Below are 72,089 nucleotides of genomic sequence, written 5' to 3'. Positions count from 1 at the left end.
TTTCCAAACAATAACAGACGAAGCATTGGACATGGTATAGTTCACGCGCAAGCCCGACATTCCAAGTTCAACTTCCACATCAAACTCATGTTCACAGATATCTGCACATTCATAGATAATGTCCACAACCATGATTCACTTCAAAGCCAAAAAAATGTGAGGAGAGTTATAAATAAAGAAAAACCTCTAGTTCCTGCTACCACTGCGAGCACAACAAGTCAAGACCATGCGTAATTAATTATATTCTGGTCATTTTTTGTGTTCTAAAATGCCGGCCGGCTTGCGGAAGGACGCGTTGCCGGCACACGTGCGGATTCAATGGAGGCAGGCGGGCAGTCTGAAGCCGGTTGCATGCGGCGAGGAGGCGTGTTCAGCCGGGCCTGCAACAAGTGGGGCCCTCTTGGCCGGCGTGCCGGTTCAATGCCTGCACTATGAGAGGTCGCGTCCATGTTAGAGCAATCACTCCCTCCAGTCCTTTTTTGTTTGGGTATAACAAAATTTCGTTTTCCATTCACATTTTACAAGTAAAATTCGTGGACAAACTTTGACCCAAACTACGATGGGGACTAGTAAACTGGAACGGAGGTAGTAGTTTTTTTTTATCAAAAAAGGGTTTCCCCTTCTGATTTTCATTACTGAAAACCAACATCTAAACCATAGTATTTGGCCTAGAACTACCAGGTTCAACATCTCGCAACATAAACCCATACAACCATACGCCAAGGAGGTAGTAGTTATGAATTCCATTTTCGCTCCATACCTATCGTTCTAAAAACTACTTACTACTTATAACGCGCCATTGAATATCGGAACTCTTACCCCGCTAAAAATGATATTTAAACGTGGCTACTCGATCTGTGGCAACTGGCGAGCCACCGCCTCCAGGTCGTTCACCCGTGGCCCCGACCATCAACTCCTACGAATCAAATTATCACGCGAGCTGACTGTTCCTACAAAGGTGAGCTCCACAACGTAGCCGGTACCCGCGCATGCAGCAATCATGCACCTAGGGTTTTAGGGTTTATTTGTTAACGGTGCCTTTACGTAACTCTCATGTGTGCGAGATAGCGAGAGACCGACTGGGTGTGTGCGCCTCTTCTCTTCGTATATGTACTCCACCGTTTGTCTGGTGTCCAAAAATTATACAGTGGTAATAACTACTCCTTCCGTTCCATAATGTAGTGCCTATAGATTTTTTGAAAAGTCAAACCTCACAAAATTTGACCAAGTTTGTGGAGAAAAATATTTACATCTAGAGTGTGAAACATATATCACTAGATTCATCATATATATGATGTAGTTTCGCATTATATATTTTTGCTATTGTAGATATAAATATTTTTCTCTACAAACTTGGTCAAAGTTTGCAAAGTTTGACTTCGTAAAAAATCTATAGGCACTACATTGTGGAACGATGCGTTGCCACACGATCAAAGTTGATTAATACGTATTCACCGATTTGATAGAAAAAAGAGTCTAGTTTTGAAATACGTATATCACTAAAAATATGTTATGTTTCACTCAAAATATATTCCTTTGGCAGTTTTGATGAGATAAGGGAGGAATGTTGTTGGTTTCAAGATTCGAGAAGTGGTATATGTCTAATTTCTACTCTTACTAGCAAGATGCCCGTGCGTTGCACGAAACATCAAGATCTTGTGGGAGAACAGGATGAACGAGGGAAGGCCTTATCTGCAAATGTGGAGAGGAGTGCGGGTAAATTGCCATAGTATCCTTCCTATCCGTTAGATATAGATCAGACGGCCTATATTGCAGGATGGCAGGCACACCATCATCACCGACTATGCTTTTTATAAGAGCAGAGATAAAAAACAGAGTTGGTGATGATGGTGTGCCTCCCATGCTGCAATATAGGTCGTCCGATTTATATCTGGCGGATACGAAGGAAACTATGGCAATTTTGCAAAAAGATACCCACACCCCTCTCCACACTTGCAAATAAGGCCTTCCCTCATTCATCCTTTTCTCCCACAAGATAAACTACTCATATAAATGCATCTTGATGTTCCGTGCAATGCATGGCCATCTTGCTAGTTGTAGCAAAAAGCCCATGTGTGTGAGAGAGAGGGAGAGAAGAGGAGGACGGAGTGCATGTGTGACAAAGACACAAAGAGTGTGTGTGCGAGAGGTATAAGCTTAAAATGAGGCGATAGTGTGTGTGTGTGTGCACGATCGAGAGGGCGTGTCTCAAGAAGGGAAGAAAAATCTACATAGATAGAAGGAGCGCGAGAGAGACATGTATGCGATAGTGGAAGCACGAGTGTGCGGGTGTATAAACCTATCTAGAGGCTAGTCGATAAATGTTTGTGAGAGAAATACAAGTCGGGGTGCGAAAGCGAGAGTTTTGTGTGAGAGAGAGAGACGGTAGTCGGGAAGGGGAGTGGAAGCAGGAGTTGTGTGTGTGTGTGTGTGTGAGAGAGAGAGAGAGAGAGGGGGGGAGTTTGTCTGATCGGTAAACAAATGAATAATGTCAGTTTTATAACTAGGATGGAGACGGAAAGGAGACCGCAACAAATGTTGTGTCTGCAGGAGAGAGTAATTTTAGTGGTATGAGTCATATCTAGAGACATATAGGGTGTGTGAGAGAACCCCATAGAGAGAAAGACAAAGTGAAAGACGAGTGAGACTGTGTGTGTGGCGGTGAAAAAGAAAGCTTAGGTACCTAGTGATACCAGAGAACGGTAGAGGCGTGAGAGATAATGAAAACCGTGTAATGTATAATGATAGAGAGATTGTGACATTTCTCAAGGGAGACGTTAAGAGACCATGTTTGCGAAGATAGGAGAAACATGAAGTGAGCGTGCGGGTGAGCTGGAGAAAAGAGAGTGATAACTACATGAAGGAACATGCATGCGAGAGAGATGGGCGTGAAAGGAGTCAATATAAAAGGGATTCAAATATTTGAATTCGAGATGATGATACATGTAATTCATACTCGAACCAAAATTGATCTATCAAACATGCATACTCATATGACTTCACGCGCATCTGTGTTATTTAATATGTAGATATTACTGATCCATAAATTTTAGTAGAACATTGGTTTAAATTTTTTGAATTCAACCTTATGATTTTGAGATCATTGTATTTGTAAATCATATTATACATATAAAGGAGCATAATTCTTTGTTGTGCTTTTGAAAGTATATAAAAAATGATGTAGATAGAATTTTATTCCAATCGAAAATGGATCCTGCCCGAACAAAAATAGAATACAAACTGGATTCGAATTGAGTTGGCACGGTAAACGTGCACTCTTGCTCTGCAAAAATTTGAAAGAAGCGGGGAAAGTCGCAGTAACCGCCCGAAACCAAAATTTGCGAGATGGAAATTACTGCCTATCCCTGCCACGCAAATCCTACCGGCTTGATTTCTATAGGTTTTGATAGGGGTAGGTTTGTAATTTCACTCAAACGTGACATAACCGCCTCTCACCCGGATTCATACACGGTGGGCGCCAAAACACAGTGTCTCCTCGGCTGAAATCGACTCCCTGCCTGATTCATAAACGATGGGCGCCAAAAACAAACTCTCGTCGGCAAATATTCGGTGTATGCGAGATTACCGTCCTATCCCCAACCGACTAATATTGATGGGATGTAGGAAATTTTAAACGGGGGCTAAGTTTGTAAATTTCCTCGCATTTGAGGCAAGCGCGCCCTGAAGACATGGTTCCCCCCTTCCTCTCTCCCTCCATTTCCCCGTTCGTACTCCGTGGGCGCCAAAACACCCTCTCCACCCCAGCCTCCTCTGTCCGCCACCCCATCCACCGCCGTCCTCCTCCACCATGCAGGAGCTGATACCCCGACGCCGTCAGCCATTACAAGAGATCGACCTCTCTCATCCACGGCTTCGGACCGGTATCCTTGCATCCCGTCCTCTCGCTTCATCCCCACCGTCGTCCATCTTGTCGGCGCCGCTCCCATGACCGTCTCGTCCACCGTGCCCCGCCGCCACCGTCTACCGTCCTAGATCTGCTTCCGCGCTGCCGACAGCCATCGCTACCGCAGCATTGTCAAATTCTCAGCAGATGCATACACTGCGTCGCACCAGAGGCGGTACTCTTTCGTATTTGCCCAACTTATTTATCGCAGCAAGAAAATAGATCGCCACTGCTTTACTCTGATTTCTTGTCCATCACTTACTTGTTAGTTGAAAGCAAACATTGGTGTTGAAGTTGCCTTTGTCCGGTTTGCACCTTCAGATCCGCCATGGCACGCTCAACACTATACTTGCAATGCTTATGGTGTTCCCCTTTTATATTCCACACTAGTTAAATGACAGTAGACTAAATTTCAAAATTGAGTCAGTCGATTTTTGAGAGCTCGCCGGGGTTCGCCGGTGCGAAGGAAGGGGCTTGGGTGGGGACGATGGTTGTGGGGGCGGTGGTGGGGCCTCGCTGAACGAAGAAACCTCGACGCGGGTGGGGGCAGGGCTGGGGGTGGTGGTGGCGGAGGAACACAGGCGGTGGGGGCCGGTGGTTCGGCCGGCGGCCCGTGCGGTGTTCTGTATGGGAAGAATCAGAGACGAGGAAGAAGAAGGGTTAGGAGACGTAGGATCTTCATCCAACCGACTGAAATGGTCGACTGACCCAAATGACAAAAGTCACGTGACTTGCATGCAGACATGCCTTTATATTCAGTACCATCATCGTACCTGCTTAGCACTGCTCTTGAATCCATCAAGCTAAACAACGTGCCACTCATAATTCCAAACTTGTTGCTCAAATACGAATCTGATATGATGCTGATATTACTAAAACAGATAGCGTTTAATTGGTCAGCTAATGTTCCTACTTTACTTTCGAAAAACAAGTGCACCACATATAGAGAGACAACAGGGAGTTGCATTCTTTATGCACTCTGGTTCATCATGTGTGGGCATTGCGCAACCAACATTTTATTATCCAAAATCTGCTTGCTCTTCTTTACCATGTTCCTCTTCCGTTCTTCTATAATAAGTACTCTCTCCGTTCCTAAATACAAGTCTTTGTATAGATTCCACCATGGACTACATATGGAGCAAAATGAGTGAATCTACACTCTAAAATGTATCTGTATACATCTATGTGATCCATAGTGGAAATCTCTACAAAGACTTATATTTTGGAACGGAGGGAGTATGATATTGGTACAGTATGTTCCTTGTAGTGAAGATGAGCAGGGACATTTGCAGTGTAGAGGTCTATACGGTCAGTTGTAATGGACACTTTGAACTCTTCGGGCCTTTTTGATTCGTAGGATTTTGTAACATAGGAATAGGAATTGTAGTGGCCTGCCCACTTGAATCCTATAAGATTAGCAAGGAAATGCGGGGAGCTGTGTCGCCTTTGAGAGTTACACGGATATTAACAGTACCGCACCTTCAGTTGAAGAGAGCTGGTATCCGAAGCCTTTCTAGATGTACCGGCAATTAAGGATGGCAATGGGTAGGGTATGGGGCGGGTAGAGCAATACCATACCCATACCCATGTAATCAATGGGTACAAAATTCTACCCATACCCGTACCCATGGGTATGAACCTTTACCCGTACCCATACCCGATGGGTAGCCATACCCATTGGGTACCTAACGGGTAGATCAAATAATAAACAAGTTATTCGCAATTTTACATTCATCTATAACACATTTGACAAAAAATATTGATCTCAACTCAATAACAGTTAGATGAGTACATGATAATTATCTCAATTCAAATTGACAATTGGTGTGACAACTTTAACATAGGTTCATAAGAGCATCTCCAGCCGAGCCCCCAACACGCCCTCCCCAGGCAATTTTTTCGCGCCGCCGCACAAAAATCGGCCCAGTCGCGCCCCCAGAAGCCCAATTTCCACCAGCTCGGGCCGAATTCGGCGCTGGCGGACCCGGGCAAAATGGTTTTGGCGCGAAAGAGCCGCAGGCCCGCCGAGTCAGCGACACTTGCCTCGTCGTCCTACGAACGCCTCGGTTTCCCGCGGGGAATCAATGCCAAGTTTGCCGCCGGTCAGCCTTCCATTGATTCCTCACGGGGCGGCTCTTCACGGGCGGCGCGGCGCCGGCTCACTCCCCGCCCCGCGTACACATGCCTCCCCGGCGGCTATAAAAAGTGCCCCCCCCCCGCCGTTGGCCACAGACGCCATGCTCTCTGTCTCTCTCTGCCGCCGACGAACCTCTCTGTCTCTCTCTCCGCCGCCGACGAACCTCTCCTCTCTCCCAGCCCCATCCATGACAATGTGCGAGCGGTTCCCCGGCGACGGAGCGGCGGCCAACGGCTTCGGCCGCCGCTCGCTGCAGACGTGGGAGGCGCACCTGCTTTTCGAGGCGAACATTCCGGCGTCTCCAGACATGCGCGCTGGGCCGACAGGATGGAGGCTCAGTGCCGGAGGCGTCCTCATCCCCCCTTGCCGGACGTCGTCGTGTGCCTCGATTACTTCGCCGGCGAGGTCGACCGCGTTCGGTCGTCGCTGACCGAGGAGCAGCACGCCTCCCGCAGTACGCCGCCGACAACCACGAGGCGTGGGCAGCGTACTTCCAGCGCCGTCAGGAGCAACGCCTCGCCTCCACCAACGGGGCACCGGTGGTGGCGGGCGGCCGGTGGAACAACGAGGGGCGACGCCTGTGCTGGTCCGTCCCCGGCTGGACGCTCCGCGAGGTTCTCGCGCACCTCGAGGGAGGCAACAACCCGCCGCTCACATACCCTCGAGGACCGGCCGTCGCTCCGGTGCCCCGCCGCGGCGCCGGGCAATGGATGCCAAGGGGGTTTGTCTCCGGCTCGTCGTCCTCGTCCCATTCCTCCTCCCACTCCTCTTCCCACTCCACCGGCTCTCCGGCGGTGTTCGGCGTCAAGGCCGAGCTCGCAGCGGAGACCCCGCTCGGCCGGCGCACCCGCTCGGCCGGCATCGTCATCAACGAAGGTGGCGGCCGCACCTCGTCCTCGGCTCCTCCCCGAGTCATCAAGCCGAAGACGGAGCCAGGGCTCCCCGTTGTGAAGACGGAGCCCGGGCTCGCCGGCGGCATCAAGGAGGAGCCGCTTGACGACGAAGCAGCGCTCAAATGGGCGCGCGACGACTGGCTGAAGACTGAGAGGGAGCGCCAGTGCGCCGCCCTTGCGCGGTTTGAAGCTCATCATCATGGCCGGGACGAGGGAGGCATCGTCGTCCTCGACGACAGCGACGATGACGACGACGCGCCGCCACCGCCTGTCCGCCATGGAGTCGCCGGGCAGGGGTCCAGCAGGGGCGGTCGCGCCATCAAGAAGGAGAAGGCCGACGACGATGAGGAGGAGGACGGCGACGTCGGCGACTTCGCCGGGCTAATCGGCTTCTTCGTCCCTTAGATTGCTTTTTTTAAATAATTTATGTAAAACGCCGAACTGTTTAATGTGAATATCAAATTTGCCGAATTTTAGCCAAACTTTGCCGAATTCAAATTTTTTTAAAATAAAAAAAACGCGTCTGGGGGCGACCCTGGGGCGAGCGCGCCCCCGCGCCGATTTTAGCGTCGGCTCGCCCCCAGGGGGCGCATAAAATCGCCGCCTGGGGGGGCCAACGGCTGGAGATGCTCTAAGCTCATGACACAACTTTAACATAGGTACACTTGTGAATCACGGGTAAAACTCACATGTTAGTATAAATGGGTAGGGTACGGGTATATCCATGGGTAAAAGGCTATACCCATACCCTACCCATGACTTAACGGGTAGGGTATGGGTACTACCCATGGGTATAAAATTGTGCCCATACCGTACCCATGCGGGTACGGTATCCGCGGGTACCCATACCCATGGGTTAAATTGCCATCCTTACCGGCAATACTAGCACATATATTCCAGGAAGTTCCACTTTGCTGATTTTACTTGTGATGCTTACGGTTTTCCCGTTATATCTACACTATGATCTGCATAGCTGCTTTGTGTCGCACTAGCAGCAGTCCACTCTTGAAGCTAAACAACACACCAATCATAAGTCCAAAGCTTACTTCTTCAAATACGAATTGTGATATGATACTGATATTAGTTAACAGACACACATTTAATTGGTCAGGTAATGCTCCCACTTGATTTTCCAAATGCATGTGGCCACATATAGAGAGAGACAACATGGAATTGCATTTCTTTGGGTGCTGTGATTCATCATGAGTGGGCAACCAACACTATATGCAATGAAGCGGAACCTCAAGAATATGCTTCCTCTTCTGTTCTTTAACATGTTACTCTTTTGTTATTCTGTATTTAGTACGTACAGTATGTTCCTTGTCAGGAAGGGGAGCAGGGACGTCTGTAGTCAACAGCTGATAGAGCTGGCCTGTACATGATCGATAGGCTTTCAATTAGTAGCGGCAATACAACACCGTAATTTCCAGCCAGTTCCACTTTCCCGATTTATATATCCTGGTTATGGTGTACCCCTTTTATGTAAACTACGATCTGCCTAGTTGTTGTGTGGTCTTATTATCATGGTTTGGCAATAAACTCTCTATACAGTATATTATGAACCTATCATCTGCCAACTATCCTTACTTCTGGAGCCTATTTTTTGTGTACTTGTGCCAGATTATATTAATGCACGCACCATATTACAGCACACATGGGCTCTCTCATCAGACTCCAGTGATAGCACACAAGGGTTTACAGGGGCGCCCCTATATTAGAATATCCTCTGCATTACAAAGATAATCTCACTACTATTTATGTTTTCATGCTTTTTAGATATTATACGTAATCACAGTGAATATCAGAATCCACGCATCAGAAGAATATTGTGGAACACTGCAACGACTTACAAAATTGGCACCAAGGCATTGAGTGCCATTCTGGATGCAATGAAACTCATACGCTCCCCACCTGTAGATTCTTGCTCAGAATATGATCCTAATGACTATTCTGACCTCGAGGAGTCAAAGGCAGATGGCCTGTCCTGTTCACCCATCAAGGTGCCTGTTCTAATTTGGCAATGTTTTATTGATTGCACGTATCTTGCATAAGTTATCTTGCATTTCTTATACTTTGTAGCACCGCCATTTGCTTAGTTTACTCATCATATATGTCAAGATGCCATGCCCATCCATTATCAATACATATTCCATCTGTCATCATACCATGTTTTTTCACTCAAATGCTGTTCTTGTGCATCAGACATCAGAAAGGAAGAGGGTGATTGCCGAACCTGAAGGAGCACTAGCAAAGTCCTTGAAAAACATGGTGGTGCCGGAGAAATCAGACAGCACCCCACTTATATTGGCTCTACAACCAGTGACACAAAATGTAGGACCGACTCCAGCAGACTGTACCCATACTTCACTGGCCACACCACTAGCCCCACCACACAGGACCTGCACTCCAGCAAAAGGTATGCCGATTTCAGTTGCCATAGCACCAGCCATACCACAGAAAAATCCCACTCCAGCAAAAAGTACAGCAAGTCCACCGGCCGAAGACCTATCCCAACTGCAGAGACAGCCAATTCCTGCAGATTGGAACCCCATTCCAGTTATTCCCGGTTTAAAAGACAATGCTTTCAATGTTGTTAGGGACTACGTGCATATATTCCCATCATGGGAAGATTATAATGAAGACAAACACCATTTTCACATCTTCCTGTCCCACTTACGTATAAGTGCTATTATTCATGGTGATTATTTTCCTGTTTTCTGCTGATTGAACAGATCAATGATTTACATTACATTGTTGTAAGTAGGTGAGGGTCAATCTGGATAGTCATGACAAGCAAAGCTTGCTTGCGCTTTTCAAGGAAGCATTGCAGCAGTATCGATGTTACTCGAGAAAATCACACTTTGATGGCAAGTCTATAAACGAATTTCCGATGAAGTCTCCTGTGCTAAATTTAGAAGACATTGAATGGAAAAACCTTGTTATGCACTGGTCTCATTCCCAGGATGAGGTACTGTCTATGATATCACATGACAATTTGAACTTCTACTTTTCCGCATGTGCCTTACGGATCTTTTTTGCAGGAAATCTGCTCGAAGAAGAATTCCGGTTTGAAAAGGACAACAGGATATCACAAATATGCTGCCCGCTGCTTTGCTCTTGTTAGTACATGTTGTCCTGTATCACTGTACTTGCATAAATACCTGGTTCATTATGTGATAGCTTGCTTATCAATAGTTTGCTCCAAATTGTCTGATCTGTATGAATGGTTACATTAGTGTAGAATATATCCAATGCCAATGAAATTTTTTAGCTCTGCATTGTTCTTGTAAGTACCTGCTGTCCTTTATCAGTGTACTTATATTGACAGCTAGTTGTACATGTACCATCACTCTACAGCTTATTTTCCTTTGCCCTCCATTTTCTACACATCAGATCTATATTTACTCTTACCATAAGGTTGGATAGCACCGATGGTACTGAAGAAGTTTAGCTCTGCATTGCTCGTGGTTGTACCTTTTGCCTGTATCGATGTACTTACATTTATAGCTACTTGGTTATGTAGCATCACTCTTCATCTTATCTTAAATATTCTCCATTTTTTCTTATATTATCACATCTATATTTACTCCTAACAAAATGTACAATAAAGTCAATGCTTATGAAGAAGATTCTGTGGTAAACTTCTTGAATTGCCCCCCATCAGCATGGACAAGGGCTTTATAGAGCCTGTCTTCACCAATAATGTAAGTTTGTCCTTCTCAAGCCTTCAAACTTTGTTGTGTATATTTGGTTAGGCATGACTGCAACAGCTGTTTATTTTTGGTGTTTGCATCAAACTGCATGTTTAAAGTTTATTATGTAGTTCATAAACAAAAGTTTGTCCTTCTCAATTTAAGTTTTCAGTTGTACAACCAAGTTCCTTCTTCATACCATGTAAATTAAACTATATAGAGCAAGTGATCTTCTTTTGCACTACATGTATGCTTCTGTTCTTGATCTGTAATCCAGTGGTGTCGTGAACCTACCCACTACAGCACAATGTCATATTCTGTAATGTCTTAACTATGAACAATGTCATATCATTCTACTATTATTTAAACCGTCTCTTTATTTGCCAATATGAAATGGGATAAATTGACAGCACACTAACCATTGATACTTATGAGTTCTTGATCTGTAATCCAGTGGTGTCGTGAAGCTGCCAACTCCTTCACAATGTCATTTCCTGCCATGTCTTGACCTGAACAATACCATATTGTGTTAATGCTATTTTAAACTATGTCACTTTATTCGTCAGTAAGAAATGTGATGAATTGTCAGCACTCATACTTATATGTGCAAAACCTGTCATCTGTCTGCTTGTTTATCTTTCAGAGTGAAGGAGGATATAAGTGTCAAACAAGCGCAGTCTCATCAGCTTGCTCAGCTGCTTGCGCTGCAGCTCCCGAGCAGGGCTAACCTTTCTTAAACTCTATTGAAGTGCTGACGGTTTTGTATATTATTTTGTCAGCGTGTTTATTTGCACTGGTGTCGATCTTTGATGCCCAGTGTATGTAATCTGATGTCTACTTGTGCTTTATTATCATAGTGGCGAACTTTGATGCCCAGTGGATGTAATATGTCGTAATTTCTTTATTGTATAGTCTAGATTTTTTCTTATTCACGATGCTGCAGTTATTTTACTGTGTATATATCATGTCTTCGCAGTAAACCGGCCAAACCGTAAAATTACGGTACATAATCGGGCCGTCATGCAAATCACTATGTATGATCCGCATCATGGGCCCAGTCATCTTGGTCCGTTAACAGGCCTAAATGTAAACTGGCCCACAAGTAGATTCGGGCCTTTAATAGGCCGAGTAAACCGCCGGCCCTATTTTCGCAAGAAAACTCAATGGGCTTTTAGGAGGCTGAAAAATAGGTTGGGCCTGAAACGTGCCGAACAGCTCACGGGCCGGCAGCAGGCCGAAATAGACCCCTACCCATGATTGTGCCAATCACATCACGGGCCGTTAACAAGCCAAAATTGTCTCGGTCCTTGTTTGGCCCAATCAGATTATCGGCTGTGAGTAGGCCGGATGCAAACCGGGCCGCAGTTAGGCCCAACTATATGACGGGCTTTTAACAGGCCGAAATAAATATAGGGCCGAAATGTTAAACGGGTCTTTAACAGGCCGAAACTAATATCAGGCCGAATTATTACATGGGCCTTTAGCAAGTAGGCCCAAAAGTATAGCGTCTAGTTGACGGGCCGAATCTGATATGGGCCATAATTTGGCCCAAAGCATCTTAAATGGCCGGATCTTATCTGGGCCGTAATTTGGCCCAGAACATGGTAGGCTTTTAACGGGCCGGATTTCATATGGGCCTTTATTAGGCCCGGAACGTGGCAGGCTGTTAATGGACCAGATCAAATATGGGCCGGTATTTGGCCCAAAACATGGCAGCTTGTGAATGGGTCGGCCAACTAGTGTCCTCAAAATCTTGTGGGCCTTTAGCTGGGCCGGCCCATTATGGTCGATAAAATCTTGTGGGCCTTTAGCTGGGCTAGCCCATTATGGTCCGCAAAATCTTGTGGGCCTTTAGTTGGGCCGGACCATTATGGTCCGCAAAATCTTGTAGGCCTTTAGTTGGGCCGACCCATTATGGTCTGCAAAATCTTGTGGGCCTTTAGTTGGGCCGGCCCATTTAACCTATATGGGCCTCTGTTGGGCCCTGCCACGTGTCGACGTATCATAGGCATGTCTCCTCCAATGGACGGGCGACATCTGGCCCACCGGGGAGCAGACACATGTTTCCTCCGGCCAATGAGAATTTTACACGTGGAAAATCACCATTGGTCCGGGCTGTTAACGGGTTATCGGATCCAAAACCGGACCCGATAGCTTAACGACGAGCCGTATGGTTGATGCCACGTGTCGGTCACCCTTGACGAAAGCACTTCTATGACGCGCGATTTATCGTCATGAAAGTGGACACTTCCGTGATGATAATTTTGGTAATGTCATGAACACTTCTACGACAGCACAGGTATGACTATCTTGATTCTGTCATAAAATCGTCATGGATGTACATGCATGACAGAAAACGTGACCTACTGTGACAAACACGTATCATCACGGAAGTGTATTTTTTTGTAGTGTGAGTTGTTGCTCAACGATGGCCATCGGCAGTCATAGAGTCATGTCCCCCCGGGTCCACTAGGGTAGGAGGGGAATGCAGGTGTGCCCCCCTCCCCATGATGGTGGAGCTGACCCTGGCTTGGTGGCTGATGCCGGGCTTTTCCTGTCGTGCTTTGTGCACTTTGAAGCGGGCGGTGGGTGATGTCTCACAGATTGGATGTCGGGGCGGTGGTCCTCTTGGTTGGCTCTCCGGTGGACACCATGGCGGAGGTGGCGGCTATACCTCTTGGTCGTCTGGGCAGTGAGAGGTGTAGAGATGAGTGGCTTGGGCAAGCCCTTTGTTGTTGGCAGCGGCGGTGCCCCTATCCGGAACTAGGCATTTGGACTCGTCGTGCTTCTCTTGAAGACCTCATGGTGGCATGGGAGAGCTACCGAGCGGCAGCTCTGCGCTTTGTCGCCGAGCTCGCGGATGCCGTTATCTTTTTGAAGACGTCGCCGTGGTGCTTCTTTCCGTGCCTGGGTTCCGAGTGAAAACCCTTGTTCTCATTGAGGGTGCGAAGAGAGCGTTCTGCTTTACCATTTTGAGGGGAGGTGTAGGGACATGAGAACCTAAGCAGGATGCCATGTTGTAAGAAGAAAGTACGATTTTTAATGTTATCAAACTCGCGACCATTGTCACATTGGATAAAGCGAATTGGGAGGAAGAAGTGAACAGACACATAGCGTTGAAAATTAAGGAAAAGAGAATGGACCTCGGATTTGTTGCGTAGAGGAAAAGTCCAGACAAAGTACAAGGTAGTATTTAAAACCCGAAATACTTGCAATGGGAGAGGTCCATAAATCACAATGTCTTAATTCAAAGGGATAAGTGCTACAAGAACTAGAGGAACTAAAGGGAAGACGCACATGTTTGCCTAATTGACAAGACTCGCAAAACACAGAATTATGAGAGTCCGTATTACATGGTATGGTAAATTCACTAAGCATAGAAGCTAAGGCGGCGGGGTTGGGATGGCCCAAGCAACGATGCCAGAGATCGACGGAGGCCAGCATGGATGTTGGAGGGGTGGCGGCAGGAACTCCATTAAGAGAATAAAGATCACCGGAGCTATTGAAGCGAGCGATCTCGGCCTTGGTCAGGTAATCCTTCACAGATAAACCAAAAGGGTCAAATTCAGCCGAAACTAGATTGTCGCAAGTAAATTGGCGAACTGAGATAAGATTTTTAATGAGGGCGGGTGCAACTAGAACATCGCGAAGTAAAAGAGGTTTGGTGGAAGAGGGAAGTTGAGCCTGACCAACACAATATATAGGAATAGATGATCCATCTCCAAGGATAATGGAAGGGAAAGGAGATTTAGTGCAAGAAGATAACAAATTACTAGATGCAGACATATGACTAGAGGCCCCTGAATCAAAGATCCAATCCGTACCTGAGTTTCCTTGTGCAGCAAAGTTATTCATGGCCTGGAGAAAGGCAGCTTGATCCCAGCTCGGCGTCGTAGGTGAGGGTGGCGTCGGAAGTAGTGCCGGCGGATACGATGGTGAAGGCAGTAGGGCCGGCTGGGGAGTGTAGTAGGCATTGGCCGGCTGTGGTGGGGGTGGCGTCGGGAGCAGGGCCGGCTGAGGTGTGTAGTAGGCGCCGCCGTCGGTGCTGTAATGACCATAAGGAGCATACGTCGGGGTGGCGTGATAGGCATTGGCCGGCTGTCGGGGGTTGAGAACCCCGGGAGCACCTGTAGGCGGCCGAAGGCCGGGTTGCCAAGCACCTGAGTATGCCGGCGGAGCACCGAGGGTGGACGGAGCGGACCAGGGCATGGGCCATGCTTGAACAAGCCCCGTCCAAGGATCATGAGGAGGCCGCCATGCAACCGCAGATGGAGCACTGGTGGGTGGTGCAGGACTCGGTGCTGGTGATGTCATAGGCGGAACCGAACGAGTCGACGGCGGCCTATAGATAGGGTTTTTGCCGCGGTAGTTCGGACTAGGACGCTGGCCTGGGGACGGTTGAACAGATGACGATGCGGACGGCCCGACGGCAGGAGCCGGCCTGGAAGGCGGCGCTGGTGTAGACGACAGAGGAGTATGAGCCGCAGCATGAAAGACCTTGGGGCGAGAGTCCTTGCGAGCTTGTGTTTCCGCTGCGAGTTGTAGTAAGGAACGAACTTCAGCGAAGGTAGGAGGGGGCCGTATCATCGGTATGAACGAGGCTTGCTTGTCAAAGTCTTCGCTGAGGCCGACGACGACGATATTGATTAGCTGTGAGTCGCTAACTGTATCGCCGAGTTCGCGGAGCTCATCACCAATGGTCTTAACGCGCTGGCAGAACAGGTTCACCGGGGCGTCTCCTTGCACCATATTGCGAAGCTCGGTGTGGAGAGCGTTTTTCCGAGCATCGGTGTTGCTTTGGAAGAGCTGACGGAGGGAGTGCCAGATGTTGGCAGCGGTGGCGCCGTCGTGATCGAGCATGTTGAAGATCTCGGTGGTGATGCGGGTGTAGAACCACTGGACGATCGCGAGATCGTCTTTCAACCATTGTGGATCGTCGGGGCGGGGAAGACAGTTGGCGACGACATGCGAGCGCAGGTTGCAGCGGCCGAGGTGGAGATCGAAGAGATGTCTCCAATGGTAGTAGTTGTGGGCGGCGAGATCAAGAACTATGGGGATGTAGGGGCTGACGTCGGAGATTGTGTCAGCAAGAGATATTGGTGCGGCGAGGATGGGTGCAGGGTAGTTTTGTGGAGCTATGGTGAGGGCCGAGAGAGAAGCGGCCGCGGCATTGGCAGCCTTGGCGATGAGTGCGGCCCGGCGCTCGAAGTAGCCGGGCGGCGGCGGCGGCGGTGGCGTTGGCGGAGCCATACCCTAAACCCTAGGACCGGTATCTGATACCATGAGAGCTGAATAAAACTGTTGCTTGTTGATGATTTGGTGCGGCATACAAGAGTATATAAGAAGGTACAAACCGACTTGGGGTAGGGGTACAAAACTGACTTGGACTAGAAGTCGTATACCATAATGACTACTCTAACAGGTGGACTTGACAGCGACGCCGTTCCCCCTCTTGAGGGTGTTGTCGTGGAGTTTAGATGTACTAGGGCGTAGTGTGACTGTTTTCTCAGGTCTTTCTGTGATATCTTTCGGTTGCGTAGTCGCTTGTGTTCTACGTTCCCTGATTGTCTTGAAATTAGCTTTGTAAGTGGGCTACCTCACCATTTTATATTGTTGGGCCGTGTATTTTATGGGGTTGTTGTTTATATATGTGGTTGTTGTTATTTTATTCAGATGTCGTGGTTTTGTTTTTATTGTGTCCTCCTCCACTATAATTTTGCTTCTCCTCCTAGACAGGGTTCGCTCATATTTATCCAGAGCACTAAAAGGAACTGTAGTACGCTTGCACATCTAATTTGGTGCAAAAAAACATACAAGAGCTTGAGTCAACAATATTTTTTTATCCTAAAAGAAAAACAATACCTTTTTTATTAAGCTTGTGTACCAACGCATGGACCTCTTATACTGTACAAATACATGATACAAATATAACATCTGAATAAATTAAAATGCCGCATATATGCTAGAACAAGGACACCCCTTTAAAATCAACACACAATAACTAACAACTGAGAATTGAAATGTAAAGCATACAACAGGAAAACGAATACTCCTACTTCACATGAGCAACCAAGTGATGTAGCCACTGGAACATGAGAGCGTGTGACCGTCGATATGGTGCACACATCACCACGTGCATTCCTAAGTTGATGGAGGCGGCGCCAGGAACGGTATAGGGACGTTGACGGTCGGGATAGAAGGCATCGGCGGCAGCGTCATCTTCGGCATGGAAGGAATGGCGGGCATCGGTGGCATCGTCACCTTAGGCACAACGACAGCGGGCATCGGTGCCATGGTCACCTTAGGCACGTCGATGGCGGGCATTGGGGGCATCGTCACCTTCGGCACCGCCGGAACAGCGGGCATGGGCGGCAGCGTCACCTGCGGTACGGTGGGCACAGTCGGCATGGTTGGCACGGCCGGGAAGCCAGGGACAGCAGCCGCAGCGGGTGGGGCAGCCGCCGGGGTGGTGTCGGCCAAGTGGCGAGCGGCATGGCACGTCGTGCTGGCGAGGAGCGTTCACACCATGATCATGGCCAAGAATCTCGTGGTGGAGGCCATGGCTGGCTCCTAGATTTTCTCTGAGATGGTTTGCTGCGAGGCGACTGCGAGATGTCTCTGATCTGTTGGGATGCAAGGACAGGGGTCGATGCCTGGAACTTATAGCCCAGGTGATGGATGGCCTGATTAGATTGGTTGTTGGCCAGACTCGCCATGGTAGGCAACACAACTTTCTCCGGAAGCATAGTTGGTAACCATAACGTGTTACGTTAGTCAGAAGTGACAAAATGTTTATATGATCGAGCAGGAAATTAGTTGTAACTGTCGATCGATGTGGATGCGATGCCTGCATGGATGCCTCAAATTTCTGTGTTTAGGCGAGGAGCTGGCGCTGCAGATACCTCTCCTCGTCACTCTTTTTTCAGGATAAACAAATAGTACTATTTTACGAACCAACATGTGCTTGGATGGTTAGAGAGATAGTGGTATTCCAGTCCATCAGGGTTCAAGTCCTGGTGCTCTCATTATTTTTGTATTTATTATTTCAGGATTTCCGGCGATACGCTTTCAGTGGTAGGAGACGTTCCCGTCGACGACAAGGCGCATACTATGACTTCGTAATGATATGCCGGCTCAGTCTCTCGGAGATGCTCATAGGGATAGGGTTTTGCCCACCCCAATGTGAAGTCGAATAAGAAAGAGAGTGGCAACAACCTAATTTATTTTGAATAGTCAATCCATGGTAAACTTCAGATATTTGGTGAACATTGTTAACAAATTTCAGCGGCACTCGTGTTATAATTACTTAGTGCTCGGTAAATCGACATGTACCTCAGATTTTTCTAGCACGCCCCTTTTAGTGAGGGTTGTTTGTGTAGTCTTTTAGGCCGACTTGGGCGTTTTGGTGTAGAGATGACGATTTCATGACATTTCAATGTTGTTTTCGTTCTTACTCCGTCATGTTCATCCGTTCAACTACTTAAGTCAGTTGTAATGTGAACTTAACTTTTTGCAAAGTGCATTTACGATGGTATAAGCTCCCGTGACAACCTCAACTATTTGAGTGGGAAAAAAGGGAGGAAATTGGTGGCCAACATCTGAGTGTTTGGTGGATGGCCCTGGCAGAAACATGCTTGGGCAGTTGGGCTTGGCAGGCAAGGTGAAACACACCGCCATGATGTCCTTTGTGCTCGGCCGTCCAACACTATCCCTCAATTATTCACCCCTTTGTCCAATGGAGAGAGGAGAGAGAAGGAGAAGAGAATAAAAATGAGTTTGTGATGGCCTTGGAGTCATCTTATATATGCTAAGTTGGCGGTGTTTGGGAACACATCCGGACACGCCTATATAACCCCCGATTTGGAGATATACTAGGGGATTTCAGACATCCGGTTAAGACCACGGACAAAGAAGGGATATCGTTGGAGGTATAAAAGTGTTCGGACCGTCAAGTTCGAACATGTAAGGGCAAATTAGGGGATAGCGTTGGAGATGCCCTGATTGACACTAGTGTCTTGTGTTCAAAACTTCTTTTTTGTGGCTCATGTTCAAATGTTTTAAATAAAAGAAGTAGCCTTTACGCTTGTGCTGTGCTTTCATCAAGATCTTAACATCAGTCAGTGACACTAACAACAGTACAAACGGCGATGGTTTTAAAAAAGAACACGGTCATTGACAACAATGGTAGGGTTCCGGCGACATTAAGTGGTGCCAAACGGAAGTTTACGTGAGGAGACAAGACGAAGCTTTGGTTACTCATTCCGAATCTGTCAAAAGGAGACTGCATGTTCAATTAATCAGTTATAAGTGAAAAGGCTGACAAAAATCATCTCTAGAAAATATGAAACTTTTGTGACTGGTGAACAATTACATATAGACACTGGGACAACCCCTAACAGTCAAACACTAGCAGCAACAGACTAAGAATACATACACTGAGACGTAAACAAAACGTAGGATCTACTGCTACATCACGCTTAAAACGCAGAGCTTGCACGTAAGAACATATGTGTCGTGACCACGGAGTGACCTGACGCCACTCTCACATGGAAGGCGCCCCATCAATACATCATGGACAGGGCGAGAGCACCGCCGCGTGGCCGCACCTACGCCGACGGGGGTGGCGCCGCAAACGGCATAGGCACGTTCACATTCGGGACGAAGGGCAACGGCGGCAGCGTCACCTTGGGCACGACAATCGCGGGCATCGGCGCCATCGTCACTGTGGGGAGGGTGACCTTGGGCATCGGCGGCAGCACCGCCTTGGGCACGATGATGGCCGGCATGGGCGGCAGGGTCACCTGCGGCACGGTGGGGAGGGTGACCGACGGCATAGGTGGCATCAGGGTGACCGTGTCCGTGGGCACGGCGGGTAAGGTCGGCACGGCCGGCAGTCCAGGGACGGCACTAGCAACCGGCGTCGTGTCGGCCAGGTTGCGGGCGGCGTGGCACGTGCTGCCGGCGAGGAGGAGCGCGCATGCCATGATGATGGCCAACATGCTCCCGTTGGAAGCCATGGCTAGGGCTAGCTAGCTAGGTACTAGTAACAGACTTTTTTTCTCGTGTCTGGGAGGTGATTGCAAGATGGTTCTTCTGCTCTGCTGCGATGCATGGACATGGGTCAATGCCTGGCAATTTATAGAGCTCAAAGCGCGAACGTGATTAGGCTGGTTGTTGGCTAGATTAAGAATGTTTGTACGTGCGTTGTCAATTCAAAAAGGGAAGAGCTTCGCATGGCGATAGCTCCAAGTTTCTGTATTTAGGTGAGAAGAGGGGGCTGGCCGGCGCTGCAGCTTCGATCTGCTCAACCGTCTTGATTATTCGTCCCATCATTTCTCAACTGGCTGTCTGGCTCAGTCACACGTTCTCGGGAAGGTGCACTGACTGTCTTGGTCTATCTTCAAATGCAGTGCCATCTCTTCATGGTAGGGGAGCATCTCTGGTTGCAAGTAACTAGTCGATCGTATCGTGTATCGTACGTAGCTGCTGCCTGGACTGTATAGGTAACCTCGCCGTTTTGACTCTGTTATTTTTTCAAAATTTTAACTTCCCAAAACGTGAGGCATTTTTTTGTCCGCTTCACTACTTAAGAAGATTGTTGTCCAGTTAATTAGAAAAAACAAATGAAATCAATTCAGACTGTGCACCAAGCCCACTCAAACAACGACACAACAGGGCCACACTCACTCATGTCGTATGGCCAAGCCCACTCAAAACATGACACAACATCGCCGTTGAAATATGGGGTGGGCTTTAGGCCCATCTAACAATTTCAGAAAAATCTTTAAGGGTCTATGTAGGGTTTCGTAATAAAGGATGATGGGAAGTTTAGTCTCAACCCGCTAGTGGAGAAGAAGTTGGACCTCGTTATGAGGGATTTTCTTCCGCATGCTATTGAAGATTGAGAAGAGAATAGGCCCTCGCGCACTCTTCATCCGCCTATGCGCTTATTTTTGCCGGTCAGAAATGGAGGGTCTTTGATAGCTGGGCCACGATCTGAGACGTCGAATCGTGGGTTGTCACGGACTCGGACGTGGGTCAAGCTCACGTCTCTCCACCTGGACGCACATATATATGTGAGGCGTTGGCCAACCTAGCCGCCACGAACAAATCACATCTGCTCCACGCGCACCGCCCATGTCGTTCCCTTTGCTGCTGCTACCGCCAGCGACTCCATCACGTTCACCGCGTACACAGCTGACGAGAGAGCAGGCCTCCAAAACCCTGCCTCTCCGGATCCTGTAAGGGAAAGGGGCGATTAGGTTTTGGGGGGCGACTACGTGACTGCTCGTCACCGATCGACTACTTCCTCTTTGTCCACGTCCGTTGCATCATCACCATGTCTACCAACGCCGAGAGAGCCGCCGCCGAGAAGGCTACCGCTGATCAGAAGCCAGCCGAGGAGGCCGCCGCCACTGCTGCCGCTACGGCCAACTGGCCAACCGGAGGGTATAACACATATATCCCTCTCCTATTTATTTCTGTCTTAATAGTACTAGCTATGTGCATAGATATTTCTACTATATGTGTAGTACATGCTTGCTTGCTCGTAATCAGTATGTCAGTAAATTTGTCAATGCCATGATCGTAATTATTTCCTAGATTAATTTAACCGAAAAATTATCTATTTATTTAGCAATGGCCACAACCACTCTCGCCGACTGTGTGACAAACATCACAAAAACATGTTAATCACAGGAACACAACTCAATTAGGTAGGGCTAGGTATTCGTCTGGTGATGCCAGAGCGGTGAGGGCGGCGCTGTGTCAAGTAAATTGGCTCTGATCTCTTCTTCACCACGACGGTGCCCTCCAAGGTGACGTCGATGGGACGATATGCTTTTTGTCTATTTCCTTGTGGATGGCGGTTGCCCTCTCTTGCCAGACATCGTTAGTAGCGGGGAAGAGATGATGACTCTGAACAAAATTGGTAGCCTGTGGGCGACGGTTCCGGCGTTCTTCCCTGTCTCCGGAAATGGGAAGTAGCAGAGCTAGATCTGGATCAGCATGGGGATGATCCCCAACTGACATGCCACGTCGACAAGTGCCTTGTTGCAAGCATAAGGCCTATTCATCTGCTCTCAAAGCTGCAAAGGTGATGGTGGTGGCCTGGGGCTCGCCCCAATTTCTATCGTGCGTCACGACATCGTTGGTTGCTGCCGGTAGCTACAGAATCGGTTGTTTGAAGGGACTTGAAGGGACATTTTTGTTTAATATTTTTATTGGGGACCCTTTTGCAAAGTGTCTAGGGCTATGTTCTTCATATATGTTTGTATCTCTACCGAGTCTAATGTTTAATGATGACTACCACAATGCCCGTGCATTGCAACAGGATATGAATATTATAGTACGTTAGCTTGTGATCTATTTGCTCTTATTAATACGATTGTGTAAATAAATATTTATCAAATCCTGCCCATGATTTACCTTATAGTTTCATGAGAAGTTTGGTAAATAAATTAAGGTGAAATTGGTTCAGAAGATAAAAAAAAGTTAAGGTGAGTGATTAGCATACGTGGAAGGTGCAGACAAAGGGAGTGGTAGCAGAAAAAAATTGGTTGGAAGAAAAAACCCAGTAGAGGGACGTGGTGGGAGGGGGAGAACCGGTTAACGAAGTGTTTGCCGGTAGAAAAGGAATGCTACTCTTTTTTTGAGTAGTATAGAGATTGAGATATGGAAAGCGGATTTGTAGCACCCAGGTGCTGCACACCTCTATACGAACATTAAATTCAATAAAATACCAAGAAATTTGAAAAAATATTTGAGATTCTGGGATGTCAAACCAGGGGTCCCAATCTACTTCCGCGTGAAATTTCATGAAAATATACCAAGAAACATATTCATGCCAAAAAAGACAAAAAGTTCCTATGTATAGAAAAAACTATCTGGATGGATTTTTGTTCAGGCAGTATTTCCTTCATCACAGATACGTTTCCTGGTATTTTTTCATGAAATTTCACACGGGAGTAGATTGAGAAACCACGTTTGATATCCCCAAATTTCAGATTTTTTTAGGGTATTTTTTATGATTAATATTTGTACATGGGTGTAAAGCACCCATGAGCTCCTGTATATTTTCCTTGAGATATGAGGTTTCTCTAAAAAAAACTTTGTTTCTTTGGAAGATTGAGAGTTTTGAAATTTCCCTTTCCGTATTTATTATTGATGGAAAACTTGGCCAAGAGGAATAAGCAAGCGGTTTTGCTAAAACTCAAGTTTTTTCTTTACAAAACTCAGCCAATTTTTCTACCATTGAACAAACATTTAGATTCGAGCTTTTTTGTGTGTTTTTGAGAGCAAAAAGGAGGAATGATCAAGCAAATATGCTACAACCCAAGTGGCTGTTTTGTTTTGGATAAAACGCCTCGGTTTATGTGCACTTAAATTTGGGTTGTTTTGTATTTTGGGATCTTTTTATGGGGAAAAGCATGCGAACCTATTGACCCTTGAATCTGCAACTTGCCACTTCGTGTGAGCGAGCATTCTCAACTGGCACTAGTGAGTATGCCTTTAACGATCAAGGCACACTGTTAATTTGATGCTACTCGCATGCCTCAAAAAATAATTGCGTGCTATTCTCTCCGTCTCAGGTTGCTTAAACTTTTAGTTTTATTCTAGGTCAAACTTCCTTAATTTTGGTCATATTTATCTTCTACTTAAAAAGAAGGTTCCGATTTCACCTTTCTTCTCACCACCCCTTCGTCCAACCTTCCATGTATATGATAATCCATCACCTTAATTTACTTATCTTCTGAACCAATTCCACTTTAAACTTATCAAACTTCTAATCAAAATATAGGGTAATTCACGGTTAGAATTTGATGAACATTTATTTACAGAATCACATTATTATTGACAGGTAAATCACAAGTTAACGTACTAGAATATTTATATCCCGTTGCAATGCACGAGCATTGTTCTAGTATAGAAAAAATTTATTAACATATGCAACATCAAATTATGTTTGTTAGATTTGTCACAATATATATTTTCATACTATATCTATTTTTTTGTACATATAAAGTGGCTTAGGAATCCGAACCTCAAATTAAGCTTAGGCATTGGTCACCTGAAATTTACATAGTAGTGGGAAATCTGGATTCCCTAGAATGCATTAGCCCTATTGATTCCAACAACCACCATTTCACGTTTTGTGCTCTTTATTTATTTCTTGCGTTTTATTACCTTGTTCACAATATTTCAAACTTCTACTGGTCACAATCGTATGATTTAGAGGTTTTCATCGTGTAATACAAAAACGTTTGTGTTGTATTAAAATATGAGTATATGTTAGCGGTGTATAGAAAAAGGGGAATTTGGGATTTGCCACGCCTTTAATTACACTTTGAGGATTTGCCCCTGTTTACCCTGTAACTGAGGATTTGCCACGCATTTGCTGTAATCTTGAGGATTTGCCCCCGACGAGACGGGCCACAGCAAAATGACCAACAAGCCCTCGTGTTGATCTACGTGAGAGGCAGCCAACCCCGATCGTTCTGTCCCAGATATCACGCTCGTCTGATACGATTTGGGTGGCAGCGGCGAAGGCGACCTCGATCTCCACGACGGCGGCGACGACGACGACGGCGGCAGCGACAACGGCAGCGGTGGCTGCAACCTGGTATGTGCCACTATATGCCATTCCTTCGACCGTCACCTGCTCCCCCAAGGTCGTTGTTCCTCTAGTGCAACATGTCAATACGTCCACCTTTTGCCTTGGTATGAGTCTAAACCAACTCCCAGATTTGCCCCTAAAACATAGTTAATCAACAAACTCCGAAGAAATCATCTCCAGATTTTCTGCAAATTCAGAGTCCTGCTATTAGCTCCCACTTGATTGTTAATGTCAAGAAACCTGAAGATAAAATAAAAGCCATTTGGCACCTGTTGAATAAACATGTAAAGAGAATAACAAGTTTGATGCAGAGCATGTACGGTTGATCTGTGGAGGATGGATGCTATGGATGATGGCCCTAATATGGGTACCGAGGGTGTTGCTCTCAAGACACAAAGGTGAGAATGATACTCTATCCGCATTTCCGTCAATGAACAATCTAACCGTATACTTCGAATATTTCACTGTAGGGTGAAGCAGCTTGTTCATGTTAACATCAAAGTTAGAGTTCTTCCATATCGGGCCGTGCTTGCTGATGGCGCCGAGGAACAAATGGAGCGGCAGGATATTGAAATGCAGATTAGATGGAAGGGGCTCACTTTAAACAAATTTGCATACGACTTGAGCCAATACACACCATGGGGCCCATGGCAGGAGGTGCATCTGTTTGGCTATGATAAGGATTCAGATGAGGAATGCAGACTGGTTAGCACTAAGCAATTGAGAAGCCATTTGATTGACCATATGTGGGGAGAGGAAGAAAAAGTGAAGATGCTAGTTGAGGTGCATACAAAACCTGCTAAGAAATCTGTCGCGAAGAGAGCTAACAAGCCTACTAAGGAACCAGCTGCTAAGAAACCTAAGAAGGCACCTATTGAGAAGGCACCTAAAATCCTAAAATCGGCTATGGATGATGTACTATGCAGTGCTACATCATCTGTGGTTGTGGACAATGCGAATGAGGAAGCACTTGAGGTTGTTCAATCAATGGCGAGTCAAACAAGTGCTTTTGTTGACAATGATATTAACTTCACAGCATGTGATGTTGTTCAACCCAATATGCCATCAATTTCTGACATTGCTGAAAGCAATGAGCAATGCGGGTCTTCAGTGGTGTTGGATATCGAACCACCAATTGATTGGAGCCTAATTGAGATTGCTCCTCCAAATGAAGATGAAGTGGATGTTCCAGTTACAGAGGAGAATATGTGTGATTTTCTAGGTATCGAGGAGGATGAGACACATGAAGCACCTTCTTCGCCACCTAGTGAAGATGCGTATCTCACTGATGAGGAGGACCAACAACTATTAACTGAGGCTGCTATTCCTGTTGATGACAAGATAGCTCAAGAGGAGGAGATTGCATATGACAAAGAGAACCCTCATATGTATGTAGGTGCCTTGTTTCCTTCAATGGAAGAGTTCAGGATGGCAATAAAACAATATGCCATTAACAATGAAATTGACATATGGGGATATAAAACAGACAAAAAAAGATATCTCGGACAATGCAGAGGCATCAAGTGTCCATGGAGAATAACTGCTCGTTTAAGGGCTGATGAGAAAACAATAAGGGTACTAACAACTTTCTTGCTAACAATAACTTCTGTTTCTAGTACTCCAATTCATATTACTTGGCTTTAATATGAGTAATATGGATCGGAGGGAGTGATTAATTTTCTTTTATTGAATGCAGTACTATTTCTCATAGGCCATTTGTTTTGTATGGATGCAGGTCACTAAGATGAGTAAGAAACACAAGTGTTCTTCAAGTAGCAGAGTAAAAACCACCATGGCAACACAAGGTTGGGTTGAAGCCAAGGCAATGAGTATACTCCAGAATGATCCTACCATAGGATGTAAAGAACTACAAGAGAAACTCGAAGAAACTTATGACATCACCATTGGTTATGATACAGTTTGGGCCGGTAAATCTAGAGCCGAAAAACAGATTTATGGCACTTTGAAGCAGAGTTTTCAGAATTTGCATAACTTCAAAGCAGAAGTTGAGAAGAGATCTCCAGGGAGCATCGTAGAGGTTGATACCAAGGTAGTAGATGGTAAAGTCCACTTTCACAGATTCTTTATGGCTCTTAAACCTTCCATAGATGGTTTTCTAGCTGGTTGTAGACCATATCTCAGCATAGACTCCACGGCATTGAATGGTAGATGGAGAGGACACTTGGCAGCTTGTACAGCATTAGATGGTCATAACTGGATGTTTCCTGTTGCAATTGGGTTCATTGATGGAGAGACTGAGGAAAACTGGACTTGGTTCATGTCACAACTCAATAGAGCTTTAGGTTCAGTCCCTAACTTAGCTATATGTACAGATGCATGCAAAGGTTTAGAAAATGCTGTCAAAAAGGTTTTTCCTCATGTGGAGCAGAGAGAGTGTTTTAGGCACTTGATGGCAAACTTCACAAAAAAATTCAAAGGTGATGTGTTTGGTAGGATGTGGCCTGCTGCTAGGGCATATAGGCCTGAAGTTTTCTCCCATCATATGCAGAAAGTCTTGGCAGCTAGTAGCCGTGTGCATGAATATTTGTCAACCTATCACAGTTTGAAGTGGATGAGATGCAGTTTCAATGCAGACATCAAGTGTGATTATATAAACAACAATCTGGCCGAGTCTTTTAATAACTGGATAAAAGATTATAAAGACTTGCCTGTTGATGAGCTTGCTGACACATATAGAGAGTTGTTGATGAAACTAGTATACAAAAGAAGGAGAATTGGGGAGAAATTGAGGGGAAAGATCATTCCTGCTGTTATTCAACAGATTTTCAATAGGACTAGAGGGCTTGGTCATCTAAAAGTTGGAAAATCAGGTAATGGTAGTTGTGAAGTCAGGGACACAAGCAAAAACAGTCTTAGGCATGTTGTGAAGGTTGACAAACATGAATGCACCTGTTTGGAATGGCAGCACACCGGAAAGCCTTGTGAGCATGCTCTAGTATTTTTGATGGGGAGGAGAAAGCCCAAATGGGTTGACTATGTTCATAATTATTTCTCCTTGGACAAGTTTAGGGCAGCTTATGCAGGTGAGATTGAGCCTATGACAGATAGGAGTCAATGGCCTCATGTGGATGTTGGTTTCGACATGGACGCACCAATTGACAAAGGAAGACCGCCTGGAAGGCCTAGAAATCAGAGGTACAAGAGTGCCCTCGAAGGTGGAAAAGGTGGTCCAAAAAAGAAAGAACCTAAACAATTGGGCAGCCAAAACAGATGCAAAAGATGCAATGAACTAGGTCACAGACAAGCTGGTTGCCCTTTAAATGGTCCCAAAAAAAGGTAATTATATAACCAAATATATTTTGCATTACTTTTGTCATGTTATGAATTGTTTCCAGTTATATGCATTTTGTATCATGTTGCAGGAAGAGAAAACAGAGAGCAAGAACATATCCTGCTGAAGATGATGAGCCAGGACCTCAAATTGGTGGTGCTCCTGTTGGCACACCCAACAGGCAAATTGGTGGCGCTCCTGTTGGCACACCCAATAGGCAAATGCTTACTATTCCTGCCAGTCTCCATGATAGTCCTAGGCCAGTGACAAGAAGGTAATATACAGTAAAATGATTATTTCATTGCAGTCCAAAGTTGATCTCTCATGTTTACTATTCCACTCTTTATAGGATGCTGGCTATGGCCTTGGCCGATGAATCATCAGAGCCAACAGAGGTACCTTCGACCTCGCGTGCGAGAAAGCTGACCCCTAAGAGAAAAAGAACGTAGATTGTGGCGTGCTTATGTGGTGAACTAGATGCTATGTCATGTCATTTTTTTGAGCTAAACATGCTATGTCGTGTCCTTTTGTGCCGAACTATGTTTGTTGATTCTTATGTATGGATGTCAGAGTCAGATATCTATTATTGTAACCAAATGTTTGCAGTTGCCATGATTTGTGAAGAAATGTTGTCCAAGTGGTAGCCTGATGATGCACAATTTTTTTGGCCAAAAAATCAAACTACCCAGATAAAGTTGAAACAATTCCACAAAATAAAGAGTTTTAAATTGAGCATTCTGGGAAAATTTGAGCTCACTTGGCCGAACAGAAATTGAGAAACTTAAAAACAGATCATTTCCAGCCTATTTTTGGGTCAAATTTGGCCTAAAATTGAAATTATGCAGGAAACATTGAAACAATTACTGAAAACCGTGAATTTCTGGGAGAATTTGAGATCATTTGGCGGAGCAGAAATTAGAATATTAAGAAGTACCCAAAATGACAAATCTGAAGTTCACAACTTCAGAAAGTACACATAACCACAAATTTGAAGTTCCTTAGATTTGGGAGAGCACGGACCTGTGCAGCAGCTCGGGGAAGGCAGAGCCCATTGCGGCAGCAGCAAGCTCGGCGAGGGTCAGCAGGAAGAAGCAGCAGCTCGGGGAAGGTTCCACACAGTGAGACCTCGCAGCAGCTCACGGACGCACAGCAGCATGCAGCGGCAGCTCGTGGAAGGTTGCACACAGGGCGTCGCAAGCTCAAGGAGGCACAACACCACACAGCAGCAGCTCAGGGGAGGACGCCCTTGCCGGTATAGCTGCTGCAAGGTCGCACGACGTACGACGAGGTTGCAGGGCGGCCATCCACCATGGACGAACAGAGTACAAGCAAAAGGAAGAAGAGATAAGGTACATGTCCGATTGGGGATTACTCATCCTGATTTGGACCAGGGGCATTTTGGTCACATAATTTATACTATAATCTGCCAAATGATCCAAACCGTGTACGGAGGGCAAATCCTCAAGATTACAGCAAATGCATGGTAAATCCTCAGTTACAGGGTAAACAGGGGCAAATCCTCAAAGTGTAATTAAAGGCGTGGCAAATCCTCAAATTCCCCATAGAAAAACCATTCATCATGTTTTTTGAAAAAGGTTGAGCAGATTTATGTTCCAATTTTTCCTTTGACCAGAACTGGAGACACGACGGCCCAAGCCCATGAGTCACCCGAGATGTCAGGCTGAAAGCCCAACAAAACCGACCCCAAAGCCCAATCCCGACCCGTCCTCTTCTCTGCCCGCCGCGGCCCCGCTCCCGCTTCGACCTAGAAACTCCTGTGGCGGCAGGCGAGCGAGCAGAGACAGATGAGCGCCGCTGCTCCTGCAGTTTCGCCTCCCCTTCCAGCCTCTTACTCTACCTCAATCTGCCGGCGGGGAATTTAGGATTCCAGCGAGCAGGGGCGCATCGGTGATCCTTTGGCGCGCGGCTGCGACGGAAATGGACTCGCCGGGTGTCCATGGCGGATGGCGGCGGCGACAGCGCGGTAGAGACCTATGTGGCCTGCCTGCAGAGCGTCGGCTCTACGAGAGCGAGTCGGTAAGGTCCCCCCCCCCCTCCCCCCCCTTCCAGCCTCTTACTCTACCTCAATCTGCCGGCGGGGAATTTAGGATTCCAGCGAGCAGGGGCGCATCGGTGATCCTTTGGCGCGCGGCTGCGACGGAAATGGACTCGCCGGGTGTCCATGGCGGATGGCGGCGGCGACAGCGCGGTAGAGACCTATGTGGCCTGCCTGCAGAGCGTCGGCTCTACGAGAGCGAGTCGGTAAGGGCCCCCCCCCCCCCCCCCCCCCCCCCCCCCCCCCCCCCCCCCGGTACTACGAGCGCGCTTGTTCTGCTTTGGTGTTGCCGCCGTTGCGTGGGGGCGATTCTGGTCTCATGGCCGTTTGATGTGGGAGAGGAGAGAGATTACTGCCGTTGCTAGAGTCCCTCAGGATGTTTGCTTCTAGGTACAATACTAGCTGCTTGGATTATGGGGAGATTTCCATATTCTGAAGTAAAGTTGATGGCGTAGCTGTAATGCCAAACTATGGTAATGTTCCTGCTGGTCACGGCTGCAGTGTATATGGCCCTCTGCAGATTAATTGAATAATAATAATAGTAATGTGTTTGAGATGTGAATTGGAAACTCTATGTCTTGTGGGTATCTATCTATTCGGTGGTTACTCGGGTGAGAAAATTAGAAACCTTTGCTTGGGAATAGAGATGATTTTCGAACTGTTGCTGTTCACTGGTTTGATTTTGTTGAGATTGTTTCGAGAAAACATCTCGAAACTTTGCTGACCCTGAAGGTGAATAAGGAATATATGAAGCTATTTTCCTGTTTTTGTCATCTCCGAAATGGTCATTAATGCTTTGCCCGTTAAGTTATGAAATGTTAGCCAAAAGTAGTCGCAAATTCCATACCCTACAAGAAAAATGAACTTATCATTAGGTTCAAAAAACAATCTTTCTTCTGATTTTAGTTGTAACGGCCCCATACTGGTCTTTTCAATATTTTGCGGCTCTTCGACCACTTGTGCCACGCCATGGCGACAATTACTTCCACATCCACAACTCTGACCTCCATGCCCATAGTGTCTTCTACGTGCAGGTGCGCCACCGACTACATGGTTCGAGCTTGCTTCTATAATGAAATATTGAATACGCTGCACCTCTCTGTTTTCTGTCAGTCTTGTGCTACTGATTGGTGATGGGTTGATCTGGTCTCACATGCAACTTCCAGATTTAGGAACATGTCCGCACGATTATCTGATTATTATTGTTTCTGATTAGTTTTACAAGTGTCGTGTGCCTATTCATATCGGGTTGCTCTGCTATGCTCTTGATGAGCTGATAGAGTGGTTTGATCGTACTCTGCGGTGATAATGCAGGAGGATTTGGAAGGAAGAAGGATGTTCTCTTGGATCCAAGCACTCTACGCAATGATGGGATGATTGCTCTTTCAACATATTCTATTAGCGAGGATGGCAAGTGAAAGTGGGGGGATTGGATCACTATTCCTATCATGCATTGTAGACATGATGCATTGAACATATGTCCGACAAATTGTCCTTGGTAAGTAGTTGCTACTTGCTATTGCACCTTAGTAAGATAGTTTTTTTGTTCAAACAGTACTGCTCAGTTGCTTGCATGTTGGTTCTTTTAATGAAATCCTACATGTGGAAGCTCTCACCTATAGTTGGGCACATGATCGGGAACTGTTTTTTATGGCCGATCTGGGTAGGTCTACAAACTTATAGCTATCCTTGAACATATCTTATGGTTAAATCCAAAAGAGAAGAAACTTGATTGTTTTAATGTCCATGTAAATACCAGGAAACAAAAGATACAAGTTAATATATGTGGGGTGTATGCTCCAGAAATTCTCAATGTGGATGCACATGTGATCTTCACAGGGGATGCACATGTGGGAATAGCCTTGAACTGCTATGCTGGACTATTTACTTAAGAGTCCAAAAATGTTATCTGTGGAAGTTTCCATATCCCAATCATGCTACACATAATGGGGCAATATTGTAATGTCAAAGTGAAAAGTTTTGTGCATGGTTAATATATTCAGTGCCTTATTGGCAATAAGATTTAACACAAACCTTACTTCGTTATGCATAAGGGATCTGCTTCACTAGAAATTACTGGAATTGTATTTATTTATATAGTACTCTGCAACACACGCGCTCTTTTGCTAGTATATTATATCTAAAAAGTGGAAACGGAAAGAAAGCAGCAAGTGTATGATGGCTACAAGCAACTAGTGATCATTTCTTTCTCAGAATTCAAAGTGGCGATCATAATTTTTTCTTTTTGAGAACTAACTAGCAATCAGATAGGTATACTAAGCAGTGACTAGATCTCCACCAAAACCCATTGACCAAACCATACTGGGCCGACCCACCACGTGGTAGACGTGGGGCAAGATCTAGACGCACCCTAGTTCGAGACGTCTTGAGACTGGAAGGGCACACACACCATCGTCTTTTATCTGTGATGGATGCTATGGTTCCTGTGATGTGCTGGGGTTCATGTGAATCGTCTCATAATTGAACCATTGGTTGTCTGGTTGCTACCGCTCTAATGTGGTTGGTTATGTTGCTCTGCTGGGTTTAGGATGTCTAACTAGGATATCTAACTGAGCCATTGAGCCAGTTGCCGTTGTTCTAATCATATATAGTAGGCATATAACATGATTACAAGCAATTCTCTTCCGATGTACTCCCTCCGTTCCATATTATTTTGTCGCTGATTTAGTACAAAGTTGTACTAAATCAGCGACAAGTAATATGGAACGGAGGGAGTAGGTGATATGTGTTCATCTCTAGCCCATGTGCGTGTTGTGCTCATGTGAGCTGGAAATGTGTGTTGCAAATGTGTTCTGCACATTAGCGGATCCTGTTGATGTGATGTACAAGGGTTTAGTTCTTGTATGAACATGAGCTGATTTTCTTATTTCTGCTAAGGAATTCTTCTTGGACGAGTTTCAGTTTTTGATGTTCTGCACACTGACCGATTGATACCCTTCTATGAGAAGAAAGAAAACCACTATTTCTAGCTCTGTGCGCGTGTATCGACAAACAAGTTGGTTATTGTCAAGGTGGCTTGTTGCCTCCTATTTGCATAGAATGCTTATTTATTACCTCAACTAGGTCATTGTTGTTTCTGCACCTTACCTCAACTAGGCCACCTCATGTTTTCTCCAAGCTCGAGTCCATGATTGCTTCTTTTGTCTTTCGATTTGACCTGAAGATTACTTGTTATTTCTCTTGTCCTTGTGTAGCAGGATTCGATTCGGTACAACACCATCACTGGTACAGACAACAAGGGGCTCGTCGTGCCAGGCACCTCGGCGCTGCTTCCGTGCAACGGCGGCAGCGGAAACAGCCACAGTGAGCTCCCCTCCTTGCCTCCGTTGGTTGCTCTGAGCTTGTCGTGGCCATTGTGTGATGGCTATGTCTGGTTAGTCTGCTACAGTCCATCCTTGCATAATGATGGCGCTACTGTTTGTTTTCTTGTTCGTTTATCTAGTTGCGGGATGTATCTAGTTTCCCATCACAGATGGAGCGTTGTTTGTTTCGGGATGTAGTATCACCACTTAATTTTCCCCCCTGTCTGCTTCCTTCATGAAATTCTGACTTTGTATATGTGCTCAGTGTGCCATCCATGATATGCACTTGCATCCTCAACTCATGTTTGTCTTGTTTTATTTCCATGGCCTACTCCTGCTCTTTTTAATGTTGTGTGGCCTTGTTTTCAGGATGAGGAAATTCAATTATCTGGCTGTGGTGTGCTGCTGTCTTTTGACAATCATTTTATATCACTACAACTGTTAAAACAGCATGGAGGGTCGGTAAGGACGTTGTGGATGCTGCAAGTTTGCTTGTCCTAGTATGTCTTGCTTTCCCATTTAGTATGTATATCACTTCATTCAATTAAGAAAGGCATTGTAGATAGCCTAACGATAAGAAGTCGTCTCGAGAAGAGCGGCGCTAGAATAACCGTAGCGGCCAATAGGCGTAAGCGGGTGAGCGCGGAAGCCATAGTAGGTTGAGCTGGAGGCAGTGCATTGCCATCAGAAGGAGGCATGGTAGCTGAGGGAGATGGTGCATAGAAGAATCCACAACACGCGAGCCACCAATGTGGTAAAGAAGAGGAGAGGGGGGGGGGGGGAGGAGGTGAATGGCAGCCTCAGGTAAAGAACGAGGTCGGGAAGCCATAGGTGACGACGACATGGGGTCTATAGTAGTACGGGAAGACACGATAGTGTGGGTGGACGAGGACAATACATGAGTTATAGGTGTATCGGGAAAAGTGAGGAAAGAATTATCCTTAATAGGGGGATGGACGTGGATAGAAAGCATGAAACTCACCAAAAGTCACATCCTGAGAAATGCGTAAGGATCCGTGGAAAATGTACCTGACTACGTAAAAAGTGGTCTCAGTATGGAAAGAATCAACAACAAAATTGTTGATGGAGAACCAAAAGAAGCATCTAGCAGTCACTGAAGTCTCGTAATCTCCAACGTAGTCAGGGGTTCAACTGAAGCAGCAGGTAGGTGTCGAAGTCGTGCAATCTCCTTCGCGGTGAAGGACACCGTTGAAGTGGTCGACGTCGAATCACCGAAAGAGTGGCCACGACCACCCGTGTAAGCCGCTAGAGGAGGCGGTGTAGTACGATCAATATCGGTTGTAGAAGTTGGTGGAGGATATGAGGTTGCGAGCACACAAGCACCAAGCGTGAAGGGAAGGCGCATGTGCGACGTAGTCGGTGGAGTGATGTGTACCAACACTATCGAACAAGCTTCGTCTTACGACAAGAAAGAGCAACAAAGCAAGGAAGAGCTGCGAATAGGGCACACAAGGTAGGGACATGGTCCCTAGAGAAGCCAGTCGGCAGGATGGGCTGCTGGGTTTGAGGTCCTGTGTGTAGCAAGAGGGAGCTGATATCGCGACCTGGAACAATGGACGTCTCGACGATTGTGGTTGGGTGCCAACTAGTTCGAGTTGGCGACGATGCGTGGCCTCTTGGAGTAGCATGGCGCTGGCCTCCCGAAGATGGCGGCGAAGCGCTAACCTCCTGAAGATGTCTGATAGGTAGTCTGCGGTGCGAGTGCGATGGATGTGGCCACAAGGGGAGAGTCTGATGGAGGCGGAGGTACCGAGCTCGAAAGGGCACGATGGGAGAAGCCTGTGGGAATTTATCGAGGCGCGAGAGGCTTGGACAAGGAAGGGGAGGTGACCCTGATCAAGAGGCAGCGGAGCGCGGATCGAGGAGGTGGGGCTGCACATAAGCGTAGTAGCCTGAGAAAAATTGATCGGAAACTTAGAGTGGGATTGATCGGGCATTGTGTTCCTTCTAGATGGTCTAGAATGCGAGCAACACTGCTGACTTGGGTTTGTAGTGCACCGAAGGTGGAATTGTCGCATGACAGCCAATCCACCAGTTGGAAAGGGAAACGTTGCCTCCTGGGGGCATCGGTGATGATGAAGTGGCGAACACCAATTCTAGATAGCTGTCGAGAAGGACCAACCGGTGAACAGGTGTTGAGAACACCAATTCTAGATAGCTGTCGAGAAGGGCACTAAAGCAGAGGGTGTAGGCGACGTGGATGTCCATACCGTGGCGATGACGACGGTAAGTAGATCATAGACGGTAGTCCAGATATGTGCTAACCGCATGGCTGCAACCGCAATCCAAAGCCGAGCTTCATCATCCTGTCGTTGTCTTTATAGATTGTCGATCATTGATCACCCAAGCGTTACGTTCCTTCTAGATGGTTAGATTGCAAGCAAAAATGCTGGCTCAAGATCCTGGCGCGCCACAGACGAAGTGGTTCCGTGACAACCAATCCACTGGTCGGAAAGGGAAATTTCGGCCCCTTGTTGGAATGGCAGCTGTGACACCAAAGAGGCGAGCACCGATTGCTAGATTGCCGTTGACAAGGAGCAGCTGATGAACATTTATTTGGCAGTCTCAGGGACACTAGAGTAGAGGGGACATGCGACATGATTGACCACACCGTGGCACCGATGACAGCCCGTAGACCATAAATGTTGTTGTGGGGTGAGCCACATGTGGATCTTGCATTTGATGGATGCCCACGCTTTCCGCAACACTTTGTTGTAGGGGACGAGTTGAAGCCCATAAAGAACACACGATACGGGAAGTACTTGGATGATGTATGCCTGCTTCCAAAGCAGGCGATCTTACTCCTTGAGTACCAAGATTGATTGGAGAGCCCACGTGCTAAGTTTGTTGGGTGGTGCTGATTAAAATTAAGGCTCCCTTCAGTCATCCTGCTTTTTACACCGCCAAGCAGGTGGCTTGGGGCAGGGCAAAGGATGTCACATTCATACCACTTGACGGTTACACTTTTACGACGGAGTTCTAAGTTTTTTGGGGATTGGAATCACAACCATGCATGGGGTCCTTTGCTCTTTAGGCACCATGCTATGGTAATTGAGGAGTATACTGGAATATGTTGCCCTTATAACTCCATACGTGTTTGGGCTCGGATCATGGGTCTCGACCGGACTTGCCGTGCAAAATACCAGTGGCTAGAGCAATGGCTTCCATGATAGGAGAAGTGTTAGATGTGGAGCTTGGGCTAAATGGTGTTGAATATGAAAGTTTGTTTGAGTGCACATCAATATCAAACCAGAGAAGCCCCCTTTTAGGTTCCTAGGGAATGTTGAGCTAGGTAAATGTTCCCTGTGTTATATGAGAAGACGTCGCATTTTGCGCAAATTACGATAAAATTGGCCATGGTACAGAACAATGTGGGGATGGGGTTCATGATCCAAAGAAGTTTCAATTTCGCGATTTTATGATGGTTCCGACCTAGAAATGAGTTAATTGCTCAACCTAGTGGTAGCACTACCCGTGTAAGAGGTCGCTGGGCAGTAGAGGCCAAGGCAGTCGTGGAGGGAAAATTGGGCATGACTCAAACCTGATGTATAACGAGAAGATTACTTTGGCCCTGCGAATGGAAATACGGATACATGCAATGTCAATGCAAACAATGTTAATTTATGGGATTCTGTTACGAAGCCACCTCACAAGAGGTTATTGATTGCAGGCAACCCCGCGTTGGTCAAGGATCCTCCCTTGGCGCCAGGGGGAAAGAAAGTGACATGTCTTATAGAATACCACGAGAGAAAAACTGGGGTGAACAACTCAGCTCAGGGCACCTCTTTGCAAGTTCATGCGAGGAAATGGTAGAGGATGGTGGGTGTGCCGTCCTGATAGCGTTTTACCACTTCCTTGTACCTCCCTTGCACTCTCTGTTTCCTGCCTATCTGGCTTGTTGTCCTTGCCCTGTTTGCGGGTTGTGTGACACGTACTTGATTTCGCATTCCACGTTCCCTTGCTGGGCGTCCCTGGCCTTGGCGACAGGTAGCGACGTGCTCCTGGGCGCTCTGTGTCCTTGCGTAAGACGGAGGCGGTGCCGACTGCTCGTGCTCTTGCTCCACCATTGGTGGTGCCTGAGCTAACGGCTATTGCGACAACCTGCATGGGAGCATGTGATGTAGGAACAAGGCAGCGCACAAAACAACTCGTATCCAGGAAAAGGATGCCTAATCGGACTAGCAGGCAGTGGAGAGTACAAAGGAGGTGCGAGGGAAGGGGTGAAAAAGCTTTCGGGAGCGGATTGCCTCCGTCGTCAGCCATGCTGGACCCATAGCCGAGTGGCCAGAGGATGACGATAGGGGAAGCGAGGTAGATGGAAGACAAAAGAGGGCACTTGAAGGAGAAAGGCATCATCCACACCCTATGCCTGTGCGTCAGCTGTGATAGTGGGTAGATCTGGTGTCTACATGTGAATCTACTACTCGGGATGGCAGGACGTGGCTGTTGTGGAGTGAGGTGCCACAACTATTGTGCCAAGTGAGCGTTTGGTTGTGGACGACAGGGCACTCTGCTATGTGGCTCGCGTGCGAGTGGGATACACTGGAGCAGCAATATTGGATCTAGGGCGTGTGTTCAGTGCAATTTTCGCATGTGCTGCGCTGTAGATGAGGCTATGTTGCTTGTGTGGTTTTTGGCCTACTTTTCCTTGTAAATTGGCATGCGGTTTTCGATCCATAAACTGGATCAATCTCTTTTGAAGAGATAGAAGCACCAAAATGGTGGTTCAACAACACTGAGTTTGGAGAGATAAAAGTCGTGTTGTGCTCTAGTCTGGGCCTTTGTTAAGAAATCGGCCAATTATAAATCGGAAGGCACATACTGAAGAGCAATAATTTGATCTTGCACACTGAAGCACATGAAGGAAGCATCAACACCAATATGCTTGGTGAGCTCATGCTTCGAAGGGTCGCGCACAATACTGATAGCACTTGTGCTATCTGATAAGAGAGTAGTAGGTGTAGTCATAGAAACACCAAAATCCTCAAGCAACCATGGTAGCCAAGTCACCTCTACTGTCAAAATAGCCGTAGCTCACAACTCAACCTCTACACTCGAACAAGAAAGTGCAGTCTGTTTCTTTGTCTTCCATATAGTGAGAAACCAAGAAAAACATAATAAGCGGAAAGGGATCGACGAACTTGAGCATGGGAGGAAGAGATGGCAAGAGAGAGTCTCACGAAGATCCAGGCAATGAGAAAACCACCAAGAAAAAACACAGTAAGTAGGAAGGGATCGATGAACTTGAGCATGGGAAAAAAGAGACGATGAGAGTCCCATGAACATATCGTAGAACACAAATGTGGTGACTGAAGTGGATAGAAGTGGGAGCAGAGACAAACTGACTTAGAGTATGAACGGGATATGAAATATCCGGATGAGTGACATCTAAATAGACAAGACTCCCAACACGATGATGGTAGCACGTAAAAAACAGACGAAGGATGATCGTCAGAAGCACAGAGGTGGACCTTGAGCTCCATAGGAGTCTAAGAAATGCGAGCAATATCCTAAAGATACTTCTCTTGGGAAATAAGGAAGCCATTAGAGTTAGAGGAAACCTCAATCCCAAGGAAGTGATACTTCTCTTGGGAAATAAGGAAGCCATTAGAGTTTGAGGAAACCTCAATCCCAAGGAAGTAGCAAAGAGGACCAAGATCATACATGAGAAACTACTCACTAAGACGAGCCTTCACAAAGGCAATGTACTCCAAGTCGTCACCCGTGATGATTATGTCATTGACATATAGAAGAGTCCGACCACGAGCTAAAAGGTGGACATAAAGTGCCAGAGAACCAACCACAGTCACCACTAAGTCACGAGGGTTGGCTTAAGGCCATAAAGAGAGCGACGAAGACGACAGGTCATTCCGTCAGGACCAGAATACCCAGGTGGTGGCTGCATGTAGATCTCCTCATGCAAGTCGCCATTGAGAAAGGCTTTTTTGTCATCAAGCTGAGAGACTAGTGGCGAGTAGGGCCGACCCTGAGGGGGCCCTCCAGGGTTCACAAGGAGCCCATGGCCAAGGCCATAGGGAGGCAGCAACCTAGACGCACGTAGCCCACGGGTCCCCTAAAAAAACATAGCCAACGAGTAGTCCTGTTTTCCTTCTTGCGATCGCGAGTTCGCCACTTCGCGACGATCCTATTCCACCAAGGGCGACTCCAATGTAGATTGCTCTCCGCCATGCGGCCGGCTGGTCTTCGTCCAGGTCTCGTTGTGTTATCCCCCGTTCATGAGATGCCTCTCATGTGCAAGACGAAGCCACTCCACTTGTAAGGTCATCCCTAACCTCCCCTTCCTATTTGGCCACTTCATATGGTGCAGCAACGGTCAGATCTTAGAAGGTCTCGCATGTGATGCAGTGTAAAATTTTGATTTCGTGTGCCCTTTCCTCTATTTCTTCAATTTGGACTTTTTCAAGACAACACCAATCGCCTTATCTATTGAAAAAGTTGGCTGCTATGCATTCAATCGTCGTTCTTTGCCTTCTCTCTTCAAATCCTCATGAGATGGATTGTTCTCACATCATGACTGCAAAGTTAACTTAAAAACTGGAAGGTCTCAGCTATTCTTATACGCATAACTTCAATCCTAACATGGTTATATACTAAAGCCACTCAGACTCCTGTAGCCATCAGGTAGGTAAATGATCTTTTGTTGTTGCAAATGAAGCTTTTAAACTTTAAACCTTTCATCTTGATGTTTGCCCTCTATGAGGTATTCGGTTTGTCTAATTAAGTAAAGGAATACACCATTTACAATTTTCATTTTATTTTGGAACAATAGACAATAATAAGTTAAGTAAAGGAATGAATCTAAAAAGAAATGGGATTATTATTTTGATCTTTATAGTAGGGGCCCCGGGTTGTAGTTTCGCCCAGGGCCCTCGAAATATTAGGACCGACCCTGGTGGCGAGTAGAAGTTACAACGAGAAGTGTGTGAAGAGTGGTCATGAGGGTCACATGAGCAAATGTCTAATCATAGTCACGACCATATTCGTGCTGAAAGACATGGGCCACAAGATGAGCTTTGTAACGATCGAGAGAACCATCAGTCTCAACCTTGTAGACCCACTTGCAAGTGGCGGGACGAGCATAGGGAAGAAGGGAAATGAGATCCCACGTGCTAGTGCAATCATGAGCAACTCTCCTCTGCCATGAACAACAATGTCACGATAAGAAATCGTCTGAGAAGAGCATCGCTAGAATAACCATAGTGGCCAATAGGCGGAAGCAAGCGAGCAGAAGCCATAAGTAGGTTAATAAGTTGGAGGCGGTGTGTTGCCAACAGAAGGAGGTATGGTGTCGAGGAAGTTGGTGCATCAGAAGAATCCACAACAAGCGGACAACCAATGTGGTAAAGAAAAGGACGAGGGCGAATCATCGGAGAAGCCTCAGGGAAGATGGTGCATCAGAAGATTGCATGACACTACGAAGACCACTTCAACGGAGATTGCATGACTTTGGCATGAAAACCATCAGGGAAGAGGTGTTGGTAGACACTATCCTTTTTTTGTGAGCTCACAAAAGCTTTGCGTGTCTATATATTCAGAAGAGTGGTTTTCATGATATGGTAGCGTAAGGGCTGATCAGTGGGGCTAACATTGAGGGGGTGGGAGGGGGCTGTCGCTGTTACACCGCCGACGCCCAAATACGCTTTTCTCTAGGTATGTACCAACGGCGCGGCTCTAGCCGCAGTTGAAAGCCGAGCTTCAATTGAGCCATTGTCTGACTATGACCTCTATACATTGTCGATCATTGAAGACCTGGGCATTGTGTTTTAGACCTTGGATTTGATGGATGCTCACACTTTTCACGACACCTTCTCATGGGGGGCCAGCTGAAGCCCATGGAAGAAAGCATGACACACATAGTGTGTGAGTACTTGGACAATGTCGTCCACTATCAAAGCAGGTGACCTATGACGCTATCATGAATGGCGATGTTGCTGAATTCACAGTGCAGGTAGTCCGTGATGGCTTGCACCGTCAGCGCACCAGTGACGTGCTGGATCCACGAATGGTTTGCGAGGGCCTGATGCAAGGTGCACGTGCTGCGAGTTGCGGGGGAGATGCCTGGAAGAGCGCTAGTGCGGGGAGCTGGACGGACTACCCCTCCTGCCATTTATCGGTCTAGAAAGTGTCGAATTTCCATCGTCGATGTAGGAAGAAGTGGGTGCGTCAAACATGGATTATACCTTGTTTTGACAGGGGATGATAGCTCGGCCAACATCAATAGTGGGAGGACTTATGCTACAACCGTTAGATCGTAGCTAAGGAATGCGCATTTCAAGGATCTCGAGGCTGCTGAGTACCACAGGGTGACACCTTGCTCTGAAGCTGACTGTCAATCCCGCTCCAAAATAAAGCCTGAATGCACTTCTCAATCGCCGCAAGTAACCACAAAGGTCACAAAGGTAATTGCATGGCGATGGCATGATAAACTAGGATGGAGAGAAGCATGGATTTGACAAGCATGAGCTAACCTCCAATGTTGAGACACATTGCTTTGAAGCTGTCAATGCCGCTCCAAAATAAAGCCCGAATGCACTTCTCAGTCGCTGCAAGTAACCACAAAGGTAGTTGCATGGCGATGGCATGATAAACTAGGATGGAGAGCAGCATCGATTTGACAAGTATGACCCAACCTCCAATGTTGAGTAGATTTGCAATCCATGTGGGGATGTCGTTGAGAACTTTCTCCAGAAGAGGCTCCGGGTGGACCTTGCGAATCTTCTTGAATGACAGAGTGCCGGAGGTAGGTGCATGTGAGTAGCTCTACGGGGATGGGTTTCTTCAGCGTGCGGAGAGCGTGTGGAGGGGCGGGGGGGGGGCTTGGCCGTTAGCGTGATGTGGTGGGTCCATTATGGGTCGGCTTCTTCAACCGTCATGAGGCGTGACAATAGCTGACTGCAAGAGCCCGAGGCGCGCGCAGTAGTGATGTTCGAGGGAGGGGGGCCACCAAGGCAGGAGGCAGTGATCTCCGCGTGCGAGCACTTGGGGGATGGGGGCCTATCGGGTAGAACATGGATGAACGCCACCGGTGCTCCCGCTCGGACACCGGGAGCGAGGGGAGGGGTGTCGCCATGGAGGGGGCTAGGAGGCGAGGTTGACGGTACTGTCGACGAAGCTCTGAGGAGGTGGCGAATGACAGCTTGGAGTTCTAAATGGTTTCCCTCGTAGTCACAGACTTCAGAGTAGGGCTTTTTACAGTGTGAATGTGGCCGCGCTAGAGGTCTACCATCTCTTGGAACGCTGCTTCGAAGACTGACTTAAGAGCCCTGGAGTTGATTGTGCTGGAATTGGTCTTCGGGCTTCGTACTCGGTACAGTCGGTCGAAGATTGCCTGCCAGGAGTGCCACTCGCTCTCATTCTAGAAGAAAAAGTCATCTCGTCACGCGGTAGAAATTCCCATATTCACATGGGCTTCTTCTTTGACGCACCTCGGCGTACAATCTCCCTAAATTTGTGGTATCCTTCAATTTCGTTCCTCCCGGGCTAGCAAATCCGAAGTCTAAGCGCCGGCGAAGCTGTCATCTTGATGAGGCTGGTAAGTGAACCTGCTTTGCAATTCCTTTGCCTGCTATTTGCTGCCAGTTCCTCAACTTTCTCTGTGACCTCACACCGGCGTGCTTCAACTCCCCTACAATTTTCACCTCCACTTCCTTGCCGTTACCTCCATTTATTTTCTCCCTGCCTCAAATTACTGGTTTTATGTTAATCTCTCCCACTTTCCTCCCTCCCCTACAACTCCAGTTTTGAGATTTTGCTTAAGAACCTCCTTTTGATCACTAATCTCTGGTTTAGGTCATAATTTGTTGATTATATGTGCCCTTCTGTTCTGATATGAGAATTGAATTTATATGCTCGGTTTTATTGTGTTATGCAACGTGCTTCTATCAAGTTAAATGGACACACTGTGATATGTTGCTGGTTCCACGATGTAGATTTAGACAATGTAGAAGTTATTCTCACGTTCTTTCCAGCTGTATCTGCATTCCACTCTTGTTCTTTTCCGAACATAATTCATATATAGAAAACCAATATTGTCAGCTACGTGCCCTGAATATTCCCCTATGCTCTTAGATTTTTTTCTTATCTTTATGATTTATTAGGTAACATAATTCTAGGACATATGATTGTTATTGAACCTTAGGTCAATTAAGTTCCTGGCCACCACCTTTGGTTTCCTTTGTTTGATGCTTGAAAGCAGATGGGGCATTAATTCTCCATTTTCTGAATACAAAACTTTAAGAAACGGACTGGAGTGAGGGACGAGGAACAGAAACTTGGTGTGCCTGATGGGAAGGCAATTACAAAGGAATCAGTGGTCTGCTGTCCTCCTTAGTCCTTTGAATGATTCATTTTCTTTTGGCATGCAATAACATGACTAATGCCGACACATCTCCATTGTGGGTTTTATATTTTCACTAATCATGTCAAGTTTCCCCTTCATTGGAGTAACTACTTAAGGAATCTGTTAACCGGTTCCTGGTTCCTGTAGCAAGAAAGAAGACAAATCTCGATTTCTTTATGAAGGGGTGGAAGGTATATTGCTGTATTTAAGAGTTTGTCAATAGGATCTATTGATAGTCTCTTATGCACACCTTTGGTGGTAACTATTTATGGGTAATGAACTATTACTTGTGATGCAAGTACCATAAATTATTCCCATCCTAAGATATTTAAACTTCTTGAGCGAATACTCCACACATGTTGAAGCTTTAAGCCTCTTGTTTGCTACGTTGTTAGGAGCAGATATCACCTAGCAGTTTACATGAGGGAGCAAAATATTCCAAACTACTCCGGTTCTATGTTCAAAAAATGCTTTGTCACAACTTCACATTCTTCAGCATGAGCCCAACATTTCTTTGAAAGTTCAAACTACGGTCCAGAGACACACCGCATTGGAAAAGGGCCATCCGGTGCAGGTAGCTCCCACTTGCGCAGGGTCCGGGGAAGGGTCCAGACACACTGCCTTGGAAGTTCTCACAAAATCAATGCTTGAGAGAACTCTGAATTTGTGGGTTCTCGCTTATTGTGAGAGAACTCAGAATTTCTTGGTGCTGATGGTGATTCGTCGCACTCTTGATTGGCAATGTCTACGCATCGCAAGTTTGCTGATTGCACTTGTCCCATTACTATTTATAGCAGATTCTCAGAATAAAGTCTGAATGAGACTGAACCTCTCAACCCAGCCCAAGTGCCCTGTTTAACTCAGAGTAAAGTACAAGAAAAAAAATTTGGAGGTGGGCTTTTATGGACGCATATTACCACAATTTGCATTTGGAGTACTTTGTTGAAGCAAATTTGATAAGGTTTAATTCTCTCTTTCAGTAAGACATGCAAACATTAGCTTGTTACCCTTAACTTGAGAGAGATGCAGGTCTCGATCTCCTACAACCCTGCTATGATTCTGCGTGTACGTATTTCCACTTTGTATTCCGTCTGTAATAGGTTGGCTTGGCAACAGAGGATCACTTCTAGAGAAATCCGTGATGCCGAACTTTCAACACCGGCGGGGAGCACCTGCGCTGCTGGTCAACGGCTACTAAACAGAGCAGCCCTGCTCGTCTGGCTGGAATCGGAACAGTTTGGATCCCTCCATGATTCGTAGTCTTCAGCTAGCAGAGGATCAGATCGGACCAAGCTAGCAGGGAGATTTGCTCGTGATTTTAACATCTGTTATCTGGTGATGCTTGATTTTCTTTGTTCTGGATTTTATGTGTGCCTGTCTTGTGATGTTAGATACAGATAGACTCAAAAGGCCCCAGCTGCGGATTTGTTGGTGTAGTTTATTTTAGCTGGGGTGACCTGTTGGTTTGCAGACAACGAATCGAGCGATGGTTTGGCCTCCATAGTCAGTTACAGAGGTACACTATCTTTCATCAGTAAGCCTGTTCCCCTTTCTTTATATGAAGTGCTACTTTGCTTTTCTGATTGGAAACTTGATTCTTCTAGTTGAAGGATTCCGCTGATGGTTGAGCAATTAGGTGAGAACGTCGCATGGTGTTCTGGCAGTATTGGCTGATGATAATTCTTCCTCAAAAGCCGGCGTCATCTCGGCTCTGCTGCTCGAAGTCGCTGCCACTGTTGTCGCTCTGGTGGCAACATTCATCCAGCACCGATGGGCGATAAACTGTCCAGGACCTCACTCGCGCCGAGTGCGAGCTAATGAATTACTGTAGCTGAAATGGATTAGATAAATTTGTTGCCTCCATCCAGAATAGGTACTTTGTGTAGACTGCATCTTTCCCTTTTTCGTCAAATGCCGGCAGTATAGTTATCCTGTCACACTGTATGGAAGACCTCCACGATGATGGTTTAGCAGCAGGCTAAAGGAGATCGAAGACAATACAGTAAGATTTATGTTATTATGGTGTGTTCAGTGACACCGTGGAGTAACACAACACAACTGTATAGTTTTTTATTTCTATTTTTGCAAATCTCACATTAGTCTGCAAGAATAGTAGCATGAGTTAATAGTTTTTTGGGACGAGCTTGCTATAATGTCAGGGCTGAGCTACGCCGCAACTGTTGCTTACCCACTGCTTTTCTGTTCCTGTGTGATCAGTCTGTCTAGTGACATCCGGGAGTAAAACCACGCAAATGCAGCGGGATCTTGTTGTAAACTCGTTTACGAGCTTTGCTGCAATTCCTGAACTTATATATATAGTGTCATAATCTCTTCTTTGGCGAGAAATAGTCACAGTGGGCATGATCATTGAATATATATCCATGGGCTTGTATGCATTTGATTACCTTGTTTTTTTAATCACTTTTTCTTTTTGAGAATCTGGTTTTTTATCACTTCTGTTTTGAGGGGTTGGTTTTTTTATCACTTGATTACCTTGACTTTGCATAGCCAAGCACATGAAGTTCTTTGAATACACTTGGGCCGGTGGGGTAGAGGTAGAGTCAGCCTTGCTAGTATATAAAAAATGGCCTCCCCATCTCACGGGCAACCATGGCATCGAGAAGAAACAAAAGGAAATAATTGTTTCTTCCAAATTTGCTGTCTGTACATTCATTTTTTCCTTGACTTTGGTGATTCATTGATGCTGTCTTAGTTAGCTTTGGTACATCTAGAAAATACGTTTACCATAGCTGCGTGCTAATCTCATCTTATTGTTCAGAATCTTGTAGCTTTGCACTCGTTGTTGTCCAGCTTCATTTTCACAGTCAGACGGTGAATAGTGCTCGGTATGGGCTTTGATTCCCCTGAAGAGATGATATACCATCACTCTTTAACTCAGTTATGCAAGACAAGTACTTCCTTCACCCGGAATTAGTTGACGCTCAAATGGATGTATCTAGCACTCTGTTTGAGCGTAATCTAATTCCAAACAAAAGGAGAATAACTTACTGTAAATAGAAAATTGTATGCAGGAAAAACACGAAATACATACAATGGGACAACCCTCAACTGATACATCGCATATAAAACACAAAGCTTGCATGTAGGAAAATGTATGTCGTGTCCACTGAGTGACCTGGCCCCAATCTCACATGAACGGGGCCCTATCGCGCGTGGACAGGACGAGAGCACGGCCGCGAACGGCATAGGCACGTTCACATTCGGGACGAACAGCAACGGCGGCAGCGCCACCTTAGGCACGACAATCGCGGGCATCGGCGCCATCGTCACCTGCAGCATGGTGGGGAGGGTGACCTTGGGCATGGGCGGCAGGACCGCCTTGGGCACGACGATGGAGGGCATGGGCGGCAGCGTCACCTGCGGCACGGTGGGCAGGGTGACCGACGGCATTGGTGGCATCAGGGTGACCGTGTCCGTGGGCACGGCTGGCAGGCCAGGGACGGCGCTAGCAGCCGGAGCTGCAGCCGCCGGCGTCGTGTCGGCCAGGTTGCGGGCAGCGTGGCATGTGCTGCCGACAAGGAGGAGCGCGCACGCCATGGTCATGACCAACATGCTCGCGTTGGAAGCCATGGCTACGGCTAGGTAGGTAGGTACTAGTGAGAGTTTTTTTTTCTCGTATGTGGTAGGTGATTGCAAGATGCTTGTTCTGCTCTGCTGCGATGTAGGAACATGTGTCAATGCCTCGCAATTTATACAGATGAAAGCGAGGGCGTGATTAGGCTGGTTGCTGGCTAGATTGAGAATGTTTGTGCGTGCGTTGTCAATTCAAAAAGGGAAGTGCTTTCCATGGCGATAGCTACAAGTTTATGTGGTTAGGTGAGAAGGGGGAGCTGGCCGGCGCTGCAGCTTCGATCTGCTCAACCGTCTTGATTATTCGTACCATCGTTTCTGAACTCTTTTTTTCAAGAAATTATCTATCTATTCATTTCATGGTAGTATAAAAAATCATGTCCCTGGACCACCTAGCAATGATTATAAGGATTGGAGCGAGCCGAAAGCGCGCCGCCATCATCGGTCCTCCCTCATCGGAGCCGGGCTAACCTTGTCGTAGTAGACAGTCGGAAAATCGTCGTGCTGAGATGCTATAGGATCAGCACACCAGAGTAGTAACCATCACCGATGAAGGAAGTCAGTTCAGAATCTGCTTGCATTCTTGGGATTGACTTGTTGTAGAATTTGCTAGTAGCATCATAGAATTTCATGGTACGGGGACGTCTCTGCTTGCAAATAGCTAGTCGATCGTACCATAGCGGCTTGACAATGTAAGCAAGCCCACCGTTTTTGACGCTGTCCTTCTTTAATTTTTATTTATTTTTCAAAAACGCGAGGCAATCTTTTTTCTTTTCACTAATTAAGAAAATTATTGTCCAGTTAATTACAGAATACAAAAGACCAATTCACTCTAGTCGTAGGGCCAAGTACACTCAAAATCTGAGACAACATGGCCACAACCACTCTCGCCAATGGTGTGACAAACATTACAAAAGCATGTCAATCACACGTACATCCCCCGCAAAAATAAAATAAATCACACGTACACAACTCTGTTTTCTTTTTTGGAAGACTAGGAGTTCTGAAATTTCCCTTTTCGTATTTATTATTGATGGACAACTTGGCCAGGAGGAATAAGCAAGCTGGTTTGCTAAAACTCAAGAGTTTTGAATCTGCATTTATTTGAGCTGTTTCGTGATTTTGACGGCAAAAAAGGAGGAATGAGGAACCGAATTCACTAAAACACGGGTAGTTGTTTTGTTTCGGATAAAACACATCGGATTTATATGCACTTAGATTTGAGTTGTTTTGTGTTTCGATAAAAATAATGAGAAAATCATGCAAACCCATTGGGCCTTGAATCTGCAACCCACTTCATGTGAGCATACTCAATCGTAGTGGTTGTAAACCTGCCAACTGTCACTTTGGTGAGTAAGCCCCACATCCTTTAACATCAACGCACACTGTTATTTGTGTGCTACTCGCATGCCTCAAAAAGAGTTGTGTGCTATTCTCTCCATTGCAAATTGCTTAAAGTTTTAGTTTATTTCTAGGTCAAACTTCTTTAAGTTTGACCAAATTCATGAAAAAAAATTAACATCCAAAACATCAAATTAAATTAGAATCATAATGTATATTTTCATACTACTATATTTGATAATCAAAATATTGATATAATTTTCTATATTTTTGGTTGAGTAGTTCAAAGAAAAATCGCTCAGTCAATGTGAATGCGGAATGTGCAAGCATGGCTTTGGAATGAGTGGTATCTGAAACCACCCGTAGTTTTATTCCTAGGTCACTCATCCAGTTGTGTTCCTCATGAAACGAGATGTGATCCACATGGTCATAGAACCCTGGTCTATGCTAAGTTAGGTGATGATGAACACTGGTACTTTTGCACACACTCGCATTGCAGTGAAGCTATTTTTGTGTTAGTATAGTTGATTTTTCCACTGCCATTGTAACTAGTACTCATTTCATATACGACCAACCCTTGTTAATGTTCAGTAATATGGCTACGTGCTCTATTAAGCTCTTTGATTATAGTGTACATTAGTAATTTGTTGGATGTGACTACAAGAATCAAGCCATGCTGGAACATTAGATCCATGCTACTAAGATTGACAATGGACGCACCTTATTCAGTTTATAAATTATTGAAATGAGTTGGGAAATACGAACCAAAGATTGGTCAGGGTTACCAAAAAAATTGTACGGCTGCACCGTACTTTACTCCTCTCCTTGGATCGTGAACTATTCTATTTAGACCTTCCTCCTCTCTCACGCGTTTTTACCCTTGGGAAGTATTAAGTTGAGCTCTGAGGTTTACTTTCTTTCCCTTTAGATGTGGCCTCTTTATTTTACCTACTCCCTCCATCCATATATATAGGGCTGAATGTGTTTTTCGAGATTGCCTTTGACTATTGATAAGATTAATAGTATATAAGTTATATAATGTGAAAATTATATCATTGTAAGCTCCTTTCACGTACGAATTTGATGATATGCTTTGGTAATTTGCATGTCATATATTATTGCTCTAATATGTGGTTAAAGTTAGCCTAAAAAACGCATTATGCTCTATTTAGATGGATAGAGGGAGTATGCAAATTCTCCATTTTATCTATAACGGGTTCCCCCATAATGAAATGGTTTTCGTTGTGTTTTCAGTTTTGTAGCATTAGATTTGATGCCGGACTGGTCATGGATGTACATGTGCTTGCACCCCCCCTAGTATTCATCCATGCCAGACTGAGAAAGAAAGTACATTGCTCCAGAGAAATCTAGATAGTGTTGATCACCATACATGGTGGTTGTGGATGTGTCCGTTCATGGTGTACCTCAATGTAGTCTTCATCTATCAACACTCTATGGATTCACCAAATGGTCTTGGAGGCTCGTTTAGGATGACTTCATAGATGCAGGTGGCGTGGCGGCCCTAGAGGAGTTTTGAGAGTGATGTGCTATATATGTGCTTTGACGCTCTGTATTGGTGCAGCGCTAGCCTGTACTGCACAACTACTCTTTCCAATCTGGTACAAGCGGTAGGGAGCAACTTCGATCACCATATCTTTGCCATATAATGACACATCAATTTTCGTTTGTTGGTTGGGTCCACAGATGGTAGTAGTATAAAGTAGTAAAATCTTTGAAGTTCCCTGCCTAGAACTTGGTTGACACACATGTACACACGCACACACACAATGTTTGTGAGTCTAACCCCACACCTTCTAGTTTCTTTTGTATGGTGGGCGTTTCAAGACATAAATCACTTGGTTGATGCAAATGTGGTGCATGCAAGCACTAGTTAGGAGTGAGTGGCATCGTGGAAATATGTTTTACATTCTCAATCAAAAATGTGTGGAGGGTTTGCCTGACTAGATCCTCCAAGTCGAGATATCTCCCAAGAGCTCAAAATACATTCGCAGGGTGTGCGTCAACTACTGGCCACAAAGATGTATCCCACCACATCAACGTTGCCAGCACAGTCAGGGATGAATACAACGCCGTATCCGATGAAGCAGTAGCATAGGCATCATTTCTTCTCGAACATGAGCAACAAAAAATCATAAAGTATATCTGCCTGATGGAATAAAGAAGGGAAAGTGTAGGATCGAAGGGGGGGGGGGGGTGATTAGACTACTTGACCAAATAAAAATCTAGCTTTTTCCCACTTTTAAGTCTTGCCAGATTTTAGCAACTTAGCACAAGTCAAGCAATCAACCTACACATGCAATTCTAAGAGTGTAGCAGCGGAAAGTAAAACATTGCATATGAAGGTAAATGGAAGGGTTTGGAGAAGGCATACGCAATGTAGACACGGAGATTTTTGGCGTGGTTCCGATAGGTGGTGCTATCATATATCCATGTTGATGGAGACTTCAAACCACGAAGGGTAATGGTTGTGCGAGTCCACGGGGGGCTCCACCCATGAAGGGTCCACGAAGAAGCAACCTTGTCTATCCCACCATGGCCATCGCCCACAAAGGACTTGCCTCACTCGGGTAGATCTTCACGAAGTAGGCGATCTCATTGCCCTTACAAACTCCTTGGTTCAACTCCACAATCTTGTCGAAGGCTCCCAAGTGACACCTAACCAATCTAGGAGACACCACTCTCCAAAAGGTCATAGATGGTGTGTTGATGATGAACTCCTTGCTCTTGTGCTTCAAATGATAGTCTCCCCAACACTCAACTCTTTCTCACAGATTTGGCTATGGTGGAAAGATGATTTGAGTGGAAAGCAACTTGGGGAAGGCTAGAGATCAAGATTCTTGTGGTTGGATTGGGATGTCTTGGTCTCAACACATGAGTAGGTGGTTCTCTCTCACAAAATGAGTAGTGGAAGTGTAGGCACGTTCTGATGGCTCTCTCTTGAATGGAGATGGGGGTGGAGGGGTATATATAGCCTCCACACAAAATTCAACCGTTACACACATTTGACCCAACTCGGTCAGACCGAATAGAAGAACTCATTGAGACCGATTCAGTTCAAAATGTGAACGTTAGGAATCTCGGTGGGACTGACATGATCAACTCGATGGGACCGATGTGCTAGGGTTAGGGCAAAACCTCATCTCGGTGAGACCGACTGCATGAACTCGGTGAGACCAATTTTAGCAATGACCAAACAGAGAGTTGGTCAAGCAAACTCGGTGGGACCGATCGCTCCTTTCGGTGAGACCGAAATGCTACGAAGGGAAACAGAGAGTTTGCAATGCGAACTCGGTGGGACCGATCGCTCATTCAGGTGAGATCGAAACGTTACGAAGGAAAACAGGGAGTTTGCAAAGCCATCTCGGTAAGACCGAGATCCCGATCGGTGAGACCGAATTGATTAGGGTTTCTAGCAGTGGCTATGTCAAATGAACTTGGTGGGGTCAGATAGATCAAATCGGTGGGGCCGAGTTTGACTTTAGGTTTTGGACATATGTGGAAATGAGAAAGTGGCTGAGGGTTTTGGAGCAATATCACTAAGCACTTTGAGCAAGTAGACCAACACGTCATCCCCTTTTAATAGTATTGGCTTTCTTATGGACTCAATGTGATCTTGGATCACTAAAATGAAAATGAAGAGTTTTGAACTTTTGCCAATCTTTGTCCTTAGCATTTTGAGGGGTTCACATCTCTAGTCCATGCCATGCCAATCATTGAACTTTCTGAAATATTTAACTTGAATGGATATTAGTTCATTGAGCTATATGTTGTTATGAATTACCAAAACCACACAGGTATTAGTTGCACTTTCAATCTCCCATTTTTTGGTAATTGATGACAACATATAGATCAAAGCTTCGACAAATGATAATATGAATGAAATACACCATCGCTTTGAGAAGTATGTGATAAGCAAGAGCTCCCCCTAAATTTGTGCATTATGTAAAATTTGCTTTTGAATGCAAACGCACAATCGATTAGGATCATGGGTCACTCTTTCATGTCACATACATCTTGGTGGAGCGCTCAAAATGATAAGCTATAAAGAACAAGCACTCATCACCACGGGAAACATGATTGACCATACACAAGTATCATAGATAGCATCATGCAAGCACACATTAAGGTATAATATGATCAAACACATGATCACAAGAGTATCTCAAAAACACGCACAAATATTGAAGCATAGGAATCAAACGAGCAAATGATCAAAGTAGCAAGAGAGGCAACAAAAGGCAAAACGCGCGCTCTCTCTCTCTCTCAAAGCCTAATGATCTATACACTTTCTCCCCCTTTGGCAGCAAGTTACCAAAAAGCTTGAAAATGCATAGTGCTATGCGGCACTCTAAGCACGATCTCCGGGAGCTCCTAAAGTGGTCTTCTGGATGGTTGCTCCGGTGTGCGTAGATGGCGTGGAGAGGAGTCCGTGTGCAAAAACTTCAGCTGACGTCTGTGGAGCTAGAGGAGTTGAAACTGGAGGTGCAACAGTGGCAGTTGCTGCAGGTGCTGAGAGTGTAGTCCTCGTGTCACTAACTACTGGCACTGCTGAAGACCTCTGTGCCCTTGGCACACGCTGAAAAGTGTCAGTGGTTGGTCTGTCATTCCTGTCTTCAACCTCTTCCTGGAGCTTCTCCACAGTAGTCTGGATCTGAGTGACCTTCCCATCTAGATCATGAAGTTTAGTCTCAATGATCCTCTCAAGACTTTCTTGATTCTGAGTCAGGGTGGCCAAGCCCTTCTCAATCCTCACAGTAGCCTCAAGCAGATAACTGAGTTGATCTTGCTTGGTCCTGAGCATCACTTGTGAAGCATCTGGTACACTAGCTACTTTTGCTGCTTTTGCAGCCTTTGCTCTCCCTCTCTTCTCATGGGCTTCAACACATGTTGGATGAGAAGCATCCATGATAATCTCATTGTCCTCAAATTCTGGCCTCTGGGGAAGATGCTATTTATCAAGAACATATGTCCCTGTCCCCATCTTGGAGTTGATTAGCATCTGTATGTGAGGGGCATATCCACATGATCCTTTCTGACCAGCTGCAGTTCTCTTCACTGTTTCAACTATTAAGCTCATCACTTTGAACTTCTCTGGCACATCAAACATATGGAGCAAGTTGATGGAGTGACCACGGATCATCCTAAGGTCTCCTGACTTGGGCAACAGAGTGTGCCTCAAGATGGTGTTGATGGTGGCCAATCCTGACAGCAGATAATATATGGACCCAAGCTTGTGAGTCTCCAAGGCTTTATCAGGAATGTTCTTGTACATGTTTGCCATGGAGTTGTCTTCCTTGGCTTGCCATATACATCCGTGTCATTTTCACCTTCCTCGAGGGCATTGATCAACTTGGCCCATTCAGCAATTGAAGATTGATACCTTGTTCCTTCTGTCATCCAGACAATCTTGCCATCTGGATGAAATGAGCAGTGGAGTAGAATTGCATAATCATTTCATCATTCCATTTTGTCAACTTTTGACCAACAAACTTGTCTACTCCATTCATCCTGAAGCTCTCATGCACACCTGGGAAGTAGTCCCTGATATGTCCATTTTGCACCATGTTTTCCTACCGTTATTTATGATGTTTTTATGCATGCTTTTGGAGCAATTCTAATGCCTTTTCTCTCATAATATGCAAGGTACACACAAAGAGGGAGAATTCCGGCAGCTGGAAATCTGGACCTGGAAAAGCTACATCAGGCCATCTATTCTGCACAACTCCAAACAAGCTGAAACTTTATGGAGATTTTTATGGAATAAATGAGAAATATTGGAGCAAATAAGTACCTGAGGGGGCCACCCTGGTGAGCACAAGACACCAGGGGGCATCTGGGCCCCCAGGCGCGCCCTCGTGGGTTGTGCTCATCCAGGCCCACCTCCGATGCCCATCTTCTGGTATATAAGTCATTTTGACCTAGAAAAAATAAGGAGAGGACTTTCGGGACGAAGCGCTGCCGTCTCGAGGAGGAACTTGGGCAAGAGCACTTTTGCCCTCCGGCGGAGCGATTCCGCCGGGGGAACTTCCCTCCCGGAGGGGGAAATCATCTTCATCATCATCACCAACAACTCTCCCATCTTGGGTAGGGCAATCTCCATCAACATCTTCAATGGCACCATCTCATCTCAAACCCTAGTTCATCTCTTGTGTTCAATCTTTGTACCGGAACTATAGATTGGTGCTTGAGGGTGACAAGTAGTGTTGATTACATCTTGTAGTTGATCACTGTATGGTTTATTTGGTGGAAGATTATATGTTCAGATCCAATATGCTATTTAATACCCCTCTGATCTTGAGCATGTTTATCACTTGTGAGTAGTTACTTTTGTTCTTGAGGTCATGGGAGAAATCATGTTCCAAGTAATCATGTGAACTTGACATGTGTTCGATATTTTGATAGTATGTATGTTGTGATTCCCTTAGTGTTGTCATGTGAACGTCGACTACATGACACTTCACCATATTTGGGCCTAAGGGAATGCACTGTGGAGTAGTTATTAGATGACGGGTTGCGAGAGTGACAGAAGCTTAAACCCTAGTTTATGCGCTATTCCGTAAGGGACCGAATGGATCCAAAAGTTTCATGCTATGGTTAGAATTTATTCTTAATACTTTTCTCGTAGTTGCGGATGCTTGCGAGGGGGTTAATCATAAGTAGTAGGTTTGTTCAAGTAAGAACAGCACCTAAGCACCGATCCACCCACATATCAAATTATCAAAGTAGCGAACACGAATCGAACCAACATGATGAAAGTGACTAGATGAAATTCCCGTGTACCCTCGAGAACGCTTTGCTTACTATAAGAGACCGTTTTGGCCTCTCCTTTGCCTCAAAAGGATTGGGCTACCTTGCTGCACTTTTGTTACTACTATCATTACTTGCTCGTTACAAACTATCTTGCTATCAAATTACTCTGTTACTTACAACTTCAACACTTGCAGACATTACCTTGCTGAAAACCACTTGTCATTTCCTTCTGCTCCTCGTTGGGTTCGACACTCTTACTTATCAAAAAGAGCTACAATTGATCCCATATACTTGATCAGTAACAGGATGATCATCACTATGATCAGGTATCTTTGGCTTTAACTTTCTGAGCACTTGGGGCTCTTCATCCTCTTGAACTTCTGGCACTGGGGCCTTGTTCTTCTCAGCAGCAGGAATGTTCCTAGTGGATCTCTTGGGTGCAGAAGGTTTTGAAGCTTGAGCTTGAGTTGGAGACTTGGGAGCTGTCTTGGGCTTAGATGGAGCAGCCCCAGACTTTATTGCATCCCCCATGAGCTTCTGAGACTTTAGAGGTGGTGTAGCTGGCTCTTCCTCCTCCTCATCTTCTTCTGACTCTCTCATCATAGATGATTTGCCAATGACCCTGACAATAGTCTTCTTGACTCTCTCCTTCCTCTTCTTTCCTCCAGCAGCCTCTTCCTCTCTTGGTTCAAGAGTGAACTCCATGGTTTCTTGAGTGGAGGCTCTGGCTTTTGACATAGGAACTCTCTTGGCAGGAGCTTTCTTCTTCATACCAGGCTTTGTGGCAGCAGCAGCATACTCCTTCTTGAGTACCTTCTTCTTTGAGGTTACTTCCTCATCAACAACTAAGTCCTCATCCCCTGAATCTGAGGTTCTCTTCTTTCTTTTCCTTGTGGCTGCCTTTGGGAAGTTGCTGGGTGTACTTCTGCTACCTTCATCATAGCTGCTGTTGGAGGGACTAGTGCCCTCACTAAGATTCACCTGCTCTTCTGACCTGTTCTAACTGTCACTGCCCTCAGGCATCTCTGAAACTGACCCTGTGAATAGATAGGTATAGGTAGAGTGGATGAGCATCACCAAGCACAACTATTTTGCAAAAATATTGAGACAAAAACTTAACTTTAGTTTTTTGTAGAAAGCATTTCGGAGCTACCGATATGACAAACTCGGTGACACCGAAGAACAATCAGAGTCTAAACATACAGTTTCGGTCAGAGAAAAATGCAATTCGGCGACTCCGAGATGCTAGGGTTTCACAGAGAAAGTGAACTCGGTCACACCGATTAGTACACTTCGGTCAGACCGACTAGTACATGTGCAATGGCCTGAGCCAAATCGGTGAGAACGAAATCTACAAATCGGTCGGTCCGAGATGAGTTCGGCGGAAACCTAACCCTAAGTTTTTGCATCAAATCTATTCTAATGGAGGTTTCGGTGGATAGATTGATCTCAAACGTGGTAAGAACAATGGCAATGATCTTTGTGCAAGAATTGGAGTTAAGGAAAGCACAAAGAGATCAAGTCCGTACCCTAACTTGGCGACGAAATCGCTATGGCGACAACGACGGTGAGATTTCCGTTGACGGCGACGGAGACCAGCAGCAGGAGGACGCTGGCAACGATGGAGACGATCCGGAGACCAAGGGGGCGACAGAGCTGGGCAGGCGCGGTCGAGTGATTTGAAGGAATTTCCAAATTTCAACCCGCGGTATATATACCCAGTCACTATCGGTGTGACCGAGTGGAACGACTCGGTGGCACCAAGATGCAGAATCGCAAGCAGTTACCGCAACTCAGTGAGATCGAACAGTTCTAATCGGTTGCACTGAGGTGAAAACCTAGATGAACTCAACGATTTCGGTGGGACCGAGAGGAATGAATCAGTCAGACCGAAAGCCATTAAGAGGTTTTGGAAGTTTAAGCCCTTGACGGATCGGTGGCTCCGAGTGCTCCTCACCAGAGGGTTCAAATTCGACTTGTTCAAACTTTGTGATGTAGCATGAATAGAGTTTGAGACGAGAAAAGCATAGATAGCTAGAGGGAGTACTTAGGCGTTATTGTCCATCCATTTGGCCAAAGAAAAAACCAAACAAGCAAAGCTACAAATGGATGTCCTCGAATAGAGAAAATTATGCAACCAACATGCTCACACAATAAGATAACAAATGAAATATGTGACAAAGCATGCACAAACACTCTAGCATCTATCAAGCAAATGGCGATGACTAGGTCATCTATATATGAGTATATTGACTTAGGAGTCAAATGAGAACATTTGATCATAGGTCATACTCATCGTTTAAGCACAAGTGGGGTTACCACTTTTACATAAAGCATTGTTGTATTCGCACCATTACAGTTGCTTTAGCTCAATTCTTTAGAGCAAAGCTCCCCCTAGATGTGATATCCCCCCTAAGAGGGATGAACTAACATTGGGTTTTTTCGATGATGACTTCATGTAGGTGTTGAAGATGTAGATGATCAATGTTGATGTAGATCATTTGGAGCTATCCATTGGAGTGAGTTGCACTTTCAATACCTACACGGGTTAGTCCCACAAGGAACAAACAAGGATATCCATAGACATAGAGTGAAGTACACATATGATGATGTCCATGGAAGCATTAGGTTACCTTGTCCCTTGACTTACAGACAAGAGGGTTTGTGACTCCTTGAACTAGTGCAAGATATGGAAGTTGATTGCACTTGTCCTTGCCAAGATGAATATGAGTGAAGTATGTTGGCGGAGTCACCCTCAATAACTCTCTAGTTCTTCTTCTTTGGATACACATCAACTTGATGGCAATCCTTGGAGTTGTAGTCGTACTTGATGAAGTAGAACTTGATGTAGTCTTGGGAACCCACTTGACCAAGGCCTTAGGAGCTTCTTCAAATGCATCAATCTCCTCTTGAAGCTTATCCTTGCCTTTTAGCTTGTGGTCTTGTGGTGGAAGATCATCTCGAGCTTGTGTTCCCTTGAAAGAAGTAGGGTCATACTTCTCTTGTTGAGGAGCAAACTTCGTCTTGGGGTATTGATCTTACTCCCACTCAACTCCATTGGCATTGAACTTACGTTCTGTCAGCGTTCTGGGAACAGGGGTCCCCAGACTTGCCTGCCTGCGGCCCAGGGCGTGGCTCGACCAGCGGCCTAGTACGGCCCATCTTCATTAGCAACCACTCAAGACCCTCGCGAGGGGCCAAGCCTCGCTAGGCAGACGACGCAAGATCTCCTCAGGGGCGGCCTCACTAGGCTGGCTCACGAGGAGCGGAGATATCTATGCAAGGGGCACCTCACGAGGTGCGAGTGATGTGAGCCGTGACGACCAAGGCCAGGCGGGCGCCAGCGGGCGCAGAGTACCAGTAGCCTATTTGGTGCTAAAGGGGCAAGCGCAGGCGGGGAGTCCCAAGGCAACAGGCAAAGGTTTCCAAATCGGTGCAACAAGACCAAGACCAGCAGGATGGCAGGACGAAGGTCATCGTGGAGCCCAGGACGGCGCCACCACTAGAGCCTTTAGCAGGCGAAGACTACTTTTGTCAGGATAGCTTGTACTAGCTGTCCTCCTTTGAATCTGGCCGTTGTGGGATCCCTTCCCGTCTAATATTTGGGAAGAGGACCAGGGCCTCTATAAATAGGACTAGCCACCACCATAGATGGGGGAGAGAACGCAACTGATCGGGAAAGAATGCAACTGACCCGGAGAGAACGCAACTAATCGGGGGAGAACGCAACTGATCGGAGAGAGAACACAACTGATCGGGGGACGGATCATTCGACCACCCTTGCACCCACCAGCTCACCGAGCTCAAGAACACCTCTCCTCAGGAGGCTGTTCTTCCCTTGTACTTGTTCATCCTCAGCCCTTGAGGCAATCCACCACACCACACTGGAGTAGGGTATTACACCACAACGGTGGCCCGAACCAGTATAAATCTCTGTGTCTCGTGTTCTTCGTGTTCATCAAGCTAGGCCTTGGATCGTTGAGCGGGTGAGCTAGTGAGAGAGAGAGAGAGAGAGAGAGAGTTCTTCGTGCGCGCCCCAGTGTTCGAACCTCAAGGGTTTGCCGGAACCCGAAATCCGACATTTGGCTGCTAGGTAGGGGTGCGCCGAAGCTTTCCCTCCGTGATCCACGCTCAATCGTTCCACCAGTTCCATGGCCGATGCTCGCCAAGCCCGCGACGAGCGCCGAGCCGCTCTCAATGCCCGCGCCGCCCAGAAGGCGCCCGTCGGCGGGCCTCCCCGTCGTTCTCCATCACCCGCCGCCAACGCTGCCACCGGTCCGGCGAGGAACGAGGAGTAGGCTTCATCGCTGCACCTCTCCGTGCGGCGGGACGGACGCACCGCCACCCCGTCGCTGACTCCATCCGGTTCATCGTCCCATGCTCGACGAGGACCCGTGGACGCGCAGGCCGCGTTGCTCACGGCGCGCGAGCTCCTGCGTTACAGCCCCGTCGACGACCTCCACGAGGAATGGCTGGACCGCATCGCCGAGCTCGTCAGCCCCGCTGGGGGCTCTCCTGCACCGTCCCTCTCGCTGCCTCGTCCGCCTCCTGCTGCGGGCAACGTGGCCCATGGAGTGCCTCCGCCACCTCCACGTCAAGACGTCGCCCTGGCGCCAAGACGCGTGGCTCGACGGCGCGACCCCCCGCGCAGGGCGCCCGCGCGTGAAGAAGGAAGCTGCCATGAGGTCCCTCGGCCGTGACAAGATGCTCCTGCACTCCCGGCACCACAGCGTCAAGACCGTGCACCGCCCGCGGCGGCTATGCGCGGATACCAAGACCAGGCTCCGCCTCCGCGATGAGCTCCAGTGACTATAGCAGGCTGCCGCGCCATCACTCCTGAGCTGCACAGCGTCATCTGCCCCGGGAAGTTCAAGCCCGACCAGCCTCCGCGCGACGACGGCACCCCCGACCCTGCGGAGTTCCTGCAGCTCTACGAGCTGAGTATCGAGGCGGCCAACGGTGACGAGAAGGTCATGGCGAACTGGTTCCCCATGGCCCTTAATGATGGTGTGTGCTCATGGCTCCCGAACCTGCCCGTGGGATCGATCTCCTCTTGGGGCGAGATGCGCGAGCGTTTCGTCGCCAACTTCCAGGGCACTCGCGACCGCCCGCCGGCCACGGGCGACCTGCGGTGCATCAAGCAACAACCTGGAGAAACCCTGCAGAAGTACATCTAGCGCTTCAACAGTGTCCGCCTCAAGATCCCCAAGGTGACGGACGAGGCCATCATCTCCGTGTTCTTCGACGGCGTCTGCGATGTCAAGATGAAGGAAGAGCTCGCCATCCACGAAGACCTGTGCACGGCCTTGGAGTTGTTCAACCTAGCGACCAAGTCGCGAGAGCCGAGGAAGGGTGCCTCTCCCTCATCGAGCTCCCAGCTGCAGACCCAGAAGACAAGAAGGCCAAGGTCAAGGACGTGAAATGCAAGGGAGCAGCCGTGCTCGCGGCCGAGCCAGAGGTGAAGTGCGGCCGCGACCACCCAGAGTCATCCAGGGGCAGCCGCCCGTTCTGCGCCTTCCACAACATGCACAGCCACAACACCAATGATTGCCAGGAGCTCAGGGCCATCCGTGACGGGCGCTTCGGCCGGCGCCCCGAGCGCGACAACCGAGGCTACGGCTGTAGGAGGCCGAACAGGAGGACGCTGGAATGACCGCGGCCCGCGCCAGGAGTGGCGCAACCAGCCTCGTGAGGACCGCTGGCACGACCAGCCTCGCGAGTGCGCCTAGAGGGACCAGCCTCGTGAGGACCGCCCACAGGGCAAGGCTGGCCTTCGTCCTCTGCCACCACCACCCAGAAGGAACGACGACCAGGACGAGGGGGCTGGGGGCTTCCAGGAGCCTCGCGCCATCTCCTGCATCTTGGGCGGTGCGCAGGCCCCAGTCTCTCAGCGCCTCTTCAAGCAGTTCGCTCGAGAAGTGAACGCGGCTCTTCCCGGGCTTGAAGCCATGCGCCCACTCCGGTGGCCCAAGTGCGCCATCACTTTCAGCTTGGTGGACCAGGTCAAGTGCGCGGGAACTGCCGGCGCCCTCGCTCTGCTCTCCCATCATCAGCAATATTCAAGTCACCAAGACCCGCATCGATGGAGGGGCAGGGCTCAACGCCCTCTCCATCGACATGTTCGACCACCTCCAAGTGCCATATGATCAGCTACAGCCTACCAAGCCTTTCTCAGGAGTGACTGACGGCTCCACCAGCCCGATAGGGCAGATCCACCTCCCTGTTACCTTCGGCAAGCGCGACAACTACCGCACCGAGCTCATTGACTTCGACGTCGCCCACATTCGTCTTGCCTACAACGCCATCCTCGGGTATCCAGCCCTAGTCAAGTTCATGGCAGTGACTCACCACGGCTACAATGTCCTCAAGATGCCAGGAAGCTGTGGCGTCATCACGGTCGCCTGCGAAGAGAAGGATGCGGTGTGCTCTCTCGAGCGCGCCTACCAAGCTGCTGCAGTCGAGGACCCAGACAACGAAGGCACCATCTATCCTCCTGAGGCCGTCCCCAAGAAGAAGAAGCAGCTGCCGCGCCAAGGGCCTCAGGAGAGCGGCGTTACCACCTCAGGACCTGCGCCCACGGATGGGGCGCCTCCCTCCCTCGCATAGGAAGGCGCGCCCGGCGCCCTCCTCAGGCTGGGCTCGGGGGCTCTCTTCTGCAGGGCCTTGGACCTAGCCAACGTCACGAGGGAGGCGCTCGGGCACCATGTGGAGGCGTGCTTCGCTGCACGTTTCCCTCATCAGGGCACGAGGCGCGAGGCGCCTGGTGCTCAAGAGTTCATCACCAAGGTAACCCAGGAGCTTCAGGAGCCAAGAGCCATGCACGGTGACCGCCGCCCACTACCCCGCGCAGCTCCCCATCCAGGCGATGATGGTGGGTTGCGCGTCTGCATCGACTACCTCGGGCTCAACAGAGCCACATCTCAGGAGCGTTACTGGCCATCACGTGCTGGTCGGTGTGAGGGCCCTCCTCACAGCTACGTTCGCATGCCTTACGGCCTGCCGAACGCGGCTGTCACCTACCAACGGCTCATGCAGGGCGCCCTGGCGGCTCGCGAGGCCAGGCGTCAGGCAGTCCTGAGGGAGGAGGAGCCAGAACCTCCAGGGTCTCCAGGGAACCGGCCACCGAACGACATCTAAGGAGCGACTTCTTCAGCACGCGTCTTGAGCTGCCTCGACATCTCCTCAACAACTGTGCCAGGTGACATTTTCTAGTTTGTTCAGCTCGGAGCGCCCCTCAGGCTGCATCATTCCCAGGTCGCATGGGCCTATCCCTGCATGTGTATCTTTCCGCATCTTTAAACCTCGTGGGGGCGCCCCTCGGGCTGCATCATCCCCAGGTCGCATGGGTCCGTCCCTGTGACATGTATCGTTCTTGCATCTACCTGAACTAGCATTACTTGCTCTTCCTGATATGATATTTACCTACTTGATTACACCTCATGGCATCCCACATTGTTGCCTAATCTTCTGCTCGTCCCGCGGCAAGGACTCTACATGATGGCACGGCGCTTGTGCTCGGGTCCGTCCCTGCAACGCTGGTAAATCTGAGAGATTGAGCTCTGACTCGTGGCCAGCTCCGCGCACGTCACCTCACCAGATCCTCAGTGCCTTCATCCTCTTGTGAGACACTCATCGGTAGGGCAGCCAACGCGATTGCGAACCGTACCTCCTTCCTCATGACCTGCAGGAATCTCCCGAGCTTCACTGCGGGTGGCCCCGCCAGCTCTCTCCTTTCCCTCGTGCGATTCGCTTGCGTGTTAAAGGGGGGCTCCTGAGCACCGCGTCGCTGGAGCTCTCACTGACTCTCCAGCCCTCACCCCCCGGCCTTGACCACGGCATCGTGACCTGGCATACCAGCGGCGGCTGAGTACTGCTCGAGGGTCGGGACCCGAGGACGCAGAGCACCCAGAAGAGCATGGAAGGAGGAGGAAGCTGGCGCGAGCCTAACCTAGTAGTACCATCGCCGCAGGCGCGCGAACTGGGCGCGGCGCAAGGAATCGACTCAAGATCACTAAGATAAGTCAAGCATCCGAGTCAGCCCGGTGCTATTACACAAGATGTTTAGCTTTCATTGCCTCGCTCCGGCAATGCCAACCTCTTCTTCGGCCTCAGGAAGCTGCTGGCACGCTAAGGGGGACCTCTTGAGCATCGCGCCTTAGGGGCTCTTACCAGACCTCGGGCCACTCACCTCCTGGCCTTGACCACGGCATCGCGACCTGGGATACCAGCGACGGCTGACGCCCGCCTGGGGACTGGGACCTGCCGACGTAGAGCGCTAAGCTATCGTGAGAAGGAAAGAGGTGGGAAGCAAAGCCGAAGCGAGGCACACGTCTGTAAACCTTACCACCTTCATTAATGCGCTTCCGCTTGGGCAACCTCGCCACGCTTTCGGCCCAGAGGTAGCTGCTTGCACGCTAAAGGGGACCCCCGAGCATCGCGTCTCGGGAGCTCTTACCGGACCTCGGGCCGCTCACCTCTTGGCCTTGACCACGGCATCACGACCTGGCATACCAGCGACGGCTGCAGCCTGCCTGGGGACTGGGACCTGTCAGTGTAGAGCACCAAGCTGCCGCAAGTGATGTAAAGGGTTGACTAGCCAAAGCAGAATACACGACCACAACGCTGGATAAAGGACTATATTACATTGAGCCAAAAGCACTACTAGTTCTTTACACGCCCCCACGGGGTTCGTCTCGATTCCTCGCAAGGAACAAAAGGAAGAGGAAGCCCTAGCTACGGTTGCCAACGCCATCGTCAACAATGGGCCCCTGGGGATGGACGCCAACCCCATCCAGATCATTGACGACGGCTAACAGATGCCGCCGCCACGCTTCGGGCTCGTCCCGAGCTTGGGGGCACGTAGCTGTCATCGCTCGTCTCCAGAGTCTCGTCAAGCTCGGGAGAATCGTTGGACTCCCAGGAGTCGCCGTTGCTACTAGGAGAGCTGCAGGCAGGACCAAGGGCAGGTTCAGCGCTAGCCGCTTCACCACCCTGGCGGCCCCTTCCAGAGCAGCACTCCAGGCGGCGTCCCTCCTTGTCGAATACCTTGAAGAACAATGTGGAGGCGCCATCGTACTCGAAGTGGATGGCGAGGGCCCCCTCTGCGCAGCAGACACGGGCCACCTCGCCCCATCCCCGGGTCATGAAGTCTTGCCCGGGGAGACGACCTCGACCTCTGCTCCCGTCACTGGGGTGTCACACTCTGCGTGCTGCAGCCACAACTCGAGTGGCCCCCTTGGTGGCATCTCTTCGGAGAAGAACTGCGGGAATCCGATCCACGTGCGCGGAGGCAACGCCGCCCACACCACAAGTTCACGCGAGGAGCCCTCGGCAAGAGTTCGTGGGGTGGTGATGCGCACCGCAACTGCCTGGCCCCCGCGGCCGGGGCGCGAGCGGCGCGAGCTGCTGCTTCCTTCCCGGAGCCCCACGCCTGGGCGTACAGGTGCAGCGGGTAGCCGGGGGGGGGGGTGGTGGCCGCTCGTACCAGGGCCTCGTCATATCTGCCTCGCGATGACGTCTCGAGGGCGGGCCAGCCTCTTCTTCGACGGGAGTGGTCCTAGCTCTTCACGGGGGGTTTTACCCTTCTCAGCGGCGGAAAATCTCCGTATCAGCGCCATGGGAGTTGCAGCAAAGCAGAGAAGCAAGGAGGAAGAAGAAGCAGGCGGAATGGAGGAAGAGATGAGCAACGGGGGCTCTGCCCCTCCCCTCATTAATAGCCACCGGGAGGCCAACCGCCAGCCTCCACGATAACAGGTAATGATGATTTTCTTCTGCATGCAGCAGGGACTCGTCAAGTCGGGCAGTTGCCGAGGCAGCATGGGGAAGCGGAGAAGCCCACGTCCTTTCATTCGTCACGCATCAATCAAGGCCGCAGGCTATTGGGGCCCGCAGCGCTCCGCACTTTCCCTTTGGCTTCGCCTCGAAGCCAAGTCCGAGCACGCCTTGGGCCCGAGGGCTACTATCGGCGTTCTGGGAATGGGGGTCCCAAGACATGCCTGCCTGCAGCCCAGGGCGTGGCTCGGCCAGCGGCCTAGCAGGACCCATCTTCATCAGCAACCACTCAAGACCCTCGCGAGGGGCCAAGCCTCATGAGGCGGACGACACAAGACCTCCTCAGGGGCGGCCTCACTAGGCTGGCTCGCGAGGAGTGGAGTTACCTATGCAAGGAGCACCTCGCGAGGTGCGCGTGACGTGAGCCGTGATGACCAAGGCCAGGCGGGCGCTAGCGGGCGCAGAGTACTAGTAGCCTCTTTGGTGCTAAAGGGGCAAGCGCAGGCGAGGAGTCCCAAGGCATCAGGCAAAGGTTTCCAAATCGGTGCAACGAGACCAAGACCAGCAGGACTGCAGGACGGAGGTCATCGTGGAGCCCAGGATGGCGTCACCACGAGAGCCTTTGGCAGGCGAAGACTACTTTTGTCAGGATAGCTGGTACTAGCTGTCCCCCTTCGAATCTGGCCGTTGTGGGATCCCTTCCCGCCTAATATCTGGGAAGAGGACCAGGGCCTCTATAAATAGGACTAGCCACCACCATAGATGGGGGAGAGAACGCAACTGATCGGGAGAGAACACAACTGATCGGGAGAGAATGCAACTGATCGGGGGAGAATGCAACTGATCAGAGAGAGAACACAACTGATCGGGGGACGGATCATTCGACCACCCTTGCACCCACCAGCTCACCGAGCTCAAGAACACCTCTCCTCAGGAGGCTGTTCTTCACTTGTACTTGTTCATCCTCAGCCCTCGAGGCAATCCACCACACCACCCTGGAGTAGGGCATTACACCGCAATGGTGACCCGGACCAGTATAAATCTCTGTGTCTCGTGTTCTTCGTGTTCATCGAGCTAGGCCTTGGATCATTGAGTGGGCGAGCTAGTGAGAGAGAGAGAGTTCTTCATGCGCACCCCAGTGTTCGAAACTCAAGGGTTTGCCGGCACCCAAAATCCGACACGTTCAAAACCAACACCTTGATTCTTCTGGTGTCTTCCTTGCTTGCGTACAATTTCCTCAAATTGCTTACTTCCGACAAGGCTCTTGCAAACACCTTTCTCTATAATTCCCTTCAATAAGCTATTTTATTGCTCAAGTGTAACTTTGCTAAGAGAATCATTAGTGGAATCAAGAGAACTACTAGAAGCAACAATATTGGATTTAGCATGATTATTGTCACTACTAGAAGAAGAATCTTTCTTGCTCTTGTTGCTAGATTTTACCTGTGGCATGTAAGTAGACAAGAGTAAACGCTTGGCAATGTAAGAAGAACTTTTCTTACGAAGATCATCATTGATTGCTTTTAAGAACCCATGCTCTTGCTCTAAATTGAGCTTTTCAAAGCGTAGCTTCTCATGAGTCTTTAAAAGCTCTCGATGATCCTCTAAGGTAGTTTCATGAGCTAACTTAAGAGTGTTTAGTTCTTTAGCTAGACGCTCAATCTCCTTCGTATCATTGTCATTTGTTTTATCTTGTTTAGCATGATTAATAGCAATTTCATCACTAGTGTTGTCAACAAGTAAATCATCATCACCTAGCAAATCATCTTCATCACTATTGAAATCAACATACTCGGGGTGTGATACCTTGGGGCCTTTAGCCATGAAGCATCTTCCAATCCCTTCATTTGGTGAGTCAAATATGTCGTAGGAGTTGGATGACACAAGTGCAAGAGCGGCAACACCTTCATCTTGAGTATATTCGGAGTCGGAGTAATAACTTCTCTCGGAGTAGTTGTCGGAGTCGGAACCGGATACCCATTCACAAACATGAGCTTGATGTCTTCATATTGTGTAGCTCTTTGATGACTTGTCCTTCCTTTCCGAATCCTTGCTTCTACGAGAGGGTTTTCGTTCATAACAATCATCTCTACTCCTTCTCTCTCTTGGTGGTGATTCCTCTCTTTTACTTCTCCTTTTAGGTGAGTCTTCTCTTCTTTTGTAGGGAGCCGTACACTCATTGGAGTAGTGTCCGGGTCTTCCACAATTGTAGAAATTGCGTTCATGACTAGAATATCTTTTGTCATTGTAGGACCTTGACTTGGAACTTCTCTCTTTGCTTCTACTCTTGTAGAACTTGTTGAAGTTCTTCACCATTAAGCTCAATTCTTCATTGAAGACTTGTTTCTCACTTGACGTTGTAGGAGCATCACATGGAGCTTTGTAAGCACCACTAGATTTGTTGTGAAGCTCTTCCTTATCCTTGAGTGACATCTCATGAGCAACAATTCTACCAATAACTTCCGTTGGCTTGAGATCTTTGTAATTGGGCATCATTTGGATCAAGGTGCACACGGTATAATATTTTCCATCCAAGGCTCTTAGGATCTTCTTGATGATGAATCTGTCGGTTATCTCTTCGCCTCCTAAGCCGGCAATCTCATTTGTGATGAGAGCAAGCCTAGAGTACATTTCAGCGACTCCTTCACCATCCTTCATTTTGAACTTGTCAAGTTGACTTTGAAGCACATCCAATTTGGATTCCTTGACGGACTCGGTACCTTCGTGCAAATCAACCAAAGTATCCCAAATTTCCTTTGCATTCTCAAGATGGCTAATTTTGTTGAATTCTTCGGGGCACAATCCGTTGAAGAGGATATCGCAAGCTTGAGCATTCACTACAGGAATCAGGATCTTTGCCATCCGCCATGGTTGATGGCAAAGGCATGCCTGGCGGACGGCAAAGACCTTTGCCGTCAGCCAGCAGACGGCAAACCGTCGGCTGAACGAACCACGGCTAAGGGCTCTTTGCCGTTTGCTGGCAGACGGCAAAGATGTCGGGGCCTTTGCCGTCCGATGGCAGATGGCAAATGGACTGGACGGCGCACGTGGCAGGTTAGTTCCGTTAGGGGGTTAACAGCATGCTTTGCCGTCTGCCAGCGGATGGCAAAGACCTTTGCATCTTTGCCGTCCGCCAGCGAACGACAAAGTGCCTAAATAGGACAACCCAGGTAGCTTCCACATGGCATGCTATGCCGTCTGCTGGCAGACGGCAAAGCTGCAAAGGTCTTTGCCGTCTGCCAGCAGACGGCAAACTGGCCAAATAGGCCAGCCACAGTGCCCCAGGATGCATAGGTAGCTGCCACGTGGCAGCTTTGCCGTCTGCTGACTGATGGCAAAGCTCTTTGCCGTCTGCCAGCTGACGGCAAAGAGCCTGTACAGCCCCTGTTTTCTGTGTTCTTTCTTAATTCATTCCATTTCACAGATATATATATATATATATAACAAGTTTCCAACAACATATATATAACAAGTTTCCAACAACATATATATAACAAGTTTCCAACAACAAGTTATCCAACAACATATCCAACACAAGTTATCCAACAACATATCAAACAATAAGTTATCCAACACATATCCAACAACATATAAAATATAAAAGAAGCAGAAGGAGAAGAGTAGACTCCATGAACGCAAGCTCCTAATCTAAAGCAAATCTGCAAAAATGGAAAGAAGAAAGTTAGAAGAAGAAGAAGACTAGCTAGAAGAAGAAAAAAAATAAGAAGAAGAAGAAGAACAATTTTTCTTCTCTTTCTTTTTCTCCTTTCCTCTTCTTTATCTTCTTCTTCTTCTAAGTAAGGTAGGTAAAATGCCATTTTTTAGCTAAGCTAGGTAAAAATGCTATGTGTAGGTCATTTTAGAGCTATACTAGGTAAATAGGTCATTTTGGAGCTTAGTAAGGTTATTTTGTCATTTTGGAGGAAAATAAGCTAAGTCTATGTCATTTTGGAGCTAAACCAAGGTTATCGTGCCATTTTTTACGTAAGTATGCTAAATATGTCATAAATGAACTGAAGAAGCTATGTATAGGTCATTTTTTAGCTAACCTAGGTAGTTAGGCCATTTTTGAGCTAACTAAGCATATTTTGTCATTTTGGAGGAAAAAATGCTAAGTGTAGGTCATTTTAGAGCTAAGCTAGGTAAATAGGTCATTTTGGAGCTTAGTAAGGTTATTTTGTCATTTTGGAGGAAAAAAAGCTAAGTCTATGTCATTTTGGAGCTAAACCAAGGTTATCATGCCATTTTTACCTAAGTATGCTAAGTATGTCATAAATGAACTGAAGAAGCTATGTATAGGTCTTTTTTGAGCTAACCTAGGTAGTTATGCCATTTTTGAGCTAACCTAGGTTATTATGCCATTTTTTACCCAAGTAAGGTTATTATGTCATTTTCGAGGAAAATAAGCTAAGTATAGGTCATTTTGGAGCTAAACCAAGGTTATCATGCCATTTTTTTACCTAAGTAAGCTAATTATGTCATAAATGAACTAGGTAAGATAAGTATAGATCATTATTGAGTTATCCTTGGTAGTTATGCTTGTTTTTAGCTAACTAAGCATATTAAATAATTTAGGAGGAAAAAATGCTAAGTATAGGTCATCTTATAGCTATCCTAGGTAAAGTATGTCAGTTTGGAGCTAAGTAAGGTTATCATGTCACTTGGGAAAACTTACCATCATCACGGTGGTGAAGGACCGGTCGGGTGTCCGCTAGTGCCAGATAGAGAAGGACCGGTCAGGGTTGCGCAATTCCGAGATGGAGAAGGATCGGTCGATGCTTGTCAGGAGGCATGCTGCACCAAAGATCATTTGCAATGTCTCGTTAGCATGATGCAACTGAAATGTGAATACTAGTAACTAATGAAACTCACCGTGTCCGCTATACAAATCTGGGGAATCAGCGGAGGGGTCTGACCGTTTTTCTCGCACACGGACTGCATATTTTATTTTCATGAGTCAGTCATATTAGTTAGTAATGAAACGAACAATACATGCATGATTTGGCTAATATGCAGGAGAAACTTACCATGAGGAGCTCCTATAGGGCCCGGTGACCCGCGTCGTTCTGGTTCCTCTCCTCCTCCAGCATCCTAGCCGTCCTCCCCTCCAACTCCTTCTCCCTCTGCGCCGCCTCCCTGTTTGCCTCCACCAGAAGCTCCTGGGCCCTAGCCTCGACGGCGAGCTCCATTGGCCGTGGACGAGGACTCATCTCAGGAAGAGAGCTCGTCTGGCGCTTCTTGATCTCTTGGAGAGTTCTAGGACACCGTATCAGTCCATCCCCAATGGCTGCCGAGCCATGTTTCCTCCCTTCACCATGGGCCATGGCATAGAGGTCGTACAGCGGTGGCACCTCCTTCTTGTTGTGTTTCGCCTAAAAGAGAGAAACAACATATTAGTTAAGGGCGCAAGCTAGCATGAAGAATGAAATTGCATGAATCATTAAGGGCTCAAACCACATACCCAGTGATCCCCGTACTCAAACAGGTTGGAGCTCCCTTGATGGTGTGGAACACCTCGCATTTGGGCACGCTTATCCCTAGCCTTGTTATGTTCGGCTAGCCATTGGGGAGAGCACAACTCATCCACCAACACCTCCCAACAGTCCATCATATCCGCACACCATCTCGGGGGTACCTAAGTTTGGCAACGAGAAATTTCAGTGCTACGCCTACGAATAGGTAACTAAGTACAAGGCCTTCAGAATAGGTAAATACCTTCATGTACTTCTCCTTACTTATATACTTGCCGCGACACTTCTTCTTGGCCCTCCTAATGTTAGTCGAGGCGTAGTAGTCTCGAACAGCCTGCACCCTAGCCTCGTGCCGTAAGTTCTGAAGTAGGCGCTTGCACTCGGCTTCGAGAACCCTAGCCGCCTCCTCCTCATGTTCCTCAGTACACCTGTAGAAGGTCTGCAATCGAATAAGACAACACTGATTAGTACAATCACTAGGTACTGTTGATTTTTAATTCTGTAAAGGAGAAATTACCCAAAACCACCGCCTCACAATGTCGGCCACCATCTCGCACATGACACCGCCGACCCTCTCCTCCGGCGGGGTCGGGGCAGCCACGTACAGCTCCCAGCTCAGTGTTAGCTGTGGAAACTGACCCTCACCGGGTAACGTGACCCACCCCGGGAAGTGGTGCCGGCAAAGCACACCAAGGACCTGGTTGGGCCTGCGGACACCATCGGCGTGTATCCAACCCCTGCAGTATGACAAGGCCAACACATTAGATAACAATTTGAAGAAACATGAAGGACAAAGGTTAAAAATGAGTAAATGCACTTACTTGTCCCCGTTAGGCTGAATCAACCACCTCTGATCGCGGGTCGCCGGCATGGCCGGGAGCTTCATACCACCACGCTGGTAGACCTTCTTGCCTTGCTCAACCAGCACGCCCTCGCTAAAACTATCGTTAGACCAGGTCTCCTCACCATCAACATGGCCACTAGTCTCCGGAGTCACGTGGGACGAAGACTCTGGGACCCGAGTCTCCTGGGACGAAGACTCTGGGACCCGAGTCTCCTGGGACGAAGGCTCTGGGACCCGAGTCTCCAGGGAAGAAGGCTCGTCGACCCGAGGCTCATCGGCCCGAGGCTAGTGGACTGGAGTCCGAGACGGGTCCACCTGAGACGGAGCACTACGGTGGTCTAGAGAATCAACTGGGGGTGGCGGCGAGGAAGGGGCAGCAGCCTTCCTACCTCTCTCGCCGCCACGTCCACCTCTAGCAGCCCTCTTCGGCTCCCCGCGACCTCTCCCGGCCGAAGAAGAAGCGCCCGCCGGTGTCTGCATACTATCATCCAGCATTCTCCGAAGGTGCTGGGGTGGAATAATAACACCCCTCCCAGCACACGCCGAGGAAGGAGCCTCGGAGCCACTACAGAAAAAGACACTTCCGTGATGATACGTGTTTGTCACAGTAGGTCACGTTTTCTTTCATGCATGTACATCCATGACAAATTTATGACAGAATCAAGATAGTCATACCTATGCTGTCGTAGAAGTGTTCCATGACATTACCGAAATTATCATCACGGAAGTGTCCACTTCTATGATGACAAATCGTGCGTCATGGAAGTGCTTTCGTCCAGGGTGACCGACACGTGGCATCCACCGTAACGGAACACCGTTAAGCTATCGAGTCCGGTTTTGGATCCGATAACCCGCTAACAGCCCGGACCAATGAGGATTTACCACGTGTAAAATTCTCATTGGTCGGAGGAAACACGTGTTGGCTCACCGTTGGGACAGATGTCATCCATGCATTGGACAGGAGGCGCCTATGATACGTCGACATGTGGCACGGCCCAATAGAGGCC

The 72,089-nt window shown here is 47.6% G+C and overlaps 2 protein-coding genes, 1 long non-coding RNA gene and 1 pseudogene across 9 annotated transcripts; 1 reads left to right on the top strand and 3 right to left on the bottom strand.

The window, feature by feature from the left end:
• Nucleotides 1-16,471: 16,471 nt before the first annotated feature.
• Nucleotides 16,472-17,187, bottom strand: LOC123125654 (protein app1-like; annotated as a pseudogene).
• A 1,770-nt stretch (nucleotides 17,188-18,957) lies between these two features.
• LOC123125653 (protein PELPK1-like) lies at nucleotides 18,958-19,719 on the bottom strand. The gene has a single exon (XM_044546118.1). It carries the CDS (start codon nucleotides 19,641-19,643, stop codon nucleotides 19,233-19,235), a length of 411 nt encoding a protein of 136 aa, XP_044402053.1. The 5' UTR covers nucleotides 19,644-19,719; the 3' UTR covers nucleotides 18,958-19,232.
• Nucleotides 19,720-29,282: 9,563 nt separating this feature from the next.
• On the top strand, nucleotides 29,283-45,480 carry LOC123123078 (uncharacterized). 7 transcript variants are annotated; one of them, XR_006460506.1, is made up of 6 exons: nucleotides 29,283-29,570; nucleotides 29,657-29,795; nucleotides 30,904-31,087; nucleotides 32,805-32,983; nucleotides 33,282-44,809; nucleotides 44,898-45,480. It is a non-coding gene; the product is annotated as an uncharacterized lncRNA (long non-coding RNA). The 7 variants fall into 7 exon arrangements; XR_006460508.1 differs by having other exon boundaries at nucleotides 29,642-29,795; nucleotides 32,808-32,913; XR_006460505.1 differs by having other exon boundaries at nucleotides 29,642-29,795; nucleotides 32,808-32,983.
• Nucleotides 45,481-46,149: 669 nt separating this feature from the next.
• LOC123123077 (protein PELPK1-like) lies at nucleotides 46,150-46,959 on the bottom strand. The gene has a single exon (XM_044543504.1). The coding sequence runs from the start codon at nucleotides 46,882-46,884 to the stop codon at nucleotides 46,273-46,275; it is 612 nt and encodes a 203-aa protein (XP_044399439.1). The 5' UTR covers nucleotides 46,885-46,959; the 3' UTR covers nucleotides 46,150-46,272.
• Between the last annotated feature and the right edge of the window lie 25,130 nt (nucleotides 46,960-72,089).

The sequence above is a fragment of the Triticum aestivum genome, chromosome 5D (genome assembly GCF_018294505.1).
Source record: "Triticum aestivum cultivar Chinese Spring chromosome 5D, IWGSC CS RefSeq v2.1, whole genome shotgun sequence".
NCBI lineage: Eukaryota > Viridiplantae > Streptophyta > Magnoliopsida > Poales > Poaceae > Triticum > Triticum aestivum.
The sequence above is the reverse complement of the archived record's forward strand: the minus strand, read 5'-3'. Positions and strand labels throughout refer to the sequence as shown.

Bases quoted from the DNA above. Each gene is read 5' to 3' on its own strand.
- LOC123125653 (XM_044546118.1), bottom strand. From the start codon at position 19,643: ATGGCTTCCAACGGGAGCATGTTGGCCATCATCATGGCATGCGCGCTC.
- LOC123123077 (XM_044543504.1), bottom strand. From the start codon at position 46,884: ATGGCTTCCAACGCGAGCATGTTGGTCATGACCATGGCGTGCGCGCTC.